The 72,089-nt window shown below is 40.6% G+C and overlaps 4 protein-coding genes across 5 annotated transcripts in view; 2 read left to right on the top strand and 2 right to left on the bottom strand.

Moving 5' to 3' along the window:
- Positions 1-6,241, bottom strand: part of LOC103854373 — a 15,922-nt gene extending 9,681 nt beyond the window's left edge. Inside the window, exons 1-6 of the mRNA XM_009131309.2 lie at positions 5,923-6,241; positions 5,367-5,560; positions 4,180-4,213; positions 2,647-2,782; positions 2,082-2,553; positions 1-1,814 (exon numbers count right to left, since the gene is read on the bottom strand). The exon at positions 1-1,814 is cut by the window's left edge and continues 9,388 nt beyond it. Of these exons, the coding sequence (XP_009129557.1) occupies positions 1,530-1,814; positions 2,082-2,553; positions 2,647-2,782; positions 4,180-4,213; positions 5,367-5,560; positions 5,923-6,241 (1,440 nt within the window). The 3' untranslated portion in view covers positions 1-1,529. The remainder of the gene's footprint in view (positions 1,815-2,081; positions 2,554-2,646; positions 2,783-4,179; positions 4,214-5,366; positions 5,561-5,922) is intronic.
- A 16,763-nt stretch (positions 6,242-23,004) lies between these two features.
- Positions 23,005-24,300, bottom strand: LOC108870803. Its single transcript, XM_033282847.1, has 2 exons — positions 23,571-24,300; positions 23,005-23,492 (listed from the first exon to the last, which is right to left on the bottom strand). Exons 1-2 carry the CDS (start codon positions 24,298-24,300, stop codon positions 23,005-23,007), a joined length of 1,218 nt encoding a protein of 405 aa, XP_033138738.1.
- An 18,885-nt stretch (positions 24,301-43,185) lies between these two features.
- On the top strand, positions 43,186-45,071 carry LOC103854416. The gene is made up of 5 exons (XM_009131350.2): positions 43,186-43,641; positions 43,713-43,970; positions 44,062-44,373; positions 44,448-44,878; positions 44,963-45,071. The coding sequence occupies exons 1-5, from the start codon at positions 43,186-43,188 to the stop codon at positions 45,069-45,071; spliced, it is 1,566 nt and encodes a 521-aa protein (XP_009129598.2).
- Positions 45,072-70,788: 25,717 nt separating this feature from the next.
- LOC103848373 overlaps positions 70,789-72,089 on the top strand; it is a 2,409-nt gene continuing 1,108 nt past the window's right edge. The window contains exon 1 of one of the 2 annotated variants that reach the window (XM_009125294.3): positions 70,789-72,089. This exon is cut by the window's right edge and continues 8 nt beyond it. In XM_009125294.3, the coding sequence (XP_009123542.1) occupies positions 72,064-72,089 (26 nt within the window). In that variant the 5' untranslated portion in view covers positions 70,789-72,063. The other variant, XM_033282689.1, reaches the window with a different exon arrangement.

Raw genomic sequence — 72,089 nt, 5'->3', positions numbered from 1 at the left:
TCGCCAAATAATGATGTCGAATAGTTTGTTACACAAGGAAACTCAAGAACTAACAAGAGAATACAAAAACCTTGTAAAGATCAAATAGACGTTGCCCTAAGCTATTTTATCTTATGTTGATGTGTCATTTCTCTTATTCTCCAACGTGTTCTGATGTCTGTAAATTATTTTCTTATACTTACCTTAACCTAGTCAACACATTAACTACACACATATATATAAGCATGTGTGATGATGTTAAGCTGGAGTGGGCTTGGAGCAGTCTTCGGCCCAAATACATGAAGTGAACGGGCCTCAGACACTAGGGGATTTCGAACAAAGTCCTCACAAAGGTATATGGTGGTTTAGTTTAAAAATTATAAAATATAAAGTTAAAGGGTTATGTTTAGGGTTTGAATTTTGGGGAATATAGGGTATGGAATTTGAATTTTAAATTTAGGTTTATAAATTTTAAATTATTAAATATACATATTAAGATTAAATAATTTTAAGTATACATGTATGGTTTAATGGTTTATCATAAGAATTTTAAATTTTGTGTTTAGAATTTAGAATTTTAAAGTTATGTTTAGGGTGTAGGTATTTGTTATTAGTTATAGTTATAAAATTAGAGAAGTTTTAAGTGTAAGTTACAAAATTTAAGTGTTTATGATTTAGGGTATATAGTTTAGGTTCAGAGTTGAGTGTTTGAAGTATAATGTTTGAATTTAGTTTAAAATTTGAGATTAAGATTTTTAAAATATTAAATTTGAATTGAAGTTTAAGATTTTAGGTTAATAAAATGAAGATACCAGAATTATAAGGTTTGTATTTTGAATTTAGAGCTCAAAGTGTGTTTAGGGTTTAGGGATTCAAATAGTTACAAAATTTGTAACAAAATCGTTACTACTTTATATAGCCAAAAATGGCTATTTTATATAGTCACAAAAATACTGTGACTAAATCATGGCAAATAAATATTTTTGTGGATTAACTTTGAAATATCTCTTTATCAAATTGTGGCAATTTTTTTTTTCTTTTTGTGACCAAAATTGGTTTCCCCATATTATGGACACACAAAATGTGACTTGTCTGAGCTTAAATAATGAGAGGCGAGTCAATAATTAGTAAAGCTATTAAATCTCTATACATGTGTTTGGTGAGCATCTACGCATAAGCTTACAAAAGTAGACATAATCAATACGTCTCCTTTTTCGGAAATGAAATGATAGGGAACCAAGAGAGGCCCCAACAAAATAAATGGTAAGAGTTTGTTGAGAAAAAAAAATGGTAAGAGTTTGTTTGCTTTGTTTTTGTTTCTATGAAAAGAAATTAGAACCATTCGATTCTTACAGGGAAAACAACACTTTAAGTAACAACTCAAGAGTATTCCTTCTCTTATTAAGGAAGTAAGGGAAAATAAAAACAAGTAAATGAAATCATCCTTTATTTAGTTTGAAAACTTATTCGATACATCTGAAATTGGGTTTCTTCAACACACCTTGGACTTTCTTCTGCTTGACTTGAGTGGGACGAGTCATCATGTTATTTCAAGCAATGAGAGAAAGTTTATCCTGAGGGGTAGTAGTAGCAAGAGGTCGAGCCAAGCCTCCCAAGCGCGTGGAATTGACATAATCAAGTGGGAAATGATCAGATACACCAGGGATTATTATCCCAACAATTCTAACAGTTCGCATTGTCCAATTCTCTTTGTACTCATTGCCTTTCCAAAACCTTATTATGAAACTCCTTATAAACTCCCAGACACCACTCAGCAGCTTTGGTATTAGCCACAACATGCTAATGTAGTTGGCATTAGGAGCATCTTCTCTTACCTTCAGATTTACAATAATTGTAAGAATACATATACAAACATGGCTTTTTCGATATCATTCACTGGTTTCGCAGACAAAAGCTAGTGCTAGTACTATTTTGAAAAGGACAAAACAAAATTCTAATTATGATAGCTTATTATATCTCACGTTAATTTCATGTAAATGAGAAATCTCATAAAAGCCAAGTTGAGTTTTCTTCTTGACTACTTCAAATCTCCTATTTTTGTGCCATTTTAAATACTTTGGATAGAGGATACTTTAGTTTACCTTTCCTTGGTAGAGACTGTTGAAGTAATTGCAAGATCCATAGTGCTTGTATCCGAACAGAATCTTGTCATCAAAGGGGACTCTAGTCACCATGTCATTGTTATAAACAAACCTTTCATACTCTATCCCATGCTTTTTCATTACTTCTTTCATATACTCCCCAAACTCCTCGTCCCCTATACGTGGCTGTCCAAATGTATAGACTCCTTCTAGCTTATCAAGTAGCTCATCCTCACCGTGAATTGCAAGAATCGCAGGAAACAGAGCAGCTATTGCGCCCCCGAGACTATGACCCGTTAGAATAAACTTAAGGTTCTTGTCTCTGGCAAGCATGTCCCTAAGCTTCTGTCTAATCGTGTAGTAAGCATATTGTTGTATGAGACTTATATTTTCTTTGGGCCATCCATTTTGTTGGAGGCCTAGAGCTCTCGAGAACCCGACGTGAACTTTGCCAACGTTCTTCAATTCGTACCTATTTTAAAACTCGGAAAAAATGATATATGACTAAAGTATTTGTGTTAAAAAAAAAACTTAAGTATTTAATTATATATATATACACACATACCAAGAGATGTCAAGATCAGTACACCAATCATCAGAGCTGAAAAGTTCGGTTCCTCTGAAGCTGACGACGATGAGGTTCGGATTTGTGTCCGATGCTTTGAACACAAAGGCTTGTGTCAGATTTTTTTCTTGGAACGCTGACCACAAAAAAAAAACTTTTCAATCGTTTTTGCAAATGTTGATAGGTTCTTCAGATTAAAATTTTTAGATGTTGTAATATTATAATTTGAAGAAAAAAAAATAGGAAGCTGATAGGCTTTTCAAACAAGTAAAGTTGGTCAAAAAGAAAAACAAGTATTTAACATACAAATAAAAATATTCTGCGCACCAGAATAATAGATCTTGTTTGGCAGTAATATACTCCTCTTTTCATCATTCAAGTAACTAAAGATTTTTCTGATAATACAAAATAAACTATTTTTTTTAAATACACCGATCTAATCTCATGTAGCATTTGCATTTAAAAATTGGCTGCTAACCCCTGACAAAACACATGAATTTTGATCTTGGTCCCCATATTATTCTTCCAATATTTGATTCTAAATACAACTACATTTAACATATGATTCATAATGGCGAAAAATGTACCAACATATTGAAATCTAATTGGTAAATTAGCATAGATTAGATATGCACCTAACTTATATAGACCTAAACATAGTTATAAAATAATGTGTAAACTTAAGATTTACGTGCATTCTCTGCATCCGTATATTTACAAAATAACCAGGAATTCAATTATGAAATTAATTTTATTTTCATTGTCAGATATATTTTTAATTCTGTCGGAAAAATGTAATCGATTAGTTACGATATCGTCGGTCTTTCATGGCATCTTTCACTAATAAGTTATTAAAAAATACAAAAGTAAAAGAGAAGAGAAAATTATCTCTTAAAAAAACTTTACTCAAATTAGTTCCTTAAACTCCGATCTTTCATGGCATCCTTTTTTTATCTTTTCTTTAACAAAAAAAAAAAATTAGTTCAAAAAAACTTTACTCAGATATATATGCCTTCTATCATTTCGAGCTCCGACAGATTTGCGTAATAAAAATAGTAACAGTGAGTACAAATAGCATTACGTTTAGTATATTTATGTTATAGAATTAAAATAGCAAACTTTAATACTACATTTAAAATTTAGTTGGGATCTTTAAGTACACTTATATTATAATTCCGTCAGACGATACATTTAAAATCAGTAGGGTCCGTTGCTCATTTATTCAACACGATATGATATGGTACAGAGACCAATTTGGCATATATATCATCATGATCTTGTAGACTTATTTCTGTCGTATTATCAAAAAAAGAAGTAAATGAAAGCATTTTTACCATCGCAAGAATGGTGTTTGTCCCACGTACATCTATTTATATCCACACGGTTATGTTTTCTGTATTAATGGTACTTCAGAGGCTTTATTTATGCACTAAAAGGGTATAATTATTCCAAAATACACAGAGGACGCCCTAATCACTGAAGTGGGAAAGAAAAAACATTTCCTAGAAGAATAAAGCGTTGCATTTAGCTTACCGTTGTAACAGTCGTAGTAACCCACGAAGTCCATCTGCGTCACAGAATAAATGTAAAATGAGAGAAAGTGTGAAGTAAAAGTTAAAACATACTTCTTCCGTTCGTTAAAGTTATATATTCTAGATTTTTCACACATCTTATTAAAACATATTAAATTTATATAGTTTTTTGAGTTTATTTTTTTCCATAATTTTAAACCAATAAAAATTTAACTAGTACAATTAAATTTATTAAAGTTTGCAATTATTTAATAAAACATGCATTAAAAATATAAGATGGATCTTTTTGAAACAATTTTTTTATAGAATATGTAATTTTAAGGAACAAAAATAGTATATTAAAGATATATGTAGAGTGTGACTGTTTTGTATATTAGAGTAAAATAAGGTAAGTAGAAATTTATCTTAGCCCATTTCTTCTGATTTTATCCAGTCAAGTGGAAAATATTTCAGTCCATTTACTCTAACACAGTGAAAAAAGTAGAGATAAATGTTTCTTTAACTTTTGTTAGATGAAATATTAATCTGGATTTGACAAATCTCTTTCCTCGTATTTTCACGTTTTTATTTCCACTATTTTACTCTACTAATTATCAGTCACGATCTTGTAAAGTCCCCAAATCAATATTACTAGAAGATCCACTAGATTTTTATATCATCTATGTTATTAAAACATTCAAAACAAAAATATGAAGAATATGTATAAAATGATTGATTAACATTTTGATTACGAACACATTAAATCAGAATTTTAGTTATTGTTAGACGGGTTCCAAGGAAGAGTTAGATACTTTTAATTACTCTACAAAGTATTTAAAATCTTAGATCTTATTTTAATCTAATAAATATATAATTATATTTTTTGTACAACTGTAAAAGTAACTTCGAAAAGATTAAAAATAGTAATAGATTCAGTATAAAATATATACATGTTCCTTATAAAAAAAGCTACCAATAATAATGAATTAAACTTGCGTCAAATTATAACTACTCTTTAACTAAAAATAAATTATAAATAATTATGAATATTAAATATTTTATAATGTAATTCATAATTAAAAATAATTATTAGTAAGTAAAACGGGATGATAATAAGAAGTAATTGTATTGTTATATTTAGTTAATTAATAATTAAAACAAGAGAGGCATAAAACCCTAGAAAAAAGAGACAGAGAAAATAAAGTTAACCTTCCAAGTGTTTTTGACCACGGAAGTGATGATAGATTTGTTCTCATAAGCGATCTTAGAAGCCATCATTGATAACATCGACTTGTATTCGATCGTGCCAACTTCTATCTTCTGGTCAAGTTCTACTCTTCGATCTGTGCATCCCAGAAACGACGCATATGTCGCGGACGATTCGTCAGGCTTCACCAACTTTCCTGTAACAACAACAAAATATTAATTTTCTTAAAACCTATAACACTATTTTCTTCGAAATAAATATTAAGGCAATATATTGTTAAATATTTTTATATTATAATATATGTGCTACAAGGTCTTGCATGTAGTAATTAATCCTCGTTCTGTCACAAATCTTGTTGACGTGTGATAAGTGTCATATTGGTTAAGTCCAAAAACCCGAGGGTATTATTGATGTATACTTTTTTTTTGTGGGGGAGAAGGGGGATTAGTGTCAAATGTAAAATAAGGAAACAAGTGGGTAACAATTATTAGAGACTGTTAAAGTCTTTTCAAAATTTTAATTTCGGATAATTAAAGCATGCTTTGTTAGATTTCACACCTGTCAAAAGGTTAAGTATCAAGTTGAAGAAACCTCCATTTGCCGTAAGAAGATTGGGCCAATAGGTGATTATACGACCTATGAATGCCAAGGGTGTTCTTATGAATATTAATACTTTCTGAAGAAAAATGGCCAATGCAATCATCCATCGACTCGCGAAACTTCGCCGGGCGCTATTGAGCGTATCCGGTGGAGAATCAATGAATCTTGCGCTGATAAGATTTGGGGAAAACAAAAGAAGAATGAGATCATAAACACTTGCTTTGGTCGGATCCACCAGAAAATAACTATTGCAGAATTTCATATTGGCTTTGGACATTCTTGCAATATATGAAAAGAAGAGAAACTTTGCCCAAGCAAAAAGTGACTATGGCTGATTTATGAGTCATGCAACCTAAAGCCTAGCTACGTATTTATAGTGCTACTAATAATTGAGATACCATTTTTATTATTAAAATACTAATTGTCATTACAATCATACAGGCCTTTACGGTCATGAAAATCATTAGTTGTTTTTCACGTGTTATATTCTAGGTCTGGTAATTTATCCGGACACCAAATCCGAACCGAAACTAATCCATAAATACTAGATCTGAAATCAAACCGAAACTGAAAATTTACAAGTATTTAATTAAGTTTATAATTCTTTTAGTTGAAAGAACTAATTCGAATAGATTTATATACAAAAAAACGACCCGAATAAATTCGACCTGAGATTTATATTCGACCAAATATAAATATTTAAAACTATAATTCTGTGTGCTCCATTTTATATATTTTAGTTTATGATTTTTTTTGCAATATTATTATTATTTTATCAAATTTATAAGTAATATGGTGTAAAAAAAGGTGGGAAACAACTGGAAGAAAAGAAAGAAATAAAAAGGAAAATAGAGTAAATTATTTTACTCTATCTAAACTCAGAGTAAACTTGTGTGTGTTTTCCCTTTTTAAATAGTAACAAGAGTAAATAGGTGAAAATAGTATTCCACTTGATTGGTATTTTTTCAGTGGAATTTGGAGTAACAAAAAGTTGAGAGTAAACATTTACTCTATAGTGACCATACAATCACACACTGAGTGTATATGTATATGTGCAGTGCATATCATGATTTTTACTAAACGTTATGGATTTATTCAAACTATAAGTAGAAGGTAGTGCGGCCCATGCATTGCGAACGACCCCCCATGAGCATTGATCATTTTGATATTAATGTTTAACCAATCATTCGGTCAACAGACTTTGATCTTTTTGTTTTTGCTTGAAGAATTCTTTTTGTGTATTACATAAATTTCAGCTAAAATCCTCAAGATAATGATCATGCTTTGAATATTACTTGTTCATTTTTTTTTTTGAAAACAAATTTAAGAAATGATGGCACAAATTTTCCATAAGTGATATAAAAAAGAGACAATTAGCCTAATATACAAGAATGAGACCAATATTATGGAAGTACCCAAAATTTGAATTAATGGTAGATTACTATAGTTTTTTTTACTCTGAAGTTCATATAATACTTCTACTTTCTTATTCCTCATTCATCTCTTTCCTCGTTTCTCTTCTTCATTTCTCTTTCTTCTTTGTATATTCCTACGATTCTATCTTCTTCTATCTCATTTATGTACAATGTTTTTCTTTTTTATTCTTGCTAAGCAGTAGACTAATTCATCAAGTTCTCTTTCCAAATTCATACTAATCGGATTGATCTTCCACAAACGTTCCCGCCTTTGTGGTTCTTTTTCCAAATCGTTTAACCACCGTGAATTACGTTCACGTTTTTAGTACCAATCTTCTGTCAACTTATTCATCTTTCTCATCTGATTCTTTCCACCATGTTTCAACTTATGAATCTCCCATTATGCTTCCAGAATTAAAATCAAAAGATGAATTAGGAATTATGACTGCAATATCTCAGCAAATTGAGAATCTAAGATTTATTCCAAGTTCTAAGTTAAACAATATATAAATTAGTAGCTGATAACTTATTTATTAAAAGAATATACTTATCAAGTAATAAAATGAAGTAACCTCTGATCTTTTACTTGTACACTAGACAATGTGTTAGCGGATCCTAAATTTCATATCGCCATTTATGATATATGTTTGTTAGCTGTTACATAGTTTGTTAGATGATACATGTATGGTTCGTTGAATTTACGAAAACTAAAGATCTCCTGATTTGTAAATGACATAACTGTCACATATGAACTCTGTTTGATCTGATTCTTCTTCGAGGAGCTCCGTAATTGAGTTGAGAACATTCTTCAAGTGATTTCATGCGTAGAAGCCTCATAGTTTGGAAGATATGAGTTAAACAATGAAAATATATCTTTATTGCTTCTCATGATCAAGCCATGCATGTCTGTTTTGCTCGGTGCGCTACTCAAGGGTACATCACGCAGGCTACTGCAGTCTCTTCGTTGAAAATATGGAAGGAGCAGCTCTCGAGTTGTGTTGGGGTCAAAATCGGTCACGACGGAATCAATGTCTGAAAGTCCGTAAAAATCGGACTGAACGTTTTTACGAAAAGTAATCTTCGTAAAGAAATCTTTACGAAGAATCTCGCGGTAAAATTGTGTTCAAATCTCGATTGAATCAAATACCGGCTGTCTCAAGGCAACGGACACAGATGACCTCGAGTATGGCAATCGGACCACGGACAAGCCACGCACGATCGCTACGCAGCGACCAAGCATGCACACTGCTCGTTCGCTACATAACGTGCGCTCGGTCGCTACGTAGCGACCGAGTTCGAGCCAAGCTCGGTCGCTAAGTGTACGTAGCGACCGAGCTCGAGCCAAGATCGGTCGCTATGTAGCGACCGAGCGTCCGTCCCGCTCGGTCGCTACGTAGCGACCGAGTTCGAGCCAAGCTCGGTCGCTACGTAGCGACCGAGCTCTTCCGAAACGTCAATTTGGCACCAGTCCATGCATTCTCGTCTATCCTTCGATGCTATCTCCCGAAGACCGTAGCGAACTCAGTTCATGTTTTCCGCCATTCTAAATCATCGATAAAACTTTGCGGTAAAAACCGCGGAAAGTTTGTTCTTTATCGAAAGAAGTTTGTTCATGTCGGAAGACGGCCCAAAGAGACCTAAAACGCGACTCGAGGCCCATCCTACGATTTCTTAGCCAAAAGCCCGTAAACCGTAGAACGGTTTACGCTTGGCGCGCAAGGAAGGATAAATGTCAAGTTTCCGCGGATAAATACGAAATTTTGAAGATAATTACGAAGATCGGGAAAAATGGAATATCTCTATTTTTAGGCTATGACGGCTTAAGGGCAGAAGGGGAAAAGCGTAAACTGACCTAGGAGCGAGTATATAAGGAGTCCTAGGCGAGAGGCATGGAGAGGACTTTTTAGACTCGGAATTCTTTGCACTTAGAAACTTTAGGCTTTATTCTCGACAAGTTCGGTTTCTATGTCTGGCACTCAATTACTAGACGAACTCGTCCAGGCAGTTCGATCTTTTGTCCAGCTCTATCAATTGAACTACGTTCGGTTTGATCCTCGAAAGGGGTACGTAGGCAGCCTTTAACAAGGTTCAGTCCGAAATCAATCAAAAACCTTTTCTGTATCTTTTTCGTCTTTTGTTATCGAGCTGCGACTCAACTAGGTTTGAGCTATTAGGCCGCTAGAACTAAGTAACTCGCTGACAGCCTTTGCAGCCAAAGCTTTTATAATCTTTTGTAATGATCGCAACGCTCTTACGCGGACTCGAAATAAGATCTACTGTTTTCGCTAAACTCGTTTGCTATCTTTTCATGATTTCCGCATATATTTGGTCACTTGTCGTTGGCTCTCGCAGAGATCCGGGACCTCTGGGAAATTAGGGTTTTCCTAGTTTCCTTATTTAAACGGAAATCGACAGTGCGAATTTCGGTTCCACAGTTTGGCGCTAGAAGGAGGGGGGGGGGGGTTATGGATTACTCTTACTCATGGCTACAAAACGCTTGATCGAAACGATGTCTGGATATATGAAAGACAAACTCGCAGCACTGACTGCTCCTATGGCCAACGCTTACGCAAACGCCGTAGTTTTCAAAAAAATCAAAAACTTAGTCGCGACCTTCCGCCACAGGACGAGCACTAAAACAAGCTCGCGATTTCTCCCTGTAAACACGAAGGGAAACGATAAATCTTACCAAAACCCGTAAGTTTGGCTCATTACCAAACAAAAGAAGTCTCAATGTGTAAGAGTTTTACCGCAAAGTCTTGTTTTCTCGCATAGGATTCAGATTAATAGTATAAAACGGTAACGGTTAACTTAACACCTTAGCCGCTTCAACTATATGATTACGTTGAACCTTTTTACAAAATTTGACGTCATATCTAAGGAGAAGATAACAGTCAAGTTCGGAAAATAAATGTTAACTTTCAAAGGATCAACACCAATATCGGAAATGGCGAACATACACGAGAAGAGGAAAGGAAAATGAGCAAGCAAAACTGAGAAGCGATAAAACTGCATCTTCGAGAGAACTAAGGTATTTCCGACTTGAAATTTTTGAAATCAGACTTGGAATTTTCGTAGGAAATTACTTTGAGGCTGCCATAGAACTTTAGGGAACGTAAAACCTAGGCCAATAGTGTAGCGAACTAAGTCTTAAGCGATTTTTCCTGTCTCGATATATTGTTCCATAATTGTTCATCCAGATCTTGCAAACCGATCTAAACTCTCCGAAAATCGAGAAACGATCGCCACGCATATCAAGCTCGCTTCCTAAAGACAGAAAAACTAGAAAAATGAACGTCGTCTTAAAACCGATTCGTTTCTGGCAATTTTCTCGGAACCAACATATTCCAAGTCGTCAACGTGGAAACAACCAAATCACAGTCCAAGCGACGTCTATAAATCGTCCCGAATTATCAATCATTCTAAACCTCAGAAGAAGAAACGTACATAACCCTTCAAAGTATCGGTTCAACCGTTTTCTTTCGTAAAAAAATGGGGAGTAGGTACGTATACTATACTCGTATACTCCCAAACTTCAAAAACTTCTGCAAATCGTCAAGAATAGGCAAACGACAAACTAATATTCCTCTAAACGCTAGCAACATATCCAGACGATCATGAACATAAATCTCAAAGACTATACATCATCTCTTGTCGCAATCATGCGTACAGAAAACCTGTACCATTATCAAACTGAAACTCGACGATTAGCCAAATTATTGAAGCCCTTTCCGGCTTTAGAGAGCCAGTTTCGTTTAAAGATTTCTACGAGAAAATCACCAAAGCAATTCGTTCAGTTTCCGTTGAACCAAGCAAGTCACGGAAAAGCATCGAAAACATTTGCGACGAAGAAAAACTCGAGAATAGATGTAACATCGTGCACATTAAAAGGAGCACTTTCCTCCCGATGGTTAGCTAGATCCAACTCTGGTTGACCAATTCGTTCAAAATACGAATGTGTCATGAGAATCCTCTCAAAAAGCCTATGAAAAGCGTTCTGCGACTAGATCGTATTGAAATAAACTTCGGTAACACTCCATGAGTAACTCCAAGCAACTTTCGCCTAAGATCAAAATCACAGTAGAAACATTTCTCGTAAAACCCGCAGAAACAACGCTACTTTTACATATGTATACATATCATTGATTTACAACCTTCGTAAAACCGGTTATATGATATGCCCACAGTCGGAAATCATATGATAAATTCTTCGTAACGAAACTAAGTCCTAACAACCAAACGGTTAACGGAAAATCTAAACTTTTCGAAAATTGACCAAGTTCAATACACTCCACAATTTACTTTAAGCCCACAACGTTTTAACCATAATACGCGGCATGTAAGGAAAAATTCGTAACAAAGCTCTTAGAGCTATACGAAACATCCTAAAAAATGCACGAAATAGATCTCGGAAGGCCAACACTTCACAAAGCACTATGAAGGAAAACGCTTGTTCCCATGGACAAATTTACACGACACCTCAGTCCTAATTTCTCGATCGCAAATCAAATTATTAGCATCCAAACAGGAACGACAATTTTGGCTGCGAACATGCGTAGTCAAACCAGAATGTTTCTCAAACGCAGGGCTAAGACTAAACCCTTGCAACATCGCGAAACATCTTCGAAGCCCGCGAACATTTCAATCACGAAACGCGGCATACGAAAGAATAACAAATCTTCAGCATCACGAGACGTCGCAGACGCCTGAAGATTCATTCTTCGACGAAATTTCCTTCCTCGATAAAAACACCTTCATGGAAGACCAGACAGTCATACGCACTAACATCTTCTCAAAAAATATTCTTTGCGAAACTCAAAATGGTAATTTTTACCATTAAGTTTGTTGCTGATCACAACAAACTCTTAACGTCCTAAACAAACTTAGCCATCTCGTAGAGATGACTCTCGTACATCCGACACAAGGATAATAACGCTATAAAAGAAACCCAAAATTTTTGGTCAGCACTTCCAGTAGGCTTAAAAATTATCCTTGGAGAGATGCTCGGTTCCAACCATACAAATCATATAAGCCGAAAACCTATCGCGGACTTTAAATCGGTATGGAATCAGGACGAAACTGAAACGGGATACGTAAGTCGAATTAGTCATCGCACCCTCTAAAACTAGGAGTAAACCTAGGTCTTGCCCTAAATCCAGCACACTGGTCTTTAACATCTCTAGGCATAGTATCAAACACCCTGATACGAGATCCCAAAATTTGTCTCTTTGCCAATATTCGAGAATCTTCGGAAATCCCGCAAGTTTACACACTGCGGAAAACTCTCGAAACAGATTACGGATATAGCAGTTCACACAGAGTTAGATTACGAGATGAAAACTCGTAGTCTTCCTTCTACACCCATACAAAATGCCATCGGCAGCAACACGCCTTATAACCGCTACATAAAAACTAGACCATAAAGGTCTCACTGGAAAACTGGTCATAAGAATCTTAACTCCAAGACGAACTACGAAAGGCTTGATCCCTTCAACAAGGGTACGTAGGCAGTCGTCATAAGGCGCAGCCCCAATCTTATCGCATTCTACTTTTAGAAGACCATTTACCACGGACCTTCTCAACCATTAATTCCGACTAACTCATCTAACTTGCCTAACTTGCCAAGCCACTCGCTAGAACCTCACGCTAGAAGCTCATGGTTCTAACGAGCTGGAGGGCTAACTGTTGGGGTCAAAATCGGTCACGACCGAATCAATGTCTGAAAGTCCGTAAAAATCGGACTGAACGTTTTTACGAAAAGTAATCTTCGTAAAGAAATCTTTACGAAGAATCTCGCAGTAAAATCGTGTTCAAATCTCGATTGAATCAAATACCGGCTGTCTCAAGGCAACGGACACGGACGAGCTCGAGTATGGCAATCGGACCACGGACAAGCCAAGCACGATCGCTACGCAGCGACCAAGCATGCACACTGTTCAGTCGCTACGTAGCGACCGAGCGTCCGTCCCGCTCGGTCGCTACGTAGCGACCGAGCTCGAGCCAAGATCGGTCGCTCCGTAGCGACCGAGTGTCCGTCCCGCTCGGTCGCTACATAGCGACCGAATTCGAGCCAAGCTCGGTCGCTACGTAGCGACCGAGCGTCCGTCCCGCTCGGTTGCTACGTAGCGACCAAGCTCGAGCCAAGCTCTGTCGGTACGTAGCGACCGAGCGTCCGTCCCGCTCGGTCGCTACGTAGGGACCGAGTTCGAGCCAAGCTCGGTCGCTACGTAGCGACCGAGTTCGAGCCAAGCTCGGTTGCTACGTAGCGACCGAGCTCTTCCGAAACGTCAATTTGACACCAGTCCATGCATTCTCGTCTATCCTTCGATGCTATCTCCCGAAGACCGTAGCAAACTCAGTTCATGTTTTCCGCCATTCTAAATCATCAATCAAACTTTGCGGTAAAATCCGCGGAAAGTTTGTTCTTTATCGAAAGAAGTCGTAGTAAACGCTTCAAGTCGGAAGACGGCCCAAAGGGACCTAAAATGCGACTCGAGGCCCATCCTACGATTTCTTAGCAAAAAGCCCGTAAATCGTAGGACGGTTTACGCTTGGCGCGCAAGAAAGGATAAATGTCAAGTTTCCGCGGATAAATACGAAATTTTGAAGATAATTACGAAGATCGGAAAAAATGGAATATCTCTATTTTTAGGCTATGACGGCTTAAGGGCAGAAGTGGAAAAGCGTAAACCGACCTAGGAGCGAGTATATAAGGAGTCCTAGGCGAGAGGCATGGAGAGGACTTTTTAGACTCGAAATTCTTTACACTTAGAAACTTTAGGCTTTATTCTCGACAAGTTCGGTTTCTATGTCTGGCACTCAATTACTAGACGAACTCGCCCAGGCAGTTCGATCTGTTGTCCAGCTCTATCAATTGAACTACGTTCGGCTTGATCCTCGAAAGGGGTACGTAGGCAGCCTTTAACAAGGTTCAGTCCGAAATCAATCAAAAACCTTTTCTGTATCTTTTTCATCTTTTGTTATCGAGCTGCGACTCAACTAGGTTTGAGCTATTAGGCCGCTAGAACTAAGTAACTCGCTGACAGCCTTTGCGTCCAAAGCTTTTATAATCTTTTGTAATGATCGCAACGCTCTTACGCGGACTCGGAATAAGATCTACTGTTTTCTCTAAACTCGTTTGTTATCTTTTCATGATTTCTGCATATATTTGGTCACTTGTCGTTGGCACTCGTAGAGATCCAGGACCTCTGGGAAATTAGGGTTTTCCTAGTTTCCTTATTTAAACGGAAATCGACAGTGCGAATTTTGGTTCCCACAAGTTGTTCTCTCGTCTTAGGCGAAACTCCATCGGAAGTTTTCGCCAGCTTGCATCAGCGTTTCTTAAGCAATCTATGTTCATAGATAGAGAAACGTTTGAGATGGACCTCTGGAGCCTCTCCCAGGGAGAAGACGAGCCTCTCTGCGATTTCATGAGCAGATTCAAGCTGGTCATGTCAAGGGTTAGCCGAATAAGCGACAAAGTGACCATAGACTCAGAAAAACGCTCTGGTACAAGTCGAAATTCAAAAATTGGATAACCCTAGACAAGCCACGGACGATCCAGGACACTCTCCACAAGGCAACAGACTACATCATGATCGAGGAGGAGAGGAAAGTTTTGTCACAAAAGCATAAGCTGACGAAAGGCTCCTCAAAAGACGTAGACCAAAAGCCTAGAAAGAAGAACCCTCGTAACGACAAGTACGTCCATCACGAGGGAGAAGAGCTCCAAGGGGTGCATAACTATGCGATCAATCCCGAGCAGGGAAGAACTTTGGGGAACACGTGGACCCGCAACCCTGGGTATGACGAGAACACCTTCTGCGAGTTCCACCAGACCCGAGGACACTCAACCACCAACTGCAAAGTTCTGGGAGCGAGACTGACCGCAAAATTGCTTGCCAGAGAACTCTCCGAGGTAACCAGCATGAAAGACCTTGTCCGTGATTCCGACCAACCTCCAAAGACTGATAAAAATCCGCCCCTGCGGAAAATTCTCCTCAAAGGAACCAGTCGGGAGAAAAATGTGGAAGAAGACAGGACGAAAAAGGAAACGACAACAATCGTCGCAGAGTAAACATGATTATCGGAGGATCACAGTACTACAACAATACGGTTTCGGCCATTAAAGCCTATCATCAAAAAGCCGACTCAAGCGCCAACTGGCCAACCAGTCTCCACCCCGGGATGCTCGAAACAACTCGATAACTTTCAAGGAGAAAGAGGCCGATAAAATCGATCAGCCGCATTGTGATCCGCTCGTCATAGATCTCGTCATACGAGATCTAGAGGTCGCAAGTTCTCATCGATACGGGGAGCACGGTCAACGTTATCTTCCGCGATACTCTCAAAAGGATGAACGTCAAACTCGGAGAAGTCGTACCAACGCCAAAACCGTTGACAGGCTTCTCAGGGAAGACGTCAATGACTCTCGGATCAATCCAGCTGCCAGTCATGGCCAAGGAAGTCACAAAGATCACCGACTTTGCGGTGGTCGACCATCCCGCCATCTATAACATGATCATGGGAACTCCATGGATAAACGCCATGAACGTCGTCCCATCTACATATCACCTGGGCGTCAAATTCCCAACCCAATATGGAATCGCTGCCATCTGGGATTGTCAGAAGCAGTCGCAACTGTGCTTCTTCGAAGAACAAAAGCTAAGACAAGCTACGACTACCGCAATGACAAAACGCAAGCGCCGAAGATAACTCAGCCTTCAGCTGAAAACACTTCGACAAAAGACGGCTTAGCATCGTCTGCTGTAGCAACCAGCTCGGACATCAAAAACCAGTGCGACTCCGAGGTAACGCTACTACCCAACCGGAGGAGAAAAACCCGGAAGAAGACGTCGACCTAGCCACAGTCTCTGCAGCAAAAGCGGTCAACGCAACCCTAACCGTCGAGTAAAAACACTCGGGGCACAAATAGAACTACGAGATGGCTTGATCCTCGAAAGGGGTATGTAGGCAACTCGTCGAAAGAAGAGTTCAGCTATCCCCCTATCTAAAAGGAGGGGGGGAGAGTGGGTAAGTATACATATACACGTATACTCCCACGTTATAGATATTCGCCACTATACACGAGATTTTTTAAAAACTTTTACATCAGTACTTTACGAAATCTTATGCTTTAACCAACAAACAGTCTCATGACACACTTACAAAATTTCTACACACTTAGAAATTCTTATTCATGTAACAACCTACGATCCTATCCATCCCAAAAATGCGAAACATTCGCAAACTCTAAATCAAAATATTTTCGAAAGATGAATTCTTGAGAAAACTGCGAGACGTCAAAGTTATCTCAAAGTAATACATCCAAGATCAAATAACAGTCCGACCGCGACTATAAAATCACAAACATTAACACCCTGTTCGTCGATTGGCCCCGGCGAACACTTTAGCAGTCTTAAACAAACGCATCTCGACCATTATCTCTCGAAGAGATGGTCGTCAAACATCCGACACAAGGATAATAGCGCGCTATAAAAGAAATCCGAAATTTTGGTCAACACTTCCAGATTATCTCTGGAATGATGCTCGATTCTTACCAATACAAGTCATATAAGTCGAGAACCTATCGCGGACTTTAAATTGGTACGAATCAGGTTAAAATCGCAACAGGCAATCGATAGCTGGCTAGTCACCGCATAAGCCTTAAAACCGAGAGTAAACCTAGGTCTTGCCCTAAACCCATTACACTGGTCTCTAACATCTCAAGACATGATATCTAAAAACGATATGAGATCCTAAAACATGTCTCTTTGTTCACATCTTAAACGTTCACAAAACTCTGTAACAAAATATTCACGAGAAAGTCGTGTCCTGAACAAACCAACAGATGGAACGCCTCATCAAAACTAAATGTGAGACAACAACTCATTTTTTTGTCGGTTTTCAAACATGTTCATATTAATAAATTTAATTTCATTCATTATACATAAAGCCATGTAGCGGCAGAGATTCAAAGCCACCAACGGTCAGTCCCAATACAAACAAAAGTGGCCAAACATGCCCACACGGAATCAAAACACAAAAGGCCACACTCGGCCATACACACAACATAAAGGGAAAACATCTTCCCATCAAATGATAGCGTCACTTCTCACAGATCATAACTCCAAACTCGCTCGCAGGCAAGTTTACTTCCTCATCATCACCCTCTCAATCGCGACCTCCACCATATCGGGCGAAACATGGATAGGATCCCAGAACCCTTGAATTCACCTCTCGATCGGAGAAATCAGCGCCTACGCGTGAGCATGATCATCCATACCGCTCGCCATGGTCGCCATTTCATCCTGGAAATCGAAGTCGTCCCGCTGCATCTTCCACATGGTACCGACCGAGCCACGACACTTGCGAAAATCACCCAAGGAGTGAGCTTCCTTTAGACGGCCGTACTCGGCCTCGAACTGGGAGGTGCAATTGTTCATCACGGCAGCAATCTCCCTCCTAACTCTTCTTTCCACCTGGCGAAGGGCTCCTTGTGTTTCTTGGCAAGCCTCAAATCTCGCTCCAAAGCCTCACTTTGCTAGACCATATATTTTACCCATTTTTAATCATGGTCTATAAGTGTTTTAAAATGTTTTAAGATACAATTATTATGTTTTGGAGTCTATTTAGAGTATTTACAGGTTCAGAGACGTTTAGGAGAAATATGGTAATTTTGGAGTCTTTTGGAGTCTTTGGAGGTGCAGAGTTGCACAGACGCGTCAGATGTTTAGCTATGGATGGAGACCTTCCTACCGTTAGATTGAGCCCATATTTTTGACAAAAGATAGAGCTTTGAGTTAGCTTTCTAATGCCACCGGTCTCAGGTCAATCAGCATCCTGTAGCAGAAGTTATGCCCGTTTTACTGAAGAGTGCCGCGTCGATGCAGCACTCTGCACATCGATCGATGGAGATCCCAGATTGTGGGCCTTGTATATTTTATGACTGCGTGAAGCCCAGAAGCCACAATTTACCAAAATGCCCTTGGACGACCAGAAACCCTATTTATGTCATTTCTAAGCCATTGTTGACGGCTACCACTTCTTTACGCTTTCTACACGCTTTCATTTCCATTGTTTCTCTTAGGAGAGAAGGGATGAACTCCTATCAGAGTCCTCCTGGAACTCCATTAGTTTTCTTAATCATTTCTATTTCAGTTTTATATCTATTTCATCTATGATTTATGTGACAAACTTCATGTCTGAATAGATCCACCTGTTAGGTTTAGGGTTCAGATAGGTTTGTGAGATTAGCCCCAAACTATAGATCTGCCTTGTTGTGATATTCATGATAGATTTGTATTCATTGCTTGTTTTAGAGTAACTAACTAGAACTTGATCATAGAATTGCATACTCAAGCACCCTTGTTATCCCATCCTGACATCTATATATCATATTAGTATCTTAATAGGGCATATCATACTCGCGCATAGGCCTGGCTAGAACCCGTCGATCGATGTCCTCAACTGACTATCGGTCGACGTAGGCAAAGGTGTATCGGTCGATGTCCCAATAGGACCATCGATCGACACTCTTTCGTTGTCAACATACTAACCGTTGAGACACGAGATCTAGCTTGTTAACCAGTGAAACATGCGACAGCTGATCACTGAGTTAAGCGGTTGAGCTCTAACATATCATGCATGCAACAAATAGGTACCTATAGGAATTATAATCTCCAACACTTGAATAGAAACCCTAGATCTAGCAACCATCCTTCCATCAAACTACTCCTTGCCAAGCTGAACAATTACCTTGTTCATCTTGTTTATTGCTTTATTTATTACTTGCTTTATTTACTGCTTTAAAACCTATTAGCCTAGCTTAATTATATAACTATTAGATCTAATCGGTTCCTTATCTCCTTGTGGATTTGATCTCTAAGTACTATAACTCGACCTCTTTTGATGAGAGTAACACTTTTTAGAGTAATTTGAGTGATATCAGCCTTCTCAGCCTTAAAGCAGTAGATCATTGCCTCCCGATTGCTCGCCCCAAGGGCCGAGCTGAGCACGTTCAGTCCCTTCAAGAACAACCAACGCGTTAGAAACAATATATGACTTCACCAAACAAAGATCCTTAAGGATAGGGAAACTGACCCCGTTGATCATACGAGACCCTCCCGCAACCACTTTTGACCTCGCCAACTCATCCAAAGTCGGAGGTGTATCGAAACTCGAGGGTAAACCAACGAAAAAATCGTCAAATTCTGGAAGGGGTACCTCGCTAGAACCGATACCATCACCAAAAGCAAGGTCTGGATCCCATCCGAGCAGTGTGGAATCATCCGCAGAAAATTCTATGACATCGAGATCAATGCCTTTACCCTTTGATGACCTCGTGTTCACTTCCTCCGCAGGAGCATTGCGGTGAGCAGGGCATCAGACTCCGAGTCAACATCCTCCTCCACGATCACTCGAGGATCAGAGGGAAGACGTGCCAACGCCTTGCGGACTCTCTTCGACGTAAAAAATGTCCAGAAAAATGGACTATTTTTGAGTAGATCCCTCGCTTCGATCACGTCTTCGGGAAATAGAGGAAGAGGGTTGCTGAAGGGACTGTCATTGGGCTCGCTCCGGAACAATGGGATAGAGCTCTCTTTGACTGACGCAGCGTTTATGCGGACAAAGAAAAAGAACTTTGTCCACGAGCCGATATGAGAGATGAACCCTTTGATCACCGACATGAACGTTCGAGGGACAAGTGATAGACCATGGAGTTTACCCACTTTTAGCCATGGTCTATAAGTATTTTAATATATATTTACTACTATATAGAGTCTATTTAGAGTATTTAGAGGTTCAAGGATGATTTGGAAGAATGTGGTGATTTTGGTGTCTTTTTGAGTCTTTTGAGTGCAGAGCTTCACAGACGTGTCAGAAGTCTAGTTATGGATGGAGACCTTCCTGCCGTTAGATTGTGCCCGTCTTTTGACAGAAGATATAGGTTTGCGTTAGCTTTCCAATGCCACGGGTGTGAGGTCGGTCAATCAGCATCCTGTAGCAGACGTTATTCCCAATTTACTGAAGAGTGGTCAGTCTGCCTCGCAAGAGAAAGCTGTCGAGGAGATGAAGGACTGTCGATCGATAACACAACATTAGTGTCGATCGACAGTGATGCCAGAATGTGGGCCAAGCATATTTCAAGACCGTTTGAAGCCCAGAAGCCACACCAAGTTACCAAAATACCCATGGACAACCAGAAACTCTATTTATGTATTTCTAAGCCATTATTTACGGCAACAAGCTTTCTATTATCCTATTCTATTGTTTTCTCTTAGGTTTGGAGAGAAGATCAATTCTCCTTCAGAGATTGATTGGAACTCCACTGGTTTTATCATGGATTTCGTATCTATTATACTATCCAGACTATGATTTGTGTTATTGCTTGTATGTCTGAGTAATTCATCTTGTTAGGCTTAGGGATTTCATGAGCTTAATGTCAAACTGATAATCAATTTGGATTGCTAGATTATCTATAGATCTCTACACCAGGGTGATTTGTAATACTAGGATCTGGAATAGTTAGAATAGCACGACAGTGTGAATAATTGTTTGAATCTAGAATCATAGGATAGTTGAGAGGCACGAAAGTGCAATCAATTAACGAAACCCGAACTCTGCTGGATTAGATACCTAGGCGCATACGAGAGTTGGTCTAGGAATCTAGTTGAACTAAATCAATTAGGTCGTTAATGCTTGTCTAAGGAAGCATCGATCGACGCTCAGGCCATAGCATCGATCGACGCTCTCTCCAAGTCAACAAGCGACAGCTGAGACTGCACTTAGACATTTGATTAGCAATTGCATGCGAAAGCTGGATTGCTTATTTATTAAAATCGAGTTCTAGAATTGAATCTATAGACCATTAGCATCCTTTAATTGTAGTTTTGAATCTCTTGATTGATAAATCCCTAGGTCTAGCTATTTCTCCCAATTGTTTACAACCTTAATCAACCAATCGAACAACTACTTTGTTCACCTTGCTTTCATTGATTTACTGCTTTATAAATTGTTTGCCAAGCTTAATCTTGATTTCTATAGTCTATTGTGTGCCCTAGCTCACTGTAGATTTGATCCCTAAGTACTACAATTGAACCTCTTATTTGAGAGAGTAAAATCACTCCTTAGGGTAATTTGAGTGATATCAAATTTGGCGCTGTTGTCGGGGAGCTTTTGTTGGGAATGTCCTGAAATCTGTTGTACTTATTTTAGTTAAAGTCGTAACGACGAGATTCGACCGTCATATAATATTAGGTGATTATAATGTTTTGCTAGAAGCCGCTTATAGTCTATAAATTGAGAATTTTACTAATATTATATGATCCTACAGGGTCACACACCTAAGCAATCTGGATCATAATTACAAATACATTGGGGTTTTATATTTAATATTATATAATGTATATAATATAAATATATGATAACGTACGTAACATCACGTTAATGAACGTGTGTGTGCACTCTTCTTATTAATAAGGTTTTGGCCTTGTACCACTGCGGCCATCTCTAGATTGTGGGTGGGGTAATTCTCCTCGTGTTTCTTTAATTGCCTTTAACTATAGGCGATGACCTTTTCATCCTGTATCAGTACACAACCCAGTCCTACTCGAGAAGCATCAGTGTATACGGTGTAAGGGCTTCCCGGAGTAGGTAATGCAAGAATAGGTGTTGTCGTCAAAGCTTCCTTTAATTGTGTAAAAGTCTTTTTCTCTTATCCCATCAAATGATATATCTTTCCCAGTCAGCCTCGTCAAGGGTTTGACCTTGATGGAAAAGTTCCTCACAAACTTTCGATAATACCCAGCCAATCCTAGAAAGCTTCAAACCTCGGTGGCACTGGTAAGGTGTGGCCAGTCCTTAACTACTTTAACCTTTTCAGGATTTACTGCAACACCCTTCTCTGACACTCGATGACCAAGGGATCTGATCTCCCTTTTCTAGAAGCTGTATTTACTAAACTTGGCGAATAACTTATGGCTTCTTAATCGCTCCAACACCTTTTGGAGGTGCTCTGCATGTTACTCTTTACTTTTGGAATAAATAAGTATATCATGAATGAAGATGATTACAAATTTATCCAAGTAATCACGGAATAAATCATTCATCAAGCGCATGAAAGCAGCCAGTGCATTTGTAAGACCAAAAGGCATTACCACAAATTCATAGTGGCCATACCGGGTCCTAAAATCCATCTTCATGATATCGGACTCTGATATAGGGATTTGATGGTATACCGATGCCAAATCTATCTTTGAGAACCAGCTTGCCTCATGAAGCTGATCTAACAATTCATCGATCCTTGGCAAGGGATACTTGTCCATTACTGTAACGTTGTTAATCCCTCTATAATCGATGCATAACCGCATGGTGCCGTCTTTCTTCTTCACAAATAAGACCGGTGCTCTCCATGGTGAAGAACTCGGTCTAATAAATCTTTTTTTCTATCAAATCTTCCAACTGCTTCTTTAATTTGGCATGCTCAGCTGGAGCAATTCGATAAGGTGCCTTCGCTATTAGGGCTGCTTCCAGCTCTAATGTAATGGTGAAAGGATCACTTCGTGGTGGGGGCAATCCTTCCAATGGCTGGAATACATCCTGGTATTCTTTTACTATTGGTATCTCATTCCAACTGCGTCCCTTCTTTCAAGTCTTCTACAAGGATAGTCAGAGTTAGCAAATATACTTCGCCCTTGATCAAATCCTTCTTAACTCTTAAAGCAGATACAAGTGATACTCCAGAACTTGGACATATCCCATAGTATGTCGTTGATGGTTGTCCTCTTTTTTCAAGTGTAATTCTTCCTCGACCACAATCCAACTGCGCGTAGTATCTCGGCAGCCAGTCCATTCCCAAAATCACTTCGTGTTGTGCTAAAGGAACAACTAGAAGGTCTGCCGGATATACCATTGATCCCACATGGATTGGAATTCCAAGTACACAACTATCGGCATGAAGGTTACGGTTCCTAGGGGTTCTAATCAAAACACCTACCTTTACTCTAGTAAAGGTTCCCTTAAAACTAGACACTACCTCAGGTATCACAAAGCTGTGTGTGGCACCCGAGTCGAAGAGAGCATGCACATAAACTCCACCAACACACAATGTTCCTAAACAATATTACTTAACATTTTATATTTCATGTATCAAATTCACACAAACAAGCAATGAGTTAAAACCCTACTTACCTGTGATCGGGCCCTGGTGGGGCTGTTGCGGCTCGGGCTTTCCTAACTCTAAAGCATTCACTTGCTTTCCAACTGCCTGGCGCTTCGGAGCTGGTTCAATCGCTAGTATAGTGGGTGGTGCTGGAAATGTAACCTGTCTATTATGGGGGCAACTGTTGGCATAATACCCTTTCTCACCACACGAGAAGCAAGTAATATAATCAGGAGCCTTCCTTCCTTGACTATAAGGACAACTGCTAGAAAAATGGCTTGTACCACCACAAGTGTAACACACATTTGGGCCATTCCCAAACCGTCTGTCATTCCTTCTTCCTCGGCTTCTCCCTCGATTAAATTGTCCTTTATTATTCATTCTTCGTATTCCTAGCCCTTCAGTTCTGCGAGATGGCTCTGAATGCTTCATCATGGCTTGCTCTTTTTCCATACCTTCTTGAACATTTACCGCTATCTCTGCCAATTCATAAAGGCTATGAAACTTTACTACTTGCAGTCGGCTAGCCAAATCCGCTCGCAATCCTCTTATAAACCTTCGAATTAGTGTACCCTCGTTCCTTGCTCCATAAGGAGAATATTTCCTTAGCTTTGTAAACTCCGCCTCATACTCCCTGACTTTCCGGTTGCCTTGAGTTAACTCCCAGAATTGAATCTCCAGCCAGTCTTTTGCTTTAGGTGAGAAGTATTTCCACTCAAAATCCGTTTCAAAATCTTCCCAGTCGATCTCTCTTCCCATATAGTATTCTTCCACGTTATTCCACCAATCAAAAGCATCTGTACTAAACTTTTCAATCTACTAAACTTCCCAAAAAATTTATTACTTCAGATGGAAAACTATTCTAATACTTTCTAAATTTTCTTATGTACCTTGGGATCCACAAACATCCACGGGAAAAAATCAATCCAACTTCCACTTACTTGAGTAATTTTCTCGGCTGTTACATGATTTTTCCTTGTCTGCGTTTTACTCGTTAAAGAGGGTTATTACACCCATGGCTCAACGCCATGAAAGCCGTTCCATCTATATACCACCTCGGCGTCAAATTCCCTACCCAAAGCGGAGTCGCAGCCATCTGGGGATGTCAAAAACAGTCACGGCTTTGCTTTCTCGCAGAGCATAAGTTAAGGTAAATCACGACTGCCGTAATGGCAACTCGCAAGCGCACGAATTTAGCTCAGCCTCCGGCCGAAAACACTTCAAAGAAAGACGATTCGATATCGTCTACTGAAGCAAACGCTTCGGACATCGAAACTCAGCACGATTCCGAAGTCGACACTATCACTCAACCGGAGAACCCGGACAAAAACGTCGACCTTGCTGCAGTCTCCACGATTAAGGCGGTCAGCACGGCTACAACCGCCGAGTAAGAACACTCGCGGCATAAAACAGAACTACGAGATGGCTTGATCCTCGAAAGGAGTACGTAGGCAGCTCGTCAAAAGACGAGTTCAGCTATCCCCCTCTCTAAAAAGAGGGGAGGGGAGAGTGGGTATGTATACTCGTATACTCCCACGTTTTAAAGACAATCATTGTAATCGAATTTTTTAAAACATTTACTACAATACACATTTTTCGAGCTCTTACGCTTCAACTACACAAAAACTCTCAGGACACGCTTAAAAATAAAAATGACTAGAAACATTTAGACTTTTGTCAACGGCCTTATCTGTCCCAAATCGCAAAGCCGTCACTCTTCAGCACCTAAAATATACGTATAGTCTTCGAAACAACTGCGAGACGTCGCCAAGTTAAATTCGAAACTCTCCAAACAACTGTCCGAATGCGACCATAAAATCTCAACGAATATTTACACCCCGTTCGTTGATTGGCCCCGACGAACACGCCAGCTGTCTTAAACAAACGCAACCTGATCATTCTTTTGATCCTCGAACATCCAACACAAGGATAAATAGCGCGCTACAAAAAAAATCCGATATTTTGGTCTAGCACTTCCAGTTGGCTTAAAAATTATCTTTGGAGAGATGCTCGATTCGGGGTTCCCAAATGACCGTCGGGTCCCTACTCAACCTCCGGGTTCTAAAGGTGACCTTCGGGTCTAGAGCAGCCTCCGGGCTCCAGAAACTACCTTCGGATCCCAGCAACATCTCTGGGTTCTAAAACAATACCACGGTTCCGTTCGATCCCATGACCCAGCTATTGAATCTCCGGGTCCATAAGAGAGACCTGCTATCTCTTGGGAAAAATTCACAAGTAACCCATCTACGGAAGGTGGAATGTGACACATCCATATACTCAAAATTCACGAACCTAGCACATCTGGTTCTGTCTGTAAGTCTTCCCGAGGGCAGCTGGATGACGCATTGGAAGACGCTCCCAGGTTTTGATAAAGGAAGACACTTCTCCAAAAAGCCTACCTAGAAATCAACGAGGTTCTACCGACGGAGGCGTCTTCGAGTCAAAAAAAATATACGAAAATGTTCCCTTGAAGGTCCACACAACCATCGGGTTCTTAGACGATAGTCTATCCAGCCTCCGGGTTCCAGGACGATAGTCCAACCAGCCTCCAGGTTCAAGGACGATAGTCCAACCAGCCTCCGGGTTCCAGGACGGTAGTCTATCCAGCCTCCGGGTTCCAGGACGATAGTCCATTCAGCCTCCGGGTTTGGGACAAAAGTCCATTCAGCATCCGGGTTCCTGGACGAAAGTCCATACAACCTCCAATTTATGAAGAATCGCATCCACGAGCCAGAAGGATGTATCTCGAAACCTTCATATTTTGGAAGAGCATGCCCAGGGTCCTCCGTGTTCCATGAAAGCACGACGCCAGGTCATCCCAACATCGATTGTGGCCTACCTCCAGGGCAGATTGCAATATTACATAGTTGAGAGTGGCCAAGAATCAATGGCAGAGTTCAACTAGCGGTTCCAATTTCTCTATTCGGCATGGACACTACTGCTCACCACAAACAACATGTCCAAGAATTCTACTCCGGTACCAAGAGTCAACTAGGTTATCTCCAAGTACCAAGACGAACATGTTGAATGTCCCCCCTGCCAAAAGTCGAGGTACAATCCCGAGACGAGGCAAGAAGTTACAGCTACAACATCAAAACCTCAAGGAGCATCAAGTATGCTAAACGCAATAAGGGACCGACACGAAGACCGGAATAAAAGTCCATTAAAGCTTTTACAAGCTCAAGAGGCGCAAGCAAGGCCAGCAGGATCAAGCATGAGGATCCTCAGTTTCGGCCTCCGGTTCTTATTAAACCTCCTCATCCCCCTAATCCTTAGCCTCGCCAAGATTCTCCCTCTCAGAATTCCTGGGTCCTGACCCATACATTCCTCCACACGATTCATCAAACCAGAAACCTCAAGAAATGCAAACTGAAGTCCTGCATGAACTAAGGCCGAGTATAGCTACAGAAGCAGCACAAGTATCTGGGGTATGAGAAGAAGCATCACCCTTTATGCAAACGTTCCCGGCTTCTCCATCTAACATGCGGCCAACTCCGACCAATCCCCATCATGGGGGCAACATCTCATCCTTATAAGGGAGAAGAAGAAAGTCTTACAGGCTCAACTTGATCCTTGTAAAAGCAATGTCCGCCCTTAGAGCATTTACTAGGTCATACATGGTGTTGGGGTCAAAAACGGTCACGACGGAATTACCACCCGAAAATCCTCGGAGATCGTATTTCCGAAAGAGATAGTAAAAAGAAAGATATAACTTTCGTAAAAAAATAACCAATACGGAGTTTTTACGAAGAAGTATCCTTGAAGATTCAAACCAAACAAACCAAGCTCGGTCGTTGCATAATTACCGCGCATACACGCCGTCCGGTCGCTACGTAGCAACCAAGTCTGGGCCGATATCGGCCGCTACATAGCGACCGAACGTCCTACCCACTCGGTCGCTACGAAGCGACCGAGCGTTCGTCTCGCTCGGTCGCTACATAGCTACCGAGCCCGAGCCAAGCTCGGTCGCTACGTAGCGACCGAGCATCTGTCTCGCTCGGTCGCTACGTAGCGACCGAGCGTCCGCGACCGAGCGTCCATCTCGCTCGGTCGCTATGTAGCGACCGAGCTCAGCCAAGCTCGGTCCCTACGTAGCGACCGAGCGCTCGTCCCGCTCGGTCGCTACGTAGCAACCAAGCTCGAGCCAAAGCTCGGTCGCTACGTAGCGACCGAGAGCTTGTCCCGCTCGGTCGCTACGTATCGACCGAGCTCGAGCTAAAGTTCGTTCGCTACGTAGCGACCGAGCGATCGTCCCGCTCAGTCGCTACGTAGCGACCGAGCCCAAGCCAAAGCTCGGTCGCTACGTAGCGACCGAGCGCTCGTCCCGCTCGGTCGCTACGTAGCGACCGATCTATCGTCCCGCTCGGTCGCTACGTAGCGACCGGGCTCGAGGCGAAGCTCGGTCGCTACGTAGTGACCGAGCGATCGTTCCGCTCGGTCGCTACGTAGCGACAGAGCGCTCGTCCCGCTCGGTCGCTACGTAGCGACCGGGCTCGACCTGAAGTTCGATCGCTGTGTAGCGATTGAAATCTTCCGAACATCGATACGGCACCAATCCATGCATTCTTGTCAAACCTTCGAATGCTATCTCCCGAAGACCGTAGCAAGCTCAGTCCATGTTTTCCGCTATTCTAACTCATCGATCAAAATTCGCGGATTAGAAACCGCGGAAAGTTCGTTCTTTATCAAAAGAAATCGTAGCAAACGTGTCGAGTCGGAAGACGGCCCAGAGGGACCTAAAACACGACTCGAGGCCCATCCTACGATTTCTTAACCAAAAGCCCGTAAACCAAAGCATGGTTTACGCTTGGTCCACAAAGAAGGATAAATGTCAAGTTTCCGCGGATAAATACGGAATTTTTGAAGATAATTGTGAAGATCGGGAAAAATGGAATATCTCCATTTTTATGCTACGACGGCTTAAGGGCAGAAGAGTAAAAGCGTAAACCGACCTTGGAGCTAGTATATAAGAAGTCCTAGGCGAGAAGAATGAGAGAGAACTTTTTCAGAGCAAATTTAGCACTTAGAGCAATTTAGGTAATTTTCCGTTTTTGTTATTTCGAGCTGCGACTCAATTAGGTTTAGCCGTCTTAGGGTTGCTAGAACTAGGAATCTCGCCAACAGCTCTCGAGCCCAGGCTTATACCTTGTTGTAAACGCTCATACGCAAATTCGGAATAAGATCTTCTTTGCTCTCTTTTTCGATTTCTTATTCTTTATCGTTGTTATTCTCGTGTTCTGATTGCTTGACGTGTGGTAATTAGCAGATATCCGGGTCCTCTGGGAAATTAGGGTTTTCCTAGTTTTCTTATTTAAACGGAAATCGACAGTGCGAATTTCGGTTCCCACAGTTTGGCGCTAGAAGGAGAGGGACATACGGATCAATCTAACCTGCAAAAGCCACATCACTCTCGATCAGACATGTCAACTAACGACGCGGATAACGTGCAAACTACTCTTAACGGAGGCAGCGGCACCGATCTCCACACTCCAGTAGCGGACGTATCCGCGGCCAACGCACAAGCCAGCGCCGTGACGCTCGAGGAGTTTAAAAAGATGTTCGCCACCTATGAGAAAAGGTCAGAAGAACAGGATACGCTCATGAATACCTAGACGAAACAGGTTTAAACATTACCCCACTCGACAGATCAGGAGTCGCGCGGGAACGACCTTCCGGTCAAACGCTAGCGAGAAATCTCCCATCGAAAAGGGGAACCCTGAAAGTCTTCCGCCCCCTGCAAAGGACTCGGAGGATAACGAAGCCGAACACATTGACCTGGATCCTAGCGATGTCTCCAACGACACCGACGAGGATGTCGACAGACATCCAAGAAGGACCAGAAGCCGATCCACTCGGGAAGACTCCCCGTTCGAAAAACCAATGACGGAAGAAGAGGAAATCGCCTATTGGAACGAACAAGAGGAGCTAGCTGAAAAGCAAACCGAGCTCACTTGCAGTAAACGCCGAAAAGCTCGGAAATCCACTGACGAGACATCGGATATCCGCGATCTTCGTGACTACATCATCAAGACTGCGGCAGAAGTGAGAGCCGTAAAGTCTCAAATCCATCATGCTACTAGTGCTGCCCCCGAGATTGATCGACTGCTGGAAGGAGCTCGAAAGACCCCCTTTACCAGTCGCATTTCGGACATGAGGGTGTCCGATCCCGGAAAAATCAAAGTACCGAAGTACGATGGTACGACCGATCCAAAAGCGCACTTTCAGGCTTTCCACATCGCGATGGGAAGAGCAAGACTGAAGGACGGTGAAAAAGATGCCGGATATTGCCGCCTGTTCGTCGAAAATCTTGAAGGAGCATCGCTCGAATGGTTCGCACGCCTTCGTCGCAACACCATCGGGAGTTTTCGAAAGCTCGCATCGGAATTTATCAAACAGTACTCTGTATTCATAAAATGAGAAACTTCCGATGTTGATCTCTGGAGTCTCTCCCAGAGGGAAGACGAACCCCTCCGTGAGTTTATCAGTCGGTTCAAGCTGATAATGTCCAGGGTCAGCGGGATAAGCGACAAAGTGGCCATCGACGCGCTGAGAAAGACGCTCTGGTACAAGTCGAAATTCAGAAACTGGATAACTCTCGACAAACCGCGAACGATCCAGGACGCCCTCCATAAAGCGACGGACTACATCATAGTCGAGGAAGAAACTAAAGTCTTATCGCAAAAACATAAGGCGGCAAGACCATCCTCGAAAGAGGTGGATCCGAAAGGGAAAAAGAAGAACTCTCGTAACGACAAGTACGTCCATCATGAGGGGGAAGATCTCCAAGGGGCGCATAACTATGCGATCAATTCGGATCAAGGCCGGACCACGGGCAACACATGGACTCGCAATCAAGGGTATGACGAAAACACCTTCTGCAAGTTCCACCAATCCCGAGGACACTCCATGACCAACTGCAAAGTCTTGGGAGCAAGACTGGCCGCGAAGCTACTCGCTGGAGAGCTCTCGGAAGTAACTAGCGTCAAGGATCTCATCCTCGATTCTGATCGCCCTCCAAAGACGGACAGAAATCCGCCGGCTGAAAAATCCCCTCAACGAAACCAGCCTGGGGATAAACGCGGTAGGAGGCCAGACGACAAGGAAAACGATAACAATCTTCGCAGAGTCAACATGATCATCGGAGGATCGCAATACTGCAGCGATACTGTGTCGGCCATCAAGGCTTACCAACGGAAGGCAGAGTCGAGTGCAAATTGGCCTACATGGTCTCCTCCTCGAGATGGCCAAAATTGCTCGATCACCTTCACAAAGGAAGAAGCCGGCGGCATCGACCAACCTCACTGCGACCCGCTCGTCATATATCTCGTCATACGAGATTTAGAAGTCGGAAGGGTACTCGTCGACACGGGAAGCACGGTCAACGTAATCTTCCGCGACACTCTCAAACGGATGAGCATCAAACTCGGAGAAGTAATTCCGACGCCAAAACCACTCATGGGTTTTTCAGGCGAAGTATCGATGACTCTTGGATCGATCCAATTGCCAGTCATGGCCAAGGAGATCACGAAAGTCGTCGAGTTCGCGGTAGTCGATCATCCCGCTATCTACAACGTGATCATGGGAACCCCATGGCTCAACGCCATGCAGGCAGTTTCGTCAACCTACCACCTGGGTCTCAAATTCCCAACCCCAAGCGGAGTCGCGGCCATCTGGGGATGCCAAAAACAATCGCGGCTATGCTTCCTCGCAGAGCACAAGTTAAGGCAAATAACGACTTCTGCAGCTGTAAACAGCAAGCGCACGAAGATAGACCGATCTTCGGCCAAAAGCGCCCCGGGAAAAGACGAATTAAAATCGTCTACCGACGCAAATGCATCGGACGTCGAAGCTCGACACAAGTCCGAAGCCCACACTACATCTCAACCGGAACATCTGGAAAATAGCGTTGACCCAGCCACGATCGACATGGTCAAGGCGGACATCGCGACGTCTATCGCCGAGTAAGAACACTCGCGGCATGAAACAGAACTACGAGATGGCTTGATCCTCGAAAGGGGTACATAGGCAGTTCGTCAAAAGACGAGTTCAGCTATCCCCCTCTCTAAAAGGGGGGGGGAGTGGGTGCGTATACTCGTATACTCCCACTTAGAAAAATCTTCATTATTGTAATCGAATTTTTAGAAACTTCAAAAACTTTTACTACAATATACGTTGTCCTTTTTATCGAAAACGTTTACGCTTCAGTATAACACAAAAGAAACTTTCAGGACACGCCTGGAAACATTAATACTCTTGTCTGCGGCCTCATCCGGCCCGAAAATCGTAAAAATTACCATCTTTCAAACACGCAAGGATACACGAATAATCCCCGAAACAATTGCGAGACGTCCCAAAAGTTAAAATTCGAGGATAATACTAACCAATTGTCCGAACGCAACCACCAAAAACCTTACACCCCGTTCGTTGATTGGCCCCGACGAACACGCCACCCGTCTTAAACAAACGCAATTCAATCACTCTTTTGATCTTCAAAAACGTCCAACACAAGGACAAAAGCGCGCTACAACAAAAATCCGAAATTTTGGTTTAGCACTTCCAGTTGACTCTGAGAAGATGCTCGATTCGTACCATACAAGTCATATAAGCCGAGAACATATCGCGGACTTTAAATCGGTGCGAGTCAGGAAGAAATCGCAACAGGAAAAACGATAGCCGGCTAGTCACCGCACAAACCTTAACCGAAAGTAAACCTAGGTCTTGCCCTAAACCCAACGCTCTGGTCTCAAACATCTCAAGGCATGATATCTAAAAGATACGAGATCCTAAACCATGTCTCTCCGTTCGTATCTCAATGTTCTCGAAAATTGTAAAGATAAGTAATTTTTTACGAAAATCACGAACGAACCAACAGATTGAACGTCTCGTCGGAATTAAATATGAGACGACAACTCATATTTACTTCGAACCTACTCAGGAAAATTTGAAAAATGAAACATTCATATAAAACCGCGTGAAGCGGTAAGGGATTCAAAGCCACCAACGGCCAGTCCCGGAAAATACAAATACGGCCATCTCAGCCTAAAACGAAATCCAAATTTAAAAGGCCACACTCGGCTAAAAATAGATAAACGATAATCTAACTCAACCACTGATGCAAAGGATCAGTCCGTCCAATCGCTACCTTCTCACCCACCAAAGATGGGATCTTCAACTGACGGTTCTGCATCATCCTCAACCTTGGGCGGCCTTTGACCACTGCTCTGCCCAGTGGCATAGACAGCAGGTAAGGAGGTATCTTAAAAAAACACCCCCATGTCATCCTCAATCGACGAGCTGAAACGAGATCGACGAGTTTCGACCGCAGCGCGGACCCTCTCGGGAGAGAAGTAACCCCAAAACAGCGGACCACCACGGAGAAGGTTTCGACCGACGCACAGATTTTCCGGAAAAGGAGGAATGGGGTTGTGCACTACAAAATAAACATAGTTCGGATATAAAGTAAAAAAAAAATGGGTGGTAAGAAAACAACAAGCGATCATTCAACACGTTACCTCCTACCCCCCCACAGTCGCCTAAACGAGGGAAGGCACTCCGCGGCGACCGAGGCTTGATCCAATCTAACGTAGAAAAAGTAACTCTTCCATCCACGATCGCCTTGAGGGAATCCTTTCAGGACTTCCATAAAATTACGCGGTTTAAAACCATACAGACGATCGGTCCCAACACGAGACAGGGTAAGGAAAGCTTCGAGATAATCAGCAGTGAGCTCCATGCCTCGCTCATATCCCAAAACAAGCAACCCGACGAGATGCTTTATACCGCGGGGAGAAATTTGACTTATCGAAACGTCCAAACGGTTCAGAAACTCTACTATAACCTACGGAATGGGAAACCATAAACGAGCACACATCAGATGCTCCTCGTACAAAGTAAAAAAGCCTTCAGGAGGCTCGTCAGCCCTCTCCCCCTCGAGGGGTAATCGAAAGGCCACGTTTTCTGGAACGTGACAGAAGCTGCGTACGGTTCCAAGAAACGGAAGGGTACACCTGCTCGGTCTCCCAACAACCCTTTCCGAAAAAGGCCTCATGGGAACCCACGGCTCGGGAGGTGGTTCTTCCACATTGCACATAGCCACCCAATATGCGTCGGACTCGGCGGGATCAACGGAATGTGCCACGAATTCGATCTCTCGGACAACCTCACTGCGTCCATCACGGACAGTTCCGCGATTGAAGATAGTAGGCCGAGCGTTTCCCGAAATCCCTTGAGACATTCTCAACAAAGAGGAAAAGGAAAAATCTCAATAATAGAGAGAGAAAGTTGAAAGGATCTCTTCACTCTAAAAACTTTGAGAAGATAATGAAGTGAAAATCATGAAAACAAGTTACCTCCCTTCTTATGGGCATGAGAATTTACTATTCAAGCTCGGACTTTCGGATATTAATTCCATCCATCACGCCTAACTTGCCAAACATGCCTAACCGCACGCTAGGATCCTACGATGCATTATCCTAACGGGCTGGGGGGCTAACTGTTGGGGTCAAAAACGGTCACGACGGAATTACCACCCGAAAATCCTCGGAGATCGTATTTCCGAAAGAGATAGTAAAAAGAAAGATATAACTTTCGTAAAAAAATAACCAATACGAAGTTTTTACGAAGAAGTATCCTTGAAGATTCAAACCAAACAAACCAAGCTCGGTCGTTGCGTAATTACCGCGCATACACGCCGTCCGGTCGCTACGTAGCAACCAAGTCCGGGCCGATATCGGCCGCTACATAGCGACCGAACGTCCTACCCACTCGGTCGCTATGAAGCGACCGAGCTCAGCCAAGCTCGGTCGCTACGAGGCGACCGAGCGTTCGTCTCGCTCGGTCGCTACGTAGCGACCGAGCCCAAGCCAAGCTCGGTCGCTACGTAGCGACCAAGCGTCCGTCTCGCTCGGTCGCTACGTAGTGACCGAGCTCAGCCAAGCTCGGTCGCTACGTAGCGACCGAGCACTCGTCCCGCTCAGTCGCTACATAGCGACCGAGCTCGAGCCAAAGCTCGGTCGCTACGTAGCGACCGAGCACTCGTCCCGCTCGGTCGCTACGTAGCGACCGAGCTTGAGCTAAAGTTCGATCGCTACGTAGCGACCGAGCGATCGTCCCGCTCGGTCGCTATGTAGCGACCGAGCCCAAGCCAAAGCTCGGTCGCTACGTAGCGACCGAGCGCTCGTCCCGCTCGGTCGCTACGTAGCGACCGAGCGATCGTCTCGCTCGGTCGCTACATAGCGACCGAGCTCAAGCTAAATCTCGGTCGCTACGTAGCGACCGAGCTCGAGCCGAAGCTCGGTCGCTACGTAGCGACCGAGCGATCGTCCCGCTCGGTCGCGACGTAGCGACCGACTCCAGCCAAAGCTCGGTCGCTACGTAGCGACCGAGCGCTCGTCCCGCTCGGTCGCTACGTAGCGACCGGGCTCGAGCCGAAGCTCGGTCGCTACGTAGCGACCGGGCTCGACCTGAAGTTCAGTCGCTGTGTAGCGATTGAACTCTTCCGAACATCGATACGACACCAATCCATGCATTCTCGTCAAACCTTCGAATGCTATCTCCCGAAGACCGTAGCAAGCTCAGTCCATGTTTTCCGCTATTCTAACTCATCGATCAAACTTCGCGGATTAGAAACTGCGGAAAGTTCGTTCTTTATCAAAAGAAATCGTAGCAAACGTGTCGAGTCGGAAGACGGCCCAGAGGGACCTAAAACACGACTCGAGGCCCATCCTACGATTTCTTAACCAAAAGCCCGTAAACCAAAGCATGGTTTACGCTTGGTCCACAAGGAAGGATAAATGTCAAGTTTCCGCGGATAAATACAGAAGTTTTGAAGATAATTGTGAAGATCGGGAAAAATGGAATATCTCCATTTTTATGCTACGATGGCTTAAGGGCAGAAGAGTAAAAGCGTAAACCGACCTTGGAGCTAGTATATAAGAAGTCCTAGGCGAGGAGCATGTGAGAGAACTTTTTCAGAGCAAATTTAGCACTTAGAGCAATTTAGGCAATTTTCCGTTTTTGTTATTTCGAGCTGCGACTCAATTAGGTTTAGCTGTCTTAAGGTTGCTAGAACTAGGAATCTCGCCGACAGCTCTCGAGCCCATGCTTATACCTTGTTGTAAACGCTCATACGCAAATTCGGAATAAGATCTTCTTTGCTCTCTTTTCCGATTTCTTATTCTTTATCGTTGTTATTCTCGTGTTCTGATTGCTTGACGTGTGGTAATTAGCAGATATCCGGGTCCTCTGGGAAATTAGGGTTTTCCTAGTTTCCTTATTTAAACAGAAATCGACAGTGCGAATTTCGGTTCCCACACATGGTGGTTCTTCCTGATTATCCACTTCTAAGCCATCGGAATCAAGGGTACGACTACATCCATGCGACCATCTTCACTCAGACCAAACACATGCCCATTGAAGCATGTCTGTAAGTCTATCTACATTCGTCCAGGCTGTGACATCATGCCCACTGGGTTCACCGACGAATACACTACCTGATCTAGACCACGTGTCTTTATCGAATCAAGGATTATTGCCCATTCTCCTGGCCATATATCTCCAATCAGGCTGTGAATCCTTTCAGACCAACACAAGTACATTCGAGCACTATCGACAAGGAAATTGGATGGCCCGGGCTACGAGCCGACGTCCTACTCCAAATACAACAAGGAGCTTGATACCATGGTGCAACTCACGAAGTCCTATGAAGAAAACCATGTTATTTCCTGCCTTCAAATATAAAACCAGAAAATACGGGGCAAACTGTTGAGGAAAAATATTCCATGAAGAGATTACTCCAGTTTCCAGCTTCCAGGTTCCGGGTTCCTGCCCCCGGGTCTTGGTCCCTTCCCCCGGGTATGGGTCCCTGCCTCCAGCCTCCGGCTTCCAGGCCGAGTGATTTATCCTGCCTTAGGATAAATGGAAATCTTCCTTTAATAAGATAACCAGCTTGGACAAGAGGGAATCTCCTTAAATCTGAGAGAAAGAAGAAATATTCCAATACATAAGACCTCCCTTAAGAAAAAGAGAAATATTATATTATCTAAGGATATAATGAATATTTCCAAATCCAAAAAGAGAGGCACGACCTCGACTATAAATATAGGTTTTTAAACCTAAAGAAAGGGGGCCGAGAGGTCCATGACCAGAGCTCACCAATTCCACAGCCGTCAAGGCAATACTCCACACCTAGAAGACCTTCTTCTTCGATATGCCTATGATAGGCTGATCCCAGCGATTACTATCAACAAGATGAAGTTACCTACTCACTGCAGAACGTCTACAACTCTCCTTCTTGGTTCAGGCCATGATCTCCAGCTCATCAGCAGGGTCCCTCCATGCTCACTGAAGCACCTCGACACATCATGCTCACTGCAGCATATCGACAGGTCTACATCTGTTCGGGCCATGTGCCCCCTAGAATATATGACTCCTACCAACTAAAGAGCTAAGTGCTCCCAAGGCTATGTGCCCATTAGGCGATGTGCCCACTAGAGCCCCGTGCTATGTGCCCATTAGGCCATGTGCCCACTAGAACCCCGTACTCCCAAGGCTACGTGCCCATTAGGCCATGTGCCCACTCGAGCCCCGTGCTCTTAAGGCTACGTGCCCATTAGGCTATGGGCCCACTAGAGTCTCGTGCTCCCAAGGCTACGTGCCCATTAGGCCATGTGCCCACTAGATCCACGTGCTCCCTAGGCCACGTGCCTCCATTAGGCTACGCGCCTCCATCAGGCTACGTGCCTCCATCAGGCTCCGCGCCCATCTAGGCTCTGTGCCTCCATATACATGAACTACGAACGACTTGATCCCCCCTGAAGGGTACGTAGGCAACCCCCACTGAAGGATGCAGCTATAGAGCCAACATGAACTACGAACGGCTTCATCCCCCCCCCCTGAAGGGTACGTAGGCAATCTCCACTGAAGGATGCAGCTATAAATCCAAACACCTTCCATGGTCCCGTGCATAGATACCCAAGGACCGACCTTGGTAGCCGGAACCATCAAGTACAGATCAGGAGGCCTCCAAGGACCGACCTTGGTAGCCGGAACAATCGATCATAGATCATGAAGACCCCGTGATCTTCACTATTGATAGGCGTCCCCCGCCTAACGACCAATCTCCCCTGCTGCTACTAAGGCACCGACGAACTATACTGGCCTATACCAATATGGCAGTATCCTAAGAGCAGGATCTCCTGGTTTATCAACTATCGAAGCATGAGAATACATACAACGACATGTCTCCTTCCTCCTATCATTCCGTGGAGCTGAACAAAGATCGCTTGTACAGAAAAAATACCCTAACAGAGCAAGCTTCTCAAGTTGAGGCCTCAGCCTATAGCTTCTTGAGAGTGGAGACTGAAAGTGGCTCCAACAATTTTTTCTGGTCCGATGACTGGTTAGGTATGGGTAAATTGAGGGAGTTAGTAGGGACTGAAGGTACACGCTACATGGGCTTGTCTATGGATGCTAACGTCTGTGATGCAGTTGTCAATGGTAATTGGAAATTTGGTCATCGTAGGCGTCGCCTCCACAGTGATCTCTATGACCGAATTATGACTATCAAACCTCTAACCTCTGCAGATGGAGATTATATCTTTCTCTGGAAGCACGACATGATAAGTACCTACCAAGTTTTTCAGCAGGAAGCACTTGGAATCAGGTTCGGCAGCCTAAAAATAAGGTTGACTGGGACAAAATCATTTGGTTTTCTCAGGGAGTTCCCTGATTTTCTTTTATCTCTTGGTTGGCAATATTGGACAGACTTTCAACAGGAGTAAGGATGCGAAGTTGGAGAGTTACACAAGGCTGTGTTTTTTGTGGTGAAAGAGATGAATCTAGAGATCATTTTTTTTGCCTACCCGTATACTTTTATATCTGGCTGGCTGTAGCAGGAGGTTTACTGGGCAACAAGATATCCCCGGACTGGAATGAAACAGTACTGAGTTTGCAACATCCAAGCTGCTCCCGGCTAGACTATGCTCTGCTCCGTCTTGTCTTCCAAGCTTCTGTCTATTTTCTTTGGAGGGAAATAAACTCTAGAAGGCAGCACAACGACTGGATCTCATCTGAGCAGCTCTGCAGGAACATCGACATGACCATGCAAAACAGGATACTCTCATTAAAGTACAGGCCACCGTACAAATTTGAAGGTCTCATGCGAAGATGGATTGAGCTTACCGATTGTTAATTAACTTCATCCCTATTTTTTTGTTTTTTTTTCTTTGCACTCATAGATAGAGTTGCATAGGTTTTCATATTTTTTCCATACGGGTGTTCCCTCTGTAAATGATCCAACTCTTTGAAGTTCTTAATCAATTTGATATTTAATTTTAAAAAATTGATTTTTAATCCGATCCCATGTCATCTAAAAATTTAGGCATGTGGGGAATATCTTTATCCGGATTTGGATAGTAAATTATCAATTTGGGTAGTAAAAAAAGTTGATGTGGATATACAGATCCTGATGTATAACACAATGCTTATTTTAGTCACACACAAATTCAATTACAATAATATCTTATAGTAAAATTTAGAATCCTTTAATAATATAAAGAGAAAATTTGGAGAAAAAAAAATACTTTTATATGAGTTTATATTTTGAAAACTACACTATTTTTAATTATTTTGAAAACTACACTAATTTTTCTATGAATTTTTAAATTTATTCATCCTTCAAAAGAGTATTTACGTCAAGAATAGTATGACTATTTTTTACTATGCTACACTATGTGTAGAGAAAGATGGTATACGAACGAAAAGAAAACCAGTGCTACACAGAGTTATAAAACCATCTCTATATAGAAGGCCTGCAAACTTGTGATCCAGTTTATACTTAAGAGACATAATTCGATTTCGCATTGCCTTTTCAATTGTTTTTTGCATAGCATCTGTCGTAATCCAACTTGAGTGGTGCCTTCTCGCATTTCGTTCTTGTCCAAAATGGTAGATAGTCATTTGGAAGAGCAGCTTGGTAATTATAGAGTCAGGTGCCAGTTCCGGTCGATGTAAAAAATTACACTTCCACACCTCTGCGCCTCCGCATCTCAGCTCCTCCGCACCTCCACACCTCCATACCTCCACACCTCCGCGCCTCCGCACCTCCACATCTCCGGTGACAGTCTTTTGAGCTGGAGAAGGAAGCTGTCTCGTTTCATTGGTTGGTGAGAAATCATTTCAAGAAGTCTCCAAAAGGATAAAGGAAGAAAGAAAAATCAAAGTGTAGAGTAGTTTGTTCTGGTTTATGACATTAAAATTTGGTGTTGATAAGTCCAGTATACATCTACTTAAAACCAGAAAATTTCACATTGTATTTGGTCGCGTGAAATTGTCAATACGAGTCTTAGTAAATTGTCTACATCGTCTGAAATTATTGGTCCAACCTCAAGCCTTTTCTATCCTAGTGCTAAGACTATTTTATTCATTATTTGGAAGTCCTATGGTTTAGAGTTTGAGTGTGGGTGCTTACCTCTAAATCACCATCCTTTCTAGCTACCAAATCCGAAACCAGTGGTGCAGTCCCTTCCGTTGACATAAGCATTCTTAGGTGGTGTGGTGTCCATATTAACAAGCATATCAACAAGGAGTTGGTTCCGGCACATTACATTAGTTTTTAAACTGGTGTTGATGTGTCCAGTATAAATATATATATTTTTAGAAATCACTAAATTATATAAGATGAACGCCGTGGCATGGAACTGCCAAGGAGTGGGAGCTAAATATATATATTTTTTAGAAATCACTAAACATCTTGATGAGTTATACCACTGTTTTCAACCTAAATTTCTATTATCAGAGACAAAAAATAATCGTCATGTTCTCCAAAATTTGCAAGTTTCTTATGGGTATGATCAAGTTTGTACCGTAGAGCCTCGTGGACGAAGCAGTGGCCTAGCACTTTTTTACATTGATGATCCTTCAGTTACTATCTTGTATGCGGATGCGCACATGATTGATATTGAAACTAGACTCGAAGGACATACAATTTTTATAACGTTTGTGTACGGCGACCCTGTTGTTAGACATCGTGACTTGGTTTGGGAACGATTGTCACGCATGAGTACAAATCGAAAAGAAGCGTGGTTCATGATTGGAGGCTTCAACGAGATCACTGGAAACCATGAGAAGAGGGGAGGAATGCGTCGTTTTGAGAGCTCTTTTCTCCCTTTCCGAATCATGCTGGAGAATTGTGGAATGCTTGACTTTCCAAATAAAGGAAACTCATTCTCGTGGGTGGAAAAAAGATGATCAGGCAAAGTTAAATGCAAACTAGATAGACCAGTGGCGAATAAAGAATGGCACGCTTTTTTACCCATACTGTTGTGGAATTCTTACAACTATGGGGCTCGAACCATAGACCGGTCATAGCACGGATTCAATCCTATGCTCGAAGGACAAAGAAGAGTTTCAGAATTTGCAAGAGGTGGATTTGAAAACCAAGTTTCAAAGAAGCGGTAATCTCTGGATGGGGACAATTTGATGAAATTCCAGTCTGGAATTTTCATCAAAAAGTTACCTCATGTCGGAGAGAGATTAGTACTTGGAAGAAGAATAATCCGACAAACTCCGGTGTATTGATTGCAGAATTAAAAATAAAATAGACCTTGCTCAAGATGATGACAATTCTTCTAAAGAAGAGGTGGAGGAAATGAGAAGACAATTGATTTCGGCCTTTCGAGAAGAAAATGCTTTTTGGGAACAAAAAACTAGGGACCAGTGGCACAGAGATACAGAAACACAAAATTCCATCACGCCACTCCAAAACAATGAAGAGCTCAGAATCGGATCATCAGTATAAAAGACAAACATGGGAAGTTGGTAGAGAGTGAAATCGAGGTGGAAAACGTGGCTGTTCAATACTTTTGAGATCTCTTCTCTACCTCTTCGCTGACAGAGCTAGACGCCTCCCTCCGCTTCATCTCAGAAAAGGTGTCATATGCCGACAATAGGTTACTTTTAGAGGAACCGTTGGAACATGAAATTAGGAGAGCTCTCTTTGACATCAACCCGGATAAAGCACCCGGCCCGGATGGCATGACTAGAAATTGTTTCAAAAAATTTGGTGTGAGATGCGTCAAGATATTATTCGACTTGTAGCAAGTAATAGAAAAACATCTTAAATTTTAATGAACATTTAGTTTACTCTACATTGTAATAACTTTCACTATGTTCTTCTGTGCTTACTAGAGAAATCATATACTTATTTTACATTAAAAATCTCAATATAGGTAAAATAAAGTACCTAAAAAACGTTTTCTGCAGGTTTTTAGACCAACGACATCATCTTCTTTAATTTCTTTTTTTGCTTTTATCATATTTGATCTTTGGAGTTCTGTAATCAAATTTGGTGAGAAAAACTTTCTTTTTTTGCCAAAAGGTTGAATTTCACATAAAATGATGCTGATTTGTAAATTATTACAAATTAAAAAGATCATACTAGGATCAGCTATTGCAAAAAAGATAAAAAAAAAAAAGAGCTAAGCCAAGAAACAGAGGAGTGCTAAAGAACAAGAGAATTTACTTGGAATAGCTCAAATCATTCTAGTAATTACTCAGATAACTCATATAACTTTTTAATTACTAGATTGTAATTCAAAATAGGCAAATTTACTAAAAACCCAACCTTTGAAGCATTAACCACAAGTTTGCCATTAATTTTTAATATGCCATTTAATAAAATAGATTTTAATTCAAAAGAAAAATATAAGAAACAAAAACAATATGTTCTCTTTTCGTTGACGACAAAACCTAGAACACGGGTTCTTCTTCCCTTTTGTAAAGCGACAGAACCCCCACCAAAGGAGGTCCGACAACTCCTTTTCCCAGACCTCTTTCTCCGTTCTTCAATCTTCAATTTCGTCTTCTCCATTGTGCATCGGCTTCTTCTCCTTTCTTCTCCCTCGTCACTCAATTCGCCTCGGAAGCAAACAGAACAAACTTAATAAACATTATTCATCCCCATAATAACATAAAAATTTAGAATTCAGCATCACAAAAGTAGTAGAACAAACTTAACAAATAGAACAAGAATAATCAGACAGCATAAAGTTTATTTTTTCAAATTTTTTGAACACACAGAAAAGTATATCTAGAAACAAAGAAAAGACAAATCAAATTTTCAATTTAGGAATTACGGTTTTAAAATTTCAAATTGCAATCAATCCAAGTATGATAACAACATTTCGATTACCTTAGATTTGGGCCTTACCGATTCAAGTAACACAGAATTGATTGCGGAAGTGACCAATCGGCTTCATCTTCGGGTAATAGGAAGTATCCCCCACGGCTTTACGAGATTGGAAAAACGCCTATTCAAAACAGGAGCATGAACCACAGTTGTTTTCTATCCAACATTCAAACCGTGGAAGAAAATGTGGGCGCAGACGTTTGGTCTGAGTTGAGAGAATCAGCTGTTGGTGTGATTATCAAGCTAAAGGAGTTGGATTACACTTGGTCTGCGAAATGTGTTCATTTTTTCTGGTCAATCAATTGGCGGTCACCAGCAGTCATAAAATTTGGTCTTTGCTAGTAGACCAGCCAATGAGTTTCTCTCTGTATGAGTTTGGAGATATTACAGGTCTAAATTGTGATCCCTTCGACACGCATGAGCAGTAGGATGTGGGTCATGAAGACTTTTGGGTGGAGATGAAAGTTCCAATTTCTGAAGGACCCAAGCTTAATGAACTTCAAGCCCTTTTTCCGGTCATCAGAAACTGGCCTACAGAGAAGCGGTTAATGGTTGGCTTGTTGTGTCTTCTATCCATTGGGTTATTTGGCATTTCGAGCAATAGTAGAATACCACTGCATTGTGCGAAAAAGGTGATGGATCCAGCAGCTTTCCAGTGTTATCCATGGGGCCGTGTAGGATTTACCAGCCTTGTGGATTCCATTAAAGTTCTAACATACGTAGGAAAGAGTTACACGCTTCGTTGTTGTGTTCATGCACTGGCAATTTGGATATACGAGTCTGTGCCAGGTTTAGGAGAGATATATGGGCATCAGATAGATGGAGCTGAGGTTCCCCTTCTGTCATGGCATGCTTCTCGTCAGCGTATCAACTTCTTAAACTTTTGTGCACAAGAAAAGCAACAACATCAGAAGGTATGAAGAATTTCTTTACAGTTACCTGTCTATTTTTTCCTACTTAATTAGTATTGTACTTTACAATGCAGGTTCGTGTAAGGCATATGATTTTAAAACCAATGGAGGATAGATATCCGAAATGGGACGAAGATGAACCGCCTGCTGATTTGGATAAGATGATAGTTGATATCCTCAATGATCAGCTTAATGTAAAGTTTTGGGAAGTAGTGCCACCTTCCAAGTACCAGAAGGGAAAAACTCATGTCAGTGCACCTAGTGTTCCTGATACAGTGGATGAGAGCCCCTCCGCAAAACGAAAGAAGGAGAAACAAACTGCTCCAGAAATGGTATGTATCTAGTGTTATTGAATATGTTCTAGTGTTATTGAATATGTTCCTTTTGTTAGTGGTTATTTTTTTTGGTTTGTGAATATTGCAGGCAGAATCTCATACTGATATGCCCATCAACAACATCACCATACAAAATTTTCTTGAATGTGTTAACAACCTGAATGCAAAAGTAGAAACCATGGATGTTAGTGTAGCTGAAAAGGTTAGTAAGATATTGGAAGCTTCTATACACACTCAGATGGAAGCTAAAATGGGTTTATTGGAGACTGAGTTAAAGTACGAGATGGCCATATTAAGGGAAGAAATAAATGTTCTTAAAGGGAAAGATGATGAAAAAATTCCTTCAAATGCTGGCTACTCCAAAGTACAAGACGATGATGATGCTTGTAGCAACACGATGGTATGTTTACATTGTCAACTACGGTGTTTTATCTTTTATGCACAAAATACTTACTGTTTTTTTATACTTGACAGTCATGGATGGTTCAGACAAAAAAAAGTTCTATTGATGGTTTACCAATACAATGTGTCGTTAAAAAGGAGAAGAAGAATAAGAAGGCGATGTCGGTGAAGGAAGATGTAAAGCCATTGAAAAAAGTCAAGACAGAGAAAGCATTTAGTATCCCAGAGCTGAATAACGAATCCATTTCCACAGGTGACTGGGAGAATAATCTAAGATGGGAGAAGAGTGTAAAGTGTAGACAGGTGTTGGAAGCACTTGCTTCAGGTCTGGAGCCTAGACGCAGGCGAAAACAGCAGTTGACGAAGACTCAAGTTTGGCCTTTTGTAGGGAATTCAACAGTGAAGCGTATCATAACTGGTGTCTCCAAGGAATCTTATGACCCATTATCTAAGGTGGATCCAGAGAAACTGCAGAAAGTATTGGACTTCATTAAGTCTGATTTGTAAGTTTCTTCTCTGCTATCCTATCTTGTTCTTTCTTAATTGTCTGATTTGTAAGTCTTATTCTTTGTTTTTCTTCTTTGTAGGGAAAAGGACGAGTCTGGTTTTGTAGACAGAAGCGCAGAATTTTATGTGAAGTTGATTATACCGAGAGAAGCTTGGCCAACAAAGCGATACGGCTGGTTTTTGTCTTGATTTTTTTGATCTTCAGGGTGGTTGACAGACCTCAGGTGGTAGACATATTTTCTTTGTAACCTCCTCTGGAATTGGAACAGCATCATCTTTGGGCATAACAGCAGTGTAGTACGCATTGTACAGGTATTAATTCCGATAGTAATGATTACAAAGTGATATACGTGATGTTTTCCTAGCTTCCGCAGCAGTTATAGCATGAGCACACGGTAGATTCTTTATATCAAATCTACGGCAAGAACATTTTTTTCCGTGAGATTTACAATATGCAAAGACACGACTCCTGTCACTTGTGACTGATGGATGTCTAGGACTGGGCAAATAAACCGAATCCGAAAACCCGAACCGAATCTGATCCGATAAAAATGAATCCGAACCGATCCGAACCCGACATAAATACCGAATGGATCTTGTTTTGTGGTATTTTGGGTTATGGGTATTATCCGAACCGAACCCGAATCTAAATGGATATCCGATAGAACCCGAAACATTCAAAATCTCGAAAAGATCTTGTACCAAGCATGATCTCAATTCCTAATATTTATCCAAAATACTCTAAGAAATATCGAACATCTAAAATACTTATCTATTACATGAAGGTTGGTGGTTCTATTACATGAAGGTTGATGGTTGAAGATGGCCGTTGAATCTTGAAATATTTAGATTTAGATTTTGTTTTCGTTAAACAATGTTTCTCATTTCATGAGAACTTGGTTTTCGTTTTATGCTTTTATTTATTTTGTTTTCTTTTTATCAGTAAATATGTTTATTTTTCGTTTGATTTTGAATGATCACGGTTGATGTTCCTTATTTTTGAATCAATTTTACTTAAGTTTTGGTTACAAAATAGGTACAAATCAGGTATTTTAAAACTGAAGAACCGATTTTACTCATGTTTTGGTTATAAAATAGGTAAAAACCAGGTACTTTTAAACCGAAAAACCGATTGGGACCCGAACCCGAAAATATATTGGGTTGTACCGGTTCTCTGAAGATTTACTAACCCCGACCCGAACCCGATAGAACCCGAACCGGTTCCGAACCGAATTTTCATATAATCCGAATGGAGCTGATTTTAATAAACCCGAAAAACCGAAACCCGATTGGATAAAACCGAAACCCGATTGGGACCCCGAATGCCCATACCTATGGATGTCTATTACTTGAACCTTTAGCAGATTAGCAATTGGTATACGTCCCTGCAGATATCACAGTGTAGTAAATTAGCAAAGCATTCTAAATATCACAGTGAAGTAAATTAGCAAAGCAGTCTCAATATATTACCTCCAACAATTTCTCTACACCACGAGTCAGAGAGGTTTTCATCAACTCAGCGTCATGTTTTCTTGTTGCAAACCAACGTGTCATCATTAAGCGGATTGACTCTAGAAGGTGAACAATTGGCAAGCTTCTAGCACCGGACAAAGTTCTGTTTATGGGCTCAGCTATGTTACTTGTAGTGAGGTTATATCTATCACCTCTAAAATGAGCTCGTGCCCACTTACATACATCAGCATGTTCCAAATATGCATGCAGAGCTGTATTTAACTCTTTGATATAGAGATTTAGAACATGCAAAGACGCGACTCCTGTCACTTGTGACTGATGGATGTCTATTACTTGAACCTTTAGCAGATTAGCAATAGGTATACGTCCCTGCAGATATTACAGTGTAGTAAATTAGCAAAGCATTCTAAATATCGCAGTGAAGTAAATTAGCAAAGCAGTCTCAATATATTACCTCAAACAATTTCTCTACACCACGAGTCAGAGAGGTTTTCATCAACTCAGCGTCATGTTTTCTTGTTGCAAACCAACGTGTCATCATTAAGCAGATTGACTCTAGAAGGTGAACAATTGGCAAGCTTCTAGCACCGGACAAAGCTCTGTTTATGGACTCAGCTATGTTACTTGTAGTGAGGTTATATCTATCACCTCTAAAATGAGCTCGTGCCCACTTACATACATCAGCACGTTCCAAATATGCATGCAGAGCTGGATTCAACTCTTTGATTTGCTCGAAGGTTGCTTGAAATTCAGCCAACCTAAACGAGTTGGCAGCTTTTTTTGACCAATCCAAACAATCACGCCCTCTAAACCGTAACAAGATGTTTTTATATAAGTGGTACGTGCAATTTCCCCTGCTTGCCAATGGAAAAACCATGCCCATGATTCATCATTCTCTATGTCAACCACAGCAAATGCTATTGGAAAGATCTGGAAATTACCATCCTGTGATGTTGCAATCAGAAGCGTTCTTTTGTATTTACCTTGCAAAAAATTTCCATCAACCACCACAACCTTCCTCATAAATGGAAATCCGGTAATGCTAGCGTTGAATGCAAGGAATAAGTACTTAAATCTATTGTTTGCATCAATTTCCAGTCGAGTTAAAGTCCCCGGATTTGCATTCTAATCATGTGGAGGTAAGTAGGTAGTTCCTCATATCCACTCTCTGAAGAACCCATTACGAGATCTCTAGCAACTATAAGTGTACGATGAGCTTTCCAGTAATCCATCTGCAGTAAAAAAATAAACAGTAACCAAGTTTAAAAGGAAGTAAAGGTTGGAGAAGAAAGTATATTTGATGCAAAACTGTAGTCAACCTTGATTCCGAAGCTCATGTTCATAGCATTAATAACATGACGTGGCAAAATAGATGGATCAACCCCACCAATATAGTCTTTGTACAAGACTCCAAGAATTTCAGGAGTAGCTTTTCGGAAACGAGATGAACGTTTTGTTACGGAGCAGGTATGTTCATCTACATATACTCGGATTGTAAACTTCGCAGAATCACCTACTGGTGTGGTTCTTAGCTTCCATGTACATCCTTTTAACCAAAATTCTACAAACAGCAGTGAACGTGTTGATGCGTGGACATCAAAATCAAACTTTTGGACAGCTGAACATATCTTCAGACGTGTCTCTAATGCATCTTTCGAATCATAACTCTGTCCTACGTCAAATTTGAATGTGCGCAAATAGGACAAACTCTTTGGAGACTCTCTTTCTTCTGACTTTAGGGCTCTTGCATATATCATCTTTGTAGAAGATCCATGAACCTCTTCTACATGATCTGGTGGAAGCCCATACGCAGTAAAGTTTTCATCGTCAGATGTTGCTCCATCAGGGTCATCGCAGTAATCGAAACGATCACCTTCTTCATCTGTATCTTCTTCATCTTCACATAACGGGTCATCTCCTTGTATGGATTGTTTCTGATCTTCGCCATCTCCTTCCCCAGCACTTTTGTTCGCTTTAAATTCAACACACAGTCGAACGTCCTCAACTTTGCGAAGACCCAAGAATGCATGAAACTGCCTATCGTTTCCTATTTTCACAGGTGGTGTATTGATGCTTTGATTGTGTAGATTCCGCTTCGGAAAAATGTACCTCAGTTCTAAATTGTTTTCTGCAAAATCAACTCTGTAATCCTCAAATATGATTTTCAAAAAATCCTCAAATTGAGTGCCCTCATTCGCAGCCACTAATATGCTTCCTCTATCATTATCCGCTTCAAATAACCACTTAGTTTTCTCAACTTTCCACTTACCAGAGATGAGAATTATGTGTTCCATTATTCTCCAATCAATACGAAATCAAAGATGCCGTTGTAAATCACCATGAAAGGGGACCACGTGTTGCTGAATGAAACATAAAAAGATGAAGACGACAAAGACGGTATACCTAATTAGAGAACGTTGTGTAATGACTAGCTTAAACCAAGGTTAGAAATTTTTTAAACTGGTGGTTTAAATTAAATAAATTGGAAATAAATTGATTTAGACCAATTTTAAAAATTAATTAAAACCAAAGTTAATTTAAACCGAAACCTATTTAAACTAAACCGAAATCTATGTGAATTTAACCAGAAATTCGAGTGGATATGTCTGCTACAAGTGGTTTGTCCCAACCTAGTAATTAAAATTTAATTTAAAAGTCTGCCGTCAAAGGTGGCAATTTAAAAAGTCTACCACCAAATAAAAACAAAAGTCGATCAGAAATTTAAATCGGATAAATATATCTGTCATAAAAATTTATATCTATTTTCCATTGAAAGTCGGTCGTACGTAATTTTAAATCGATCTTAAAAATCTAAGAATTCTGAAATAAAACTCACAATTTAAAATTGGTTACTTCATGTAACAGCCTTAAACATATAAATCTGGTGACAACGTTAAATCGGCCAGATAAAGTAGCCACCTCTAAAATATCTGTCGTGACTTAAAAAATATGCCACCATGTACATGGCATATTTTGATATAACGACAGTTTTAATTAACAGATTTATATTCGGAAAGATTTATTTTTCGTGAAACAAATCTGCCGTCAACGATTTTTTTCAAAATTTAAATGGCACTTTCGTAATATTAGATTTTGGCACAACTGTTAATAAGGGTATTTTTGTCCATAAAAATATTTTAGTAATTTAAAAATTTTATGCTATACTCTAGTAATAACTGAACTAATTTGAATCATTTTAGTAATCCTACTCATACAAGAGCCACAACTCCATTGTCTTCTGAAAATTTGAGTTATTTCTCTTACCAAGAATAACGTCACGGATGCTACGGTCGATTATTTTGAAAATCATAGCAGGTGGGGGTTATGTTGTGATTTTGGCTCTTGGCTTGGCCTTCACTCTCTTGTACTCACTTGTGTTTTATCTTTAACACAAGTACAAACTCACACTCTCTTTACCCTCTCTCATTTAGGTTTGTCTTTGCTCTTGTGGAGAGAAAAGAGAGTTTATTTTTAATTGTCTACATTGTTCTTTCTCCAAATCTTTTTCTTATTAGACTTGAATACCTTTTACAACACCACCCACATACATACTTATAGTAGTTTTTTACTAACTACTACAACTTAGCTTTAACTCTACAAACAAACTCTTACCAACTCAAACAACAACTCTAGACTAGCTAGACATTAACCAACATTTCACACATTTGTTGGCTTAACTAAACTAACTAGACTTTACTCTTAGTCTCCTTGCTGTATCTTCTAGTTACAACCAAGTCTCTTCCTTGACTTCTTGTTGTTGTCGTTGGTCTTACTTCTTCTTCTTCTTCCTCTGTTGCTTGCGCTCCAAGCTTCTCCTTCCTCTTCTTCCTCTTCCATTCCTTTGTAGCTTCTTCTAGCTACTCTTCTTTATTCTTCTTTTCTTGGAGTATTTAATCAAGGTTTAATCTCAACACTCCCTCTTGAATCCTTTTATTAAATCTCCAACTCCATTTAGGGACTTGATCCCATCTTCCTTGTTCTTCACTTGTGATTCTTATCTCCCTCTTGACAAGAATTTCCAAGATCACCATCTCCTTGTTCTGCGAATTTTCTTTGTCATCTCATGACTGGTTTTCTTCGCCATCTTCCTATGTTCCCGTGAGCCTTTGTCACGTCTCCTCCGTGAGCTTCTGTCACGTCTCTTCTGTGAGCTCCTGTCACGTCTTCTTTGGGTGACTCTCCAACCACCTTGCTCCCTTAAGCAAGTCTCATTCTTCTCGGTTTGGTTTCTTGGCTTCAATCATTGCTTCATCCGGCTTCCACTCTTTCTTTGGTTTCAATGTCTTCATTGATCATCTACTTGTTCAACTTGATTCTTTGAACCATCACCTAGGCCTTCTTCAACTTTGGTCTTCATGGTTTCTCTTAACCTTCACCTCAGTCTTCTTTGCCTTTAGTATGTTAGGTTTTCTCCTAACCATCAACTTGGCCTAACCTAGTATCTTTGGTTTCTTAGACTCTCCTAGCACAACCATGTATTGAATTCACCATCATCCAAGTCCTGAGCTTCTCCTTCATCACCAACTTCTTTGCCTTCTCACCATAACTGATCTTGTTCTCGTGATCTTCTTGTGCTTTATGCCTCATCTCTTGTTCTTGAACCATCTCTTCTTATGGTTCCTTTTCTTCTCTTTTAGCCCTTTGGCTCAGTCTTCTTCTTCACCAATTTGTGCCCTCTAGTTCTCTGAATCATCACCTCAGCTTCATTGGCCTTGGACTCTTTGATTCTTTGAACTTTCACCTTGATTTCTAACCAAGGCTCTTCCATCTTCAGCTTTGATCATCTCTGGCTCTTCAGCTTAAAACATGGATTTGGGCTTCATTGGTTTCTTTGTTCAGTTGCTGTTGGTCTCCTCCATCTCTAATGGCTAAGAACATACAACAACTCCCATAGCTTCCTTAATCTTCTTTGACCTCCACCATGGTCTTCTTTCTTCTTCTTTTTTTTCATGTCTCCCTCTTGGAGACAATTTTTCTTGTTCTTTGCCTCATGCTCTTCTCCTGTAGGCTTCTTTACTCTACCTTGACAGGGGTTTCTCTGTCCCCTCATCAATCTCCAGCAACTTCTCTGTCATTATATCTCTATGGTGAAGCTCTCGCTGCTTCTCGCTGGTTTCTATCTCACCGGCGCTCTTCTTCTTCTTTGATGGCTGTCTCCATCTTCTCTTCTTCAGTCTCTCTCTTCAACTGACTTCATCTTCTTCTTGAACAGCCTCCACGAATCAAGTGAGCTCTGATACCATGTTGTGATTTTGGCTCTTGGCTTGGCCTTCACTCTCTTGTACTCACTTGTGTTTTTTCTTTAACACAAGCACAAACTCACACTCTCTTTACCCTCTCTCATTTAGCTTTGTCTTTGCTCTTGTAGAGAGAGAAGAGAGTTTATTTTTAATTGTCTACATTGTTCTCTCTCCAAATCTTTTTCTTATTATACTTGAATACCTTTTACAACACCACCCCACATACATACTTATAGTAGTTTTTTACTAACTACTACACTTGCACTTCAACTACTACAACTTAGCGTTAACTCTACAAACAACTCTTACCAACTCAAACAACAACTCTAGACTAGCTAGACATTAACCAACATTTCACACATTTGTTGGCTTAACTAAACTAACTAGACTTTACTCTTAGTCTCCTTGCTGTAACTTCTAGTTACAACCAAGTCTCTTTCTTGACTTCTTGTTGTTGTCGTTGGTCTTACTTCTTCTTCTTCTTTCTCTGTTGCTTGCGCTCCAAGCTTCTCCTTCTTATTCTTCTTCCTCTTCCATTCCTTTGTAGCTTCTTCTAAGATACTCTTCTTTATTCTACTTTTCTTGGAGTATTTAATCAAGGTTCAATCTCAACAGGTTATCACGTTGGTGAGAAAAACTTTCGATTGAGAAAAAAATTTCATGGGAGTTGAGTTCTCTGTACATATATTTTCACTTTTTTTCATACAGTGGTTTGAATGGAATTCAAAGAATCAAAACTCCTGTACATATATATATATATATATATATATAATATTTGAATGGAATTCTTTCATAACTAGTTTCATATATGCATCTATTGTAATTTATATATATATATATACCTTCTATAGTTGTTATGCACCTAATAAATCTAGTTCTTGAATTACCCATGTTGTGTTGTTAAGTATACTAGAGGCTATTCCGGGCTACGTCCGGATTTTTTCTATATGTTTCTATATGTATAAATAGAACTGTATTATTCTATCATTTGTATGTGAATTAATCTATATTATATATATATATATATTTAGATTGATTGTAGATATAAAACTATTAGACAAATTTGAACTTATTTTTATTGTATTGTTTTATTTAACAGTGAATATGAAATTATTAAATTTTATTATCTTACTAATATTAATATATAGATAATGGTGAAGAGGTTGAATAAGTAGTTTAAATTTACAAATAATTAAATTTGTTTTAATTTAAAACCAGCTAATATCTATTTTTACTAACAATCAGGTGAAGAAGTTCTCTGAATCGACACTGTGTAACCCGCACACTAATTTATATGTATATTTTATTAATTTTTGAAAAGAAAAAAATTATGAAAAAGTGAGAATTTTTTTCTAGTAAATGTGATTCTTCTAGATTATATGCTTATTTAAAATGACTTACTGGATTGAATGTTTAAATTTGATTGAATATCTAATATTTAAAAACATAAAATGTTTATATATAAATAAAACACTGGGCTATCAGTTCTGTTGTTTAAAATAATTGTAACTCTTTGTGTGTTAATTAATTAATTCCCAAAGAAAATGTTGATTAATACAGTTGGTTTTATTGGGAGTTTATAATTGTTAGCTTTATACAGTTATTTATTTTGCCAACCTATTAATTTTTTCTTGACAAAGGTCAATCCTAATTGTGAAAATTTATTATGGTAAAAGTTTTTTTAGCTGTTACCATATGATAGTGCCCATTTATAGGATCACCTAATGTTGATCTAGAAACATGTAGTTTGATACCAATTAAAGTCCTTCGAACAAAAAATATTAAAGTCCTAATTGTTCAAGAACAAACTAAGAACACACTTTTATATTGGGTAGTTATCATTCTTCTTTTTAGACTTTTCCTCTGATTTAGACAGAAAGATACGTAACTTAGATTTTTCCATTGATTTAGATATAGAAGATATGGGACTATAGACTATAGTTCCTATAAAACATGAAGAAAATGGGTACGTGAAGTGTAGGAAAACTAAACGTGCTAGAGTTGAGTGTTGGAGACAAAGTCTTTCTCTTTGTTATTTGAGTTTAAATAAATAAAGAGTAAATAGTAAAACAGCTAAACCGGTAGCTTGGATTTGGTTTCTCCTTGGTTAAAACGTTGGTTAGTAATTTGTCAATTGCAATCTCATCACACTCCGATCCGATGCGTTAACAAATTACATAAGCACTACATTTTCCAGGCAGTAGACCAGAAGTTAAGGACCGTAAAGCATTTTCTGAGTTTAATTCCATTGGTTCCTGGCCTAAAATAAAACAGCATGTCTTCTTCCACAAAGGTCTGCATTCTCGAGACCAAATAATTAGCTTCTATGGTAACTTGGTTTCTTGTTGATCAGCAGGAAGAAGTTGGAAGCCCATCTCCTTCGATATTTCTGGATGGTCTCTGCTAATTCTGTTGAGACACGAATACTATATTTGAAGGGAAAATATCAACTGAAAAAGAGTTATGTATTCATCTCATGTGCTTTCTTGAACATAAACATTGTGATCAACATTTGCCTTGGTCTTTCAAAATTGGAGTTTTCATCTGAAGATGAATCTCAACTCATTAAAAGAGTCCACCATCTAGGGAACATTACATGAGGCCTTCTCTTGAGTTTAGTTTCCGTCCCTTTCTTTGCCACAAAACATCTGAAAAATATGGCATTCGCTGTTCCACCTTCTATCATTAGTTGTTGCAACAAAATACAATCAATGCTGTTACTTGAATGAGCTATAGGTTTTTGTTTTAAGTAGTTGAGAGAGACTGTACAAACCATGGGCAAAACAAAAACCATTAGAAGTATGGAAGTGTCGTAGTTCATATTCCCAACGCAGTTATTGAGACACTGATTACACCAAACATACAAAGAGTAAGCTTATAGATAAACAAACAAACAAAACAGCAGAGTTTTAGATTCAGGTGTTAAACCACCAAACCTTACCCTGCAACTGTAGGCGAACCCTTCAACACATCAGTTACATGGCCTGCAATGCTAATACTGCGTTTTACTTAAATGAAACACAAAGAAACCGTCTAAAGAAGTCCTAACTTTCATAACAAAAGTGGTTCTGAAAAAGGCAAACCTCAAAATCACAAAGTGAGTAATAAAAGATATCATCTTCCTTCTCATTAGGATCTGGTGTAACAGGATCATCTTTCACGGTGAAATAGTCCTACAGACACACAGCAGTCACTGTGTTTTAAATATAGATAGAAAAATGAATTACTAATATATCCAATACTATTTACGCTTTGTGTTAGTATCCTAACGGAATTGAATTAGGAATATAAGTATATCTTTCAATCTATCTAACAGAACCCATCGAGAGATGGAAAGAACTTCTGAAGCATTTGTTACAGGTATTGTTTCCAGGATAAAAGGGAGCATACCTGATAATCAGAAAGACACTTTCGTTAGGATTCACATTTTCAGCCATATTACTCTGCAGAGAAGACGGTTCGCGATTCCAGCTCGCAAGTTCTATTCCTTCACCGTATTTGATGAATTTTCATACGGATCTTAACGTTAAACCTAGAATCTGAACGAAGTGGCTAAGTTTTAAAAACAGGATGGAGAGTCTGATCCACTCTCAGTGAGTTTCTTCAGCTATATACTGGACGCCGAGATTTCATCAAGATTCGTCTTCAGTGAATCGATATTTGATTGCTTCTCTGCAACGTTCGAGCCTCTTTGTTGTATATGTTTGCCGTGGTGAATTTTGCGAAGGGAAAAGATTGGTGGTAAGGGGTTTATATAAGGTGACAAAACAGTCGGAATGATAACGTTTCTTCGGATGAAAGGAGTAAAGACCAAAATTGAATGATGATTGGGATTGAGTGGGTGTTAAATTCGAATATGCAAGGAAGTGGAAGAGCTGGAGTCCATCTCTGCTTGCGTCGAAGATTAGGTATGGCCGTGTGGGAGATGTGGAGTTTAAACGGGCCATGACGAAATATTATGAACCCAGACAAATAGCCTTTTTTTTTTATATTCGACTGAAGTAAATGTGACATGGTAAAATGGAAAGTTTTTATTGGATGATTTTTTAATCCTATGTGGCATAGCTCTCCTTGCATTATATTCTCCTTTTAATATTGTAAGATATGCCTTTAGTTAATATTGTTTTTAATGTTTATATATCACTTATTTTGCAATAGCAATCTCATAAAAACATATTTTGTGTCCTTAGTTTCTCTTTTCTTTTCTACTATAGGTGTATTATTAGAATAATTTCTTGTTTGTATTTTTAGTCCTTAATTATAAACAGTTATTAATGATTATTGTTGTTGTTTTCTTTCTTGTCATTTTGCCTTTTTCTAAAAAGTTTGATCTATATAGTTTTTTTAACACAATTGTTTAGAGCTGGTTGTTTAGTGTGATGTGTATAACATTGTTGTCGCTGTATTCATAATATCATCTCCAAAACAACATTATTCTAAAATTTGCAAAACCTCAAATTGAATGTTTGATAGTCTCTATCAAAAGTAAAATCTTATATTAAACCTTAAAAGTGTTCTAATTTATATTTTAGACATTACTGTCGATTTAGATTAGTTAAAATCATACAAGTTTTACAAATAAATATACAATTTAAAATTGAATATCATTTATAATAATACTTTTATGAATTTATTCAATCTAAACAGAAAATATAATATAATTAATTCAATAATAATAAAATTTAGATTAAATCCATATTATGGATATGTGTGGAGAATTTTGTAAATCAAATTTACCAAAATTTTAGTAGTATTTTAGTATATGTAAAACTATGTGAAATATGAAATTATAAGGATTAAAGTGATAAAATAAAATAGTTGATAATATTATTTAAAGAAACAGAAGTGTAAAGACTTAAAAAACCTCAAATGTAAGGTTAAATTTAGAAAACAAAATTGGAAAATTAGATTGTATGTAAGTTATTAATTTGGAGTTTGATCAGGGTAAAGTTTTAATTTGCGAAAAAGGTCATCTACATTTTTGACCATATGCAAAAGTCTTGTAAAATTCTCTAAACACCCTTCCCAAAAAGCATATTAACAGAATTACCATAGTCTACTTTGAGTTTTTTTCACACGTGAAAGATATTGTCATATGTCTGAGCCAATGACCAATAGAATCTCTTCTTCTCCATTATTGTTTCTCTCTTTTCTCCAATTTTTTCCACAAACTTGTATACATTTATTCCAAAAACAACAATAAAATAAATTCAGAAATTGCTAAAATACAAAGAACATATAAGAAAAAAGGCTTATTTGCAGAATAACCATATTTTGAACATAAATTAGGTGAATGACAATGATTTTGACATAATACAATGTCAGGCATTTAGACTTCAAATTCTCCGGTTTTGTCCCTTCGCTTACCAAGTTTCCAGTTGCAAGTGAGAGAGTAGATGACGTCGTGCTTTTTGTGGTGTATTTACAATCACATATGAAAACAAAGCGCGTGTCCCAGATTATTTATCACCTAAATTTTAACGCTATGCAGTAAAAATGAAAAAAAAAATAGATGCTTTAAAGTAAGTAGTGTATCCAAAGTACGTAACATATGTGAACATACATGAAGAATCGAAAGTTACAAAATTCACATTCCATATAACTAAAATAGGATATAACAACCATAACAATGGAATAGTAACAACGAAATAGCATATTACATATTGTTCAAATTTTAAATGTTTAAGATTGCATGGAAGTAAGTAATGCTTATCCCAACATTTACCCAAAATTTCTATAAACTAAATCCAAAACATTAATCAGTAAACCCTAAAAGAAAATATAAACCCTAACCAAAATATCCAAAATATGGAAAATAGTATATATGAAGCATTATCAAAATAGAATAATAACAAACGAACTAGTATAGCATATATTATTCAAATTTTGAAATGTCTATGATTACATGGAATGAGGTAATGCTTACCCTAAACGTCAACTCCAACAGTACATAAACTAAACCCAAAAAATTAATCACTAAACCCTAAAAGGAAATATAAATCCTAACCCAATTATCAAAATATGGAAAGTACACATTTGAAGCATTACTAAAATATAAAACTTAAACCCAAACAGAATGAAACAAAATAAATATTATAGTAAATATAGGTGAAATTATGAAATGACTATGCTTGCATGAAAGAAGTTAATTCCGTCGTAACGGTTGGGGCCAAAAACGGTTACGACGGAATTACCACCCGAAAATCCTCGGAGATCGTATTTCCGAAAGAGATAGTAAAAAGAAGGATACAACTTTCGTAAAATATAACCAATACGAAGTTTTTACGAAGAAGTATCCTTGAAGATTCAAACCAAACAAACCAGGCTCGGTCGTTGCGTAACTACTGCGCATACACGCCGTCCGGTCGCTACGTAGCAACCAAGTTCGGGCCAATATCGGTCGCTGCATAGCGATCGAACGTCCGACCCACTCGGTCGCTACGTCGCGACCGAGCTCGAACCAAAGCTCGGTCGCTACGTAGCGACCGAGCGCTCGTCCCGCTCGGTCGCTACGTAGCGACCGAGCTCGAGCCAAAGCTCGGTCGCTACGTAGCGACCGAACGCTCGTCCCGCTCGGTCGCTACGTAGCGACCAAGCGCTCGTCCCGCTCGGTCGCTACGTAGCGACCGAGCTCGAGCCAAAGCTCGGTCGCTACGTAGCGACCGAGCTCGAGCCAAAGCTCGGTCGCTACGTAGCGACCGAGCTCAAGCCAAAGCTCGGTCGCCACGTAGCGACCGAGCGCTCGTCCCGCTCGGTCGCTACGTAGCGACCGGGCTCGAGCCGAAGTTCGGTCGCTGTGTAGCGATTGAACTCTTCCGAACATCGACAGACATCAATCCATGCATTCTCGTCAAACCTTCGAATGCTATCTCCCGAAGACCGTAGTAAGCTCAGTCCATGTTTTCCGCTATTCTAACTCATCTATCAAACTTCGCGGATTAGAAACCGCGGAAGGTTCATTCTTTATCAAAAAGATATCATAGTAAACGTGTCGAGTCGGAAGGATAAATGTCAGATTGCTTGACGTGTGGTAATTGGCAGATATTCGGGTCCTCAGGGAAATTAGGGTTTTCCTAGTTTCCCTATTTAAACGGAAATCGACAGTGCGAATTTCGGTTCCCACAGTTTGGCGCTAGAAGGAGGGTGGGGGTACGGATCAATCTAACCCGCAAAAGCCACACCACTCTCAATCAGACATGTCAACTAACGACGCGGATAACGTGCAAACTCCTCTTAACGGAGGCAGCGGCACCGATCTCCACACTCCAGTAGCGGACGTATCCGCGACCAACGCACAAGCCAACGCCGCGACGTTCGAGGAGTTTAAAAAGATGTTCGCCACCTATGAGAAAAGGTCGGAAGAACAGGATAAGCTCGTGAATACCTTGACCAAACAGGTTGAAACCTTAACGGCAAGGACTCAAGCAATCCGTCCCCGTGGAACCACTAAAATCCACGGGAAAAGGCTCGACTTCGCTACCCCACTCGACAGATCAGGAGTCGCGCGGGAATGACCTTCCGGTCAAAACCCTAGCGAAAAATCTCCCATCGAAAAGGGGAACCCTGAAAGTCTTCCGCCCCCTGCAAAGAACTCGGAGGATAACGAAGCCGAACACATTGATCTGGATCCTAGCGATGTTTCCAACGACACCAACGAGGACGTCGACAGACATCCAAGAAGGACCAGAAGCCGATCCGCTCGGGAAGGCTCCCCGTTCGAAAAACCAATGACGGAAGAAGAGGAAATCGCCTATTGGAACGAACAAGAGGAGCTGGCTGAAAAGCAAACCGAGCTCACTCGCCATAAACGCCGACAAGCTCGGAAATCCACTGACGAGACATTGGATATCCGCGATCTTCGTGACTACATCACCAAGACTGCGGCAGAAGTGAGAGCCGTAAAGTCTCAAATCCATCATGCTACTAGTGCTGCACCCGAGATCGATCGACTGCTGGAAGGAGCTCGAAAGACCCCCTTTACCAGTCGCATTTCGGACATGAGGGTGTCCGATCCGGGAAAAATAAAAGTACCAAAGTACGATGGTACGGCCGATCCAAAAGCGCACCTTCAGGCTTTCCACATTGCGATGGGAAGAGCAAGACTGAAGGACGGCAAAAAAGATGCCGGCTATTGCCGCCTGTTCGTCGAAAATCTTGAAGGAGCAGCGCTCGAATGGTTCGCACGCCTTCGTCGCAACACCATCGGGAGTTTTCGACAGCTCGCATCGGAATTTCTCAAACAGTACTCTGTATTCATAGACAGAGAAACTTCCGATGTCTACCTCTGGAGTCTCTCCCAGAGGGAAGACGAACCCCTCCGCGAGTTTATCAGTCGGTTCAAGCTGATAATGTCCAGGGTCAGCGGGATAAGTGACAAAGTGGCCATCGACGCGCTGAGAAAGACGCTCTGGTACAAGTCGAAATTCAGAAAGTGGATAACTCTCGACAAACCGCGAACGATCCAGGACGTCCTCCACAAGGCGACGGACTACATCATAGTCGAGGAAGAAACTAAAGTCTTATCGCAAAAACATAAGGCGGCACGACCATCCTCGAAAGACGTGGATCCGAAAGGGAAAAAGAAGAACTCTCGTAACGACAAGTACGTCCATCACGAGGGGGAAGATCTCCAAGGGGCGCATAACTATGCGATCAATTCGGATCAAGGCCGGACCACGGGCAACACATGGACTCGCAATCAAGGGTATGACGAAAACATCTTTTGCGAGTTCCACCAATCCCGAGGACACTCCACGACCAACTGCAAAGTCTTGGGAGCAAGACTGGCCGCAAAGCTACTCGCTGGAGAGCTCTCGGAAGTAACTAGCGTCAAGGATCTCATCCTCGATTCTGATCGCTCTCCAAAGACGGACAGAAATCCGCCCGCTGAAAAATCCCCTCTACGAAACCAACCTGGGGATAAACGCGGTAGGAGGCCGGACGACAAGGGGAACGATAACAATCGTCGCAGAGTCAATATGATCATCGGAGGATCACAATACTGCGGCGATACCGTGTCGGCCTACATGGTCTCCTCCTCGAGATGGCCAAAATTGCTCGATCACCTTCACAAAGGAAGAAGCCGGCGGTATCGACCAACCTCACTGCGACCCGCTCGTCATAGATCTCGTCATACGAGATTTAGAAGTCGGAAGGGTACTCGTCGACACGGGAAGCACGGTCAAAGTAATCTTCCGCGACACTCTCAAGCGGATGAGTATCGAACTCGGAGAAGTAATTCCGACGCCAAAACCGCTCACGGGTTTTTCAGGCGAAGTATCGATGACTCTCGATCCAATTGCCAGTCATGGCCAAGGAGATCACAAAAATCGTCGAGTTCGCGGTAGTCGATCATCCCGCTATCTACAACGTGATCATGGGAACCCCATTGCTCAACGCCATGCAGGCAGTTCCGTCAACCTACCACCTGGGTCTCAAATTCCCAACGCCAAGCGGAGTCGCGGCCATCTGGGGATGCCAAAAACAGTCGCGGCTATGCTTCCTCGCAGAACACAAGTTAAGGCAAATCACGACTTCTGCAGCTGTAAACGGCAAGCGCACGAAGATAGACCGATCTTCGGCCAAAAGCGCCCCGGGAAAAGACGAATTAAAATCGTCTACCAACGCAAACGCATCGGACGTCGAAGCTCGACACAAGTCCGAAGCCCACGCTACAACTCACCGGAACATCCGGAAAATAGCGTTGACCCAGCCGCGATCGACACGGTCAAGGCGGACATCGCGACATCTACCGCCGAGTAAGAACACTCGCGGCATGAAACAGAACTACGAGATGGCTTGATCCTCGAAAGGGGTACGTAGGCAGCTCGTCAAAAAGACGAGTTCAGCTATCCCCCTCTCTAAAAAAGGGGGGAGTGGGTGCGTATACTCGTATACTCCCACTTAGAAAAATCGCCATTATTGTAATCGAGTTTTTAGAAACTTCAAAAACTTTTACAAAATATGTTGTCCCTTTTCATCGAAAACGCTTACGCTTCAGTAAAACACAAAAGAAACTTTCAGGACACGCCTGGAAACATTAAGACATCCGTTTTACGCTTGTCTGCGGCCTCATCCGGCCCAAAAATCGTAAAAATCATCATCTTTCAAACATACAAAAATACATGTACAATCCTCGAAATAACTGCGAGACGTCGCAAAAGTTAAAATTCGAGGATAATACTAACAAATTGTCCAAAACCTTACACCCCGTTCGTCGATTGGCCCCGACGAACACGCTAGCTGTCTTAAACAAACGCAATTCGATCACTCTTTTGATCTTCAAAACGTCCAGCACAAGGACAAAAGCGCGCTACAACAAAAATCCGAAATTTTGGTTTAGCACTTCCAGTTGACTCTGAGAAGATGCTCGATTCGTACCATACAAGTCATATAAGCCGAGAACCTATCGCGGACTTTAAATCGGTACGAGTCAGGAAGAAATCGCAACAGGAAAAACGATAGCCGGCTAGTCACCGCACAAACCTTAACCGAAAGTAAACCTAGGTCTTGCCCTAAACCCAATGCTCTGGTCTCAAACATCTCAAGGCATGATATCTAAAAGATACGAGATCCTAAATCATGTCTCTCCGTTCGTATCTCAATGTTCTCGAAAATCGTAAAGATGGGTAATTCTTACGAAAATCACGAACGAACCAACAGATTGGACGTCTCATCGGAATTGAATATGAGACGAGAACTCATATTTACTTCGAACCTACTCGGGAAAAACTCGAAAAACGAAACATTCATCATATAAATAACCGCGTAAAGCGGCAAGGGGATTCGAAGCCACCAACGGTCAGTCCCGATAAGCAATAAAAACGGCCAAAACAGGCCCATACAAATCTCTCGGCCACACTCGGCCATAAACATAAAACAGCAAGACGAACATCTTTCTTTCGATAACTACTCCACCGCTCATAATCCAAAGTCAAAGTCCCCGGACAACGAAGCACCGAATGCATCCGCGGGACGATCCACTTCCTCGCCACCATCGGGAAACCCGGTTGAAACCTCCTCGGTATCAGGGGAAACCGGGATGGAATCCCAGAACCCTTGAATCCGCTCGTCGATCGGAGGGATAAGCGCCTCAGCATGGGCACGTTCATTCATCCCACTCTTCATCAAGCTCATTTCGTCCTCGAACACGTAGTCATCGGCTCGCGTCCTCCAAAGACTTCCGGCCGAACCGCGGCACTCACGGAAATCACCCACCGAGGTAAAGGCGTTCTTGAGGTTCCCATACTCAACTTGGAATTGAGAGGCACGAGTCTTCATCACCTCGACGATTTCTCTTTTGCCTTTCCTTTCCGCCTTACGAACAGCCCGCGCATGATCGCGAGTAAGTTGCGCTTCTCGCTCCAAGATCTCCCCTTGCACGTGAGCGAGATCTCGTTCTGCTTTCTCCGCTTTGAAACGATAGATCATAGCCTCCCTATGACTCGCTTCAATGGCCGAGCCAAGCAAGTTAAGGCCCTGCGAAATCAATTAACGCATTGTAAGCAGAAAAGGAAAAACCTAGGCAATCATGAATATTTTCGAAAAAATCATACCCCGTTGATGATTCGGCCTCGCCGACTCTTTCGCAGGTGGAGGAGCATCAAAACCCGGCGGTAGACCGGCAAAGAAATCATCAAAGTCCGGGATAGGGGCCTCGCTCGAGCCACTCCCATCGCCATAAGCTAGGTTCGGATCCCATCCTGGAAGCATAGAGTCATCCATCGAAAATTCTATATCGCCAAGGTCGATATCTTTTCCCTTCCAAGAGCTCGACTCCGGCACAGCTGGTGGGGCTACAGCGGGACTCTGGTCATCAGGTTCAGAGTCACTTCCCGTGTCCGCAACCGAGGCAGGACCAGGGTGCACGAACCTCAGTGCCCTCCGAACCCTCTTCGGCGTAAAGGAAGTCCAAAAGAAGGGACCATTCCTGAGAAGATCCCTCACCTCAATAGTGTCCTCAGGGAACGGAGCAAGAGGATTGATGAAAGGACGATCGTTCGGTAACCTCCGAAACAGTGGAATGCAACTCTCTTCGACAGACGCAGCGTCTAAACGAACAAAGAAGAAAAACTTCTTCCACGAGTTGAAGTTCAAAATGAACTTCTTGACCACTGACATAAACTTCCGAGGGACCAGCCTATGCTTGTCCGTATCTTTGACGAGTTGAAGCCTCAAAAGCGCTTCAAAATGATCGACGGAAAGGGAAAGGCCATGCTCGTAGCTCAGGATCAGGATCCCAATAAGATGCTGAATGGCAAGGGGAGTCAACTGGCTTATCGAAACCTCGAAACGGTCCAATACTCGAACAAGGATTTCGGGGATTGGGAACCATAAGCGACAACGCACTACGAACGCCTCGTAGCAAGTGAAGTAACCCTCCGGGGGGCTGTTAGCACACTCTCCGGGATAGGGAACTCGGAACTCCACAGCATCCGGGATATGGTAGAACGATCGCATGGTCGCAAGAAACTCGTCGGTACTCCTGCTTGCATCCTCTTTCTCGACTCCACGATGGGTCAGGACCGGGAACGACTTCTCTTTGGGAGGAGTCATCGAACCGTAATGAGCAACCCACCATGCCTCGTTCTCGGCGGGATGTACCGAGTGAGACACGAACTCCATCTTCGGAACAATGAGCTCTTCATAAGCAATCACGGACGAAGACCCTTTTTTCGCAACCTTTTTCTTGCTCGACATCTTTACACTTCTCTTGAGAAAATAGAGGAAAAGGGTGGAGAGAAAAGAAAGAAAGTTTTTCTTAAGAAAGATCTTAGAGAAAGACAAGAAAGTGAAAAAATTGTGAAACAAGTTACCTCTCTTCTTATAGGCATGAGGATTTACTATTCAAGCTCGGACTTTCAGAAATTAATTCCATCCATCACGCCTAACTTGCCAAACATGCCTAACCGCACGCTAGGATCCTACGATGCATGATCCTAACAGGCTTGGGGGCTAACTGTTGGGGCCAAAACGGTTACGACGGAATTACCACCCGAAAATCCTCGGAGATCGTATTTCCGAAAGAGATAGTAAAAAGAAGGATACAACTTTCGTAAAATATAACCAATACGAATTTTTTACGAAGAAGTATCCTTGATGATTCAAACCAAACAAACCAGGCTCGGTCGTTGCGTAACTACTGCGCATACACGCCGTCCGGTCGCTACGTAGCAACCAAGTTCGGGCCGATATCGGTCGCTGCATAGCAATCGAACGTCCGACCCACTCGGTCGCTACGTAGCGACCGAGCTCGAACCAAAGCTCAGTCGCTACGTAGCGACCGAGCGCTCGTCCCGCTCGGTCGCTACGTAGCGACCGAGCTCGAGCCAAAGCTCGGTCGCTATGTAGCGACCGAGCGCTCGTCCCGCTCGTCCCGCTCGGTCGTTATGTAGCGACCGAGCTCGAGCCAAAGCTCGATCGCTACGTAGCGACCGAGCGATCGTCCCGCTCGGTCGCTACGTAGCGACCGAGCTCAAGCCAAAGCTCGGTCGTCACGTAGCGACCGAGCGCTCGTCCCGCTCGGTCGCTACGTAGCGACCGGGCTCGAGCCGAAGTTCGGTCGCTGTGTAGCGATTGAACTCTTCCGAACATCGACAGACATCAATCCATGCATTCTCGTCAAACCTTCGAATGCTATCTCTCGAAGACCTTAGCAAGCTCAGTCCATGTTTTCCGCTATTCTAACTCATCGATCAAACTTCGCGGATTAGAAACCGCGGAAGGTTCGTTCTTTATCAAAAAGATATCGTAGTAAACGTGTCGAGTCGGAAGACGGCCCAAGGGGACCTAAAACACGACTCGAGGCCCATCCTACGATTTCTTAATCAAAAGCCCGTAAACCGCAGCACGGTTTACGCTTGGCCCACAAGGAAGGATAAATGTCTAGTTTCCGCGGATAAATACGGAAGTTTTGAAGATAATTGTGAAGATCGGGAGAAATGGAATATCTCCATTTTTATGCTATGACGGCTTAAGGGCAGAAGAGTAAAAGCGTAAACCGACCTTGGAGCTAGTATATAAGGAGTCCTAGGCGAGGAGCATGAAGAGAGAACTTTTTCAGAGCAAACTTAGCACTTAGAGCAATTTAGGCAATTTTCCGTTTTTGTTATTTCGAGCTGCGACTCAATTAGGTTTAGCCGTCTTAGGGTTACTAGAACTAGGAATCTCGCCGACAGCTCTCGAGCCCAGGCTTATACCTTGTTGTAAACGCTCATACGCAAATTCGGAATAAGATCTTCTTTGCTCTCTTTTTCGATTTATTATACTTTGTCGTTGTTATTCTCGTGTTCTGATTGCTTGACGTGTGGTAATTAGCAGATATCCGGGTCCTCTGGGAAATTAGGGTTTTCCTAGTTTCCTTATTTAAACGGAAATCGACAGTGCGAATTTCGGTTCCCACATAAACCTTAAACTCAATTATAAACCCAAATATTAAATTCAAATTCCATACCTTATATTCTCAAAAATTCAAACCCTAAATCAAAAATAACCAAAATCTAAATCATAAACATAATCCTTTAACTTTATATTTTATAATTCTTAAACTAAATCATTGTACCTTTGTGAGGGTTTTGTTCCAAACCCCATAGTGTCTAAGGCCCGTGCTCTTCATGTATTTGGGCGGAAGACTGCTCCAAGCCCACTCCAGCTTATTATCATCACACATGCTTATATATATATATATATATATATATGTGTGTGTGTGTGTGTGTGTGTAATTAATGTGTTGACTAAGTTAAGGTACGTATAAGAAAATGATATACAAACATCAGAACACGTTGGCGAATACGAGAAAGGAGACATCAACATAAGATAAATAGCTTAGGGCAAAGTCTATTTGATATTTACAAGGTTTTTGTATTCTCTTGTTAGTTCTTGAGTTTCCTTGTGTAACAAACTATTCGACATCACCATTTGGCGATTTTTCAAGTCTCTTTGATCTAGTGAAATTTGGGAGCACAAGTTCTCCCTGGAAACGTACCCGTCAAATTTGATTGTGTCATTCTTTCAAGCTTTAGTTCTAGATCAAGGAACGAGATTTTCCCAATAACCATTAAGATTTCAGGCGCATCAACCACCTGTCAATTTTAAGTACAGGAAGTAACATTTGGCTTAGAATTCAGATCAATCAAAACTTGATATTTGGAGCACTTAGCCGTTTAAGTAGATGAAGTTACAGTTTCCATTTTCTTACCCACAACAACAGTTTTGGCTTCAGTGAGTTTCAGTTGTTCCAAAGCTTTTACCTAGTTAGATCAAAGAAAAACATTTAACGAGTAATCATGTTCTTGGTAAGTGAATAGTTCTTTTAACTGTAAGAGACTCAAATCATATATCTTGTCACTAATCCTGATGAAATAGAGAGCCTTAGCAAGATGAGCTTCACGAATTTAACTTTCACCCAAATTTGTTTCCGCATCTGTAATCCTAAACAAAGCAAAACACAGTTTTCTCCAGAATTGTCAAAGAGGCGACTTAGTTCTTATTAAACTCCTCATTGTTACTTGCACGTATAAGATCAAGCAACTTTTGATTCAACTTCTCCTCAGCATATCCAATTTCAAACTTGTCTTAAAAGTCTAGGGAAGAAGAAAGAAACCACAAGAAATAAACCACAACTATGGCAGCAACAACGGTTGATATCTCAGCTCCAGAAGTGGAGTTCTTTGTTTCAAAGCAAGAGACTGGGTACTGATAGGAGATTTTCAAGGAGAACGTTCGTTCTTTGAAGAGAGGATGCAATGTTTGTCTTTGGGTTCCTATCAGTCTAATTGCGCGTGGGTTTTCTGATAATTATGAAGTTGATTGAAAATATAGAAATGTAAAATAGTGATGACCCCCTCTTTTCCAAAATTGAGTAAATTCATCTTCCAATAAGTTCTTGACAAGTTGGAGATTATGGATTCTAGAAAATGCAACTTTTTGGAAATGTATTAACACATTTTCCCCTTATCTCTAGATTGACATACAGTATCTATATAACCACTTTCTTCAACCAATTTTTACTGAGTTTCTTAGATTGTTTTTTAGGGTCTTACATCTACTGGTGTTTGGCGATATCTTGAGACGATGAAGACCATTCTTGGTCTAAATTTCCTACTGTCACAGAGCATGAGTCAGAACAAGTTAAGGGTGCAATCGATTTTATAGGACTGATAATTACACGGCACTTCACTGTCAAGGATAAGTCTTCCTCTCTGAAACAAGATCTCCATGTTTTCAACATAGACAAGGCTGTGGAACTGATCGGTAAGTTATATGATATTGTGGAATATTAAAGCAAAGTATATGGCTCAAAAATGAGGTTCGTGATATATTACATAATTGATCACTTAAAAGAGAGAGAGACTAATGTTTGGTTATTTTTTATTTCAGTGTGCATACACCATGGAGACTGCAACAAGTACTGTTGTATATCAATGTCATAGAAAACTACGGCAACCCTCCTATATATATATATATCACATATAGTATTTTCTCTCTCTTTACTTCAGTAGATGGAGCGGCATTCTTATTTTGATGAATAATGATGTCAATATCCACAACAGGTACATTAGTCTTAGGAGGCTGAAGGTCGGGTGGCTGAAGGTAATATTCTCTGGAATTTTAGGAGGCTGAAGGTCGGGTGGTCAAGGCGTTCCGTGGATCCCCAAGGTACCCGAGTTTGAATCCGCACCACACCAGATTTCCACAGCGCGTGGCCACCGGAGCTTTTACATTCTCTCTTTGGAGAATGGTTTACCAATTTTTTTTTTTACTTCAACATTTCAACAAAAAGAGCTCTCTGACCAAGAAACCACCACGTCTAAAGTTGCTCCAAGCTCAGGTACGGATTTTGTTACTGATCATGAACCACTGTTTGTTTCCTCATATCTTTCTACGGAAAGCCAAGTCGCACCTGCTGCATCGCCAAGCTTGATCACTTTTACAACCATCTTAGCAGATGTTCTATCTGCTCCTGCTGCCACTACAACACCCATTGTGGAAACTGTTCCATCAAACAATATCAACATGGAGGTCCAAAAAACTTCTGTTGTTGACCCCGTAACCACAACACCTAGCGCTAATGCATTCGAGAGCCCTTCTTGTTTCTCTGTGCTAAGTGACATGGATGAAGCCGAGATAGAGTCAATGGGCTCTCTCAGCTTGACAAGAGGTGGGAGAGAGACAAAACCTCCTATCAAATACCAAGATTTGGAATGGAAGACAGCACAAGGGAGAGGAAAGCATGGTCCGTGTGGCCGTGGATCCAAACGCTAGCTACTATCTTTTATTTCATAGTTGGTTTTGCTAATTTCTACCTAAGTAGTTTCATAGTTATGAGATTTTAACTATCATGATGTGCTCATGCAAGCTTTATCTCGCTATAGAGTTTTATCACTCTATCATGTAAACGTTTTATGCTATTTAAATTTGAAAGCCTTAAATTCTGTATATTGTTTAGGTTTTTAAGCTTGTGATTACTTCATAGTTCACTAACATGTAGACTAGTTCGAACTTCTAATAAGAGGCCTAAAATAATAAAAAAGAGTCTCTGAGTAAGAGGGAACAAAGGTCAGAAGACGTGCTTTGAGGCTCTAAACGTAAAAACTAAAGTTGCCATATATATATATATCGTTCAATTATATTATTTTATGTTTTTGTCGCAGATATATATATATATATATATATATATATATATATATATATATATATATATATATATATATATATATTTTTTTTTTTTTTTTTTTTTTTTTTTTGCTAACTGTCGCAGATATATTTTACGATGTGTTTTTAATCAAGGGCTTATTTGTGTACTAGCCATGTTTTGAAGACAAATTAGGTAAATAGCAATGATTTTGACATAATGAAGAAAATAACATTTACACTCTAATTCATCCGGGTATATCCTTTTTCTTTGCCATTACCTGGTAAAAATGTGGTCTATGTATCCATATAATCCATAAATATATGGTTAAGTGTGCGTAGAAACTATTTCACACGAAAAAAAGGAATCATCCACGTTACATGTTTATTGACCACATTCATATGCACTAAGTGTTTTATTCCACATGGCCGAAATAGTATAAGATTATAACTCTGTACAAAAATCCTAAATATTAAACATTACACAACTCCTATATACTAAACCCTAAACTTCAATCTCTAAATCCAAACCAAAATGTAAACTATTATACATAGTTATAATATTTTGAATAAAATTAAAATATGAAATAGTATATATTATTGACCACATACATATGCACCGAATGCTCTAATCCACATGGCCGAAATAGTATAGGATTATGACTTCATTCACAACTCCTAAATATTAAACATTACCCCAACTCCTAAATATTAAACTAGGGGTGTTCAATCCGGATATCGGTTCGGTTTCGGTTCGGTTTTTTTAGGTTTTTGGTATTTCGGTTAGTAAAATATAACTACCATTCTAAATCCATATTTACTTCGGTTCGGTTCGGTTTATATACCGTCGGTTTTCGGTTTATTCGGTTTTATACCAAAAAACATAATTATTTTGTTTGAGATCATATTATATGAATTTTAGAGTCATATTGTCAACACAGTCATTTATTACAAATATATTACATGTTCAAATAGATGAAAAAAAAAGTAAAAATGCTTCTTCTATCAAATAAAATAATCAATTCTATAACTAAAATCAAAGCTTGAAATTTTGAAAATAAAAATATGAAACAAAACAGAAACATAAAAGAAAAGTTTTTCCACTCTTCCATATTTAGTGTTCATTAAAGTCATGTTTTTTTAATTGAAAATTTTCCATTAATTATTGTCCATCAAATTTATAATCTTCATATTAATTAAGTGAAGACTAAAATAAATCAAAAAGATCAAAAAAGACTTAGAAAATAAGATGTATGAATTGCGATGTATTGTTATTTAGTTATAGTTCAAGTGTTTTACAAATTAAGGTTTTTTATTACTATAAAATTATGGTAATAGTTATTAACACAAATTTAACTTATGTAACAAATAGATTTTCATGTATTGTTTTAAAATAGATACATATTTACATGTTTCTACTTTTAATCGGTTTTGTTCGGTTTATTCGGTTTAATCGGTTATATACCAAACCATATCCAAATCCTACGGTTTTTATAAAATTATATCCATTCGGTTTATATGGTATATACCAAAACCAAACCATATTGTCTATTTCGGTTCGGTTCGGTTCGGTTCGGTACGGTTCGGTTTTACCATATTGAACAGCCCTATATTAAACCCTAAATTACAATCACTAAACCCAAACCCAAATGTAAACTATAACATATAGTTATAATATTTTGAATAAAATTAAAATATAAAATAGTATATACTATTGACCTGAAAAAACTTAAATAGTATATATACTATTGACCTGAAAAATCTGAAACCCAAACCCAAATGTAAACTCTGTCCTAAACAATTGTCCTGAAAAATAAGAAAACAATGAGATGGTTATACAACCTCACAGTATAGTTCATGAGAAAACCATGAAATAACTTTAGATTTCCATGTGAATAGAACATATTATTCTATGCACGTCAGATTACTACACTATGTATATACATATATGTGTGTGTGTTTGACAAACAACAAATTTTATTCTCTTACAAATGGAGTGTATTCTATGTACAAAGAATCTAAAAGAAATAAACCAACTAACCTCCGTGAAGTTTACTCAGATACTACACGTTGTCGAAATCACATAAGAAATAGGGCCTTCAACTCGCCATCACAATTTATACCGTCTTCTTTGCTAAACTCGACGCCGACATTTCTTTCGTCGCACGAGTTGAGTCTCTCTTAAAACACATGTCTCATTTATCTTGACACATTTGTTGCAACTCTATTCTTCACCGTCCCTTCACCGTGAACACAATGAGATTCATCGGAAGTAGCTACATATCTGAACAAAATTGATTAACCGCCCCAATATTTACTAATAAAAAGTAACCTTTACAGATATGTGTGAATATCAAAAGGTATGACTAACGTATGGACACAAGTAACTTTGCCACAATAATTATTTATTTAATTTTTTTATTTTTTGTGTGCAGGTTTTCCCGGTTATTCATAAGGATAATATGACTATTTTTTATAAAATAGAAACGGTGTATCGGTCAGCTACGCCGTTTGGCTATCTAGTGAATTATGCTTTTTTGGGTTATACAGTCCAATTTCCCTTTAATCAACTATCAGTTTATTCAAAGATCACACGACTACATACATTATCGATAACTGGGCTAGTCTATACAAGTATAAGGAGATTGGGATCCATTGCAAGTCTAAAGGACTACAATCGATTTCCTTTACGGACTTGTTTTATTATTATTACTAGGGTGCGGGCATAAAAATATAGTTTGATATCGATCGAGTTATTCTGCGCTTCTTCATTGTCTGGAGACAGCAGGAAACAAAGTTGGTACGTTTGCTTCGTTTGAAATGGAAAAGGGAATCACATGTGCTTGTTTTCTTTGGAGGATCT

The sequence above is a fragment of the Brassica rapa genome, chromosome A10, assembly GCF_000309985.2.
Source record: "Brassica rapa cultivar Chiifu-401-42 chromosome A10, CAAS_Brap_v3.01, whole genome shotgun sequence".
Lineage (NCBI taxonomy): Eukaryota > Viridiplantae > Streptophyta > Magnoliopsida > Brassicales > Brassicaceae > Brassica > Brassica rapa.
The sequence above is the reverse complement of the archived record's forward strand: the minus strand, read 5'-3'. Positions and strand labels throughout refer to the sequence as shown.

Excerpts from the sequence above, each read along its gene's own strand:
- LOC103854416 (XM_009131350.2), top strand. The coding sequence starts at position 43,186 with ATGAAAGTTCCAATTTCTGAAGGACCCAAGCTTAATGAACTTCAAGCC. Across the intron at positions 43,642-43,712 it reads AAAAGCAACAACATCAGAAG|GTTCGTGTAAGGCATATGAT; the intron begins GTATGAAGAATT and ends TTTACAATGCAG. Across the intron at positions 43,971-44,061 it reads AACAAACTGCTCCAGAAATG|GCAGAATCTCATACTGATAT; the intron begins GTATGTATCTAG and ends TGAATATTGCAG.
- LOC108870803 (XM_033282847.1), bottom strand. The coding sequence starts at position 24,300 with ATGGGAAGAGAGATCGACTGGGAAGATTTTGAAACGGATTTTGAGTGG. Across the intron at positions 23,493-23,570 it reads CCACCAGGGCCCGATCACAG|GAACATTGTGTGTTGGTGGA; the intron begins GTAAGTAGGGTT and ends AATATTGTTTAG.